At 44.7% G+C, this 72,089-nt stretch overlaps 2 protein-coding genes across 4 annotated transcripts; one reads left to right on the top strand and one right to left on the bottom strand.

Annotated features, from left to right (window-relative positions):
* Positions 1-3,378: 3,378 nt before the first annotated feature.
* On the bottom strand, positions 3,379-42,815 carry PIKFYVE (phosphoinositide kinase, FYVE-type zinc finger containing). Of its 3 annotated transcripts, XM_078602108.1 has the most exons (44): positions 42,655-42,815; positions 40,276-40,448; positions 39,099-39,293; positions 38,301-38,413; positions 37,991-38,162; positions 36,963-37,209; positions 36,430-36,525; positions 36,191-36,260; positions 35,004-35,161; positions 34,347-34,458; positions 33,705-33,858; positions 32,973-33,140; positions 32,618-32,689; positions 32,119-32,248; positions 31,097-31,277; positions 30,015-30,089; positions 29,774-29,881; positions 29,192-29,332; positions 28,232-28,358; positions 25,157-26,393; positions 24,708-24,975; positions 23,971-24,071; positions 23,687-23,758; positions 22,656-22,827; positions 21,524-21,702; positions 21,029-21,142; positions 20,800-20,908; positions 20,163-20,317; positions 19,076-19,163; positions 18,902-18,953; positions 18,326-18,436; positions 17,363-17,483; positions 16,206-16,298; positions 15,473-15,508; positions 14,952-15,035; positions 13,968-14,059; positions 12,487-12,654; positions 10,986-11,045; positions 10,150-10,326; positions 9,662-9,765; positions 8,041-8,169; positions 6,228-6,492; positions 4,898-4,972; positions 3,379-4,554 (listed from the first exon to the last, which is right to left on the bottom strand). In XM_078602108.1, the coding sequence occupies exons 2-44, from the start codon at positions 40,439-40,441 to the stop codon at positions 4,433-4,435; spliced, it is 6,669 nt and encodes a 2,222-aa protein (XP_078458234.1). In that variant the 5' UTR covers positions 40,442-40,448; positions 42,655-42,815; the 3' UTR covers positions 3,379-4,432. The 3 variants fall into 3 exon arrangements, with proteins under 3 accessions (XP_078458234.1, XP_078458225.1, XP_078458216.1); XM_078602099.1 differs by lacking the exon at positions 23,687-23,758 and having other exon boundaries at positions 42,655-42,811; XM_078602090.1 differs by lacking the exon at positions 15,473-15,508 and having other exon boundaries at positions 42,655-42,811.
* A 12,560-nt stretch (positions 42,816-55,375) lies between these two features.
* On the top strand, positions 55,376-69,577 carry LOC144719268 (ADP-ribosylation factor-like protein 4C). Its single transcript, XM_078595110.1, has 2 exons — positions 55,376-55,827; positions 66,491-69,577. The coding sequence occupies exon 2, from the start codon at positions 66,614-66,616 to the stop codon at positions 67,214-67,216; it is 603 nt and encodes a 200-aa protein (XP_078451236.1). The 5' UTR covers positions 55,376-55,827; positions 66,491-66,613; the 3' UTR covers positions 67,217-69,577.
* Positions 69,578-72,089: the final 2,512 nt, after the last annotated feature.

Genomic DNA, 72,089 nt, shown 5'->3' on the forward strand with positions numbered 1-72,089 from the left:
TGTGGGGGTGGGGGGTATTTATAGGGGACCGTCGGTTGTTGTTACTCTTGTTATTGTTACGGGGCACACGTATGTTGACTGTGTTAAGTCTTTATTGTTGGTTTTTGAGGGGTTGTTGCAGCCGGGACGGCTGCGAGCTGTACAGGGGGGGGGGGGGGGGGGGGGGGGGGGGTGGTGATGTAGGGGTTATTACGGAGAGAAAAGGCGGACGGGAAACACGGGTGTCTACACCCACGTCCGCATCCGTTAACCACTGGGGGGCCATGGGGGCTCTGTGATCCCCCATAACCCCGCCCCTCGGAGGGGATCCCTATAAAAGGCGGGGAGCCAGAGAGCTCGTGGCCAGTTTTAGAAGAAGCTTACCAGTGAAGTCTGAAGACCGGCAGAATAGGCCCTGGGACTCCCCTGTCTCGTTGCCCTTGTCAGGGCCGAGGTGGGTAAGCCAGCGGCGCGGCCCAAGAGCTTCCGGACCTCTGCTCTTGTAAGGGCAAGGCCGGCTTAGCTGGGTGCCGGGATCCGTGCTTACCAGGGCCGGATCAGACAGCCTCCCGTAGCACTATTAGAGGAGGACTGGGAACAGGTCAGGGGAATTAGTGCTAGGGGTGGTTTCCCATCTAGTACGGGTGAAGGGGCCGTTACCCCTTCAACTATTGTAACTGTCCTTGAGTTAATAAAAGAGTGTGCCTCGACTCCGTCGTCAGTCTCCCTGGAACTCACTACACATGCGTCATAAATAAATAAGCGCACAGAAATTGCACAAAATCGCTAATTAAACGAATTTAAAGTTGACAGATGTGAAAAAGGAATAGCGCTTGCTAACGGCATGGTACCTGGCTATTTTTTTTTTAAACGGAAACCCCACCCGTTGGAGGCAAATCGTTCACAAGCGCGCGAACACAAATCCACAGATTTGACTTTTATATATAAAGAAAAGATAAGATATGGAAGAAAGATTTCACAGACCTAGATACCAGTTTTTGGTTACATCTTCTGACAAACCAACAAACTGGACTTTGAAATGTTGGCAATAAGCTGGCACTCATTTTGGGTCTTTTGGCAACACTGAAAACTAATTCTAGATTTTAAGCTTTAGTGACTGGAAGGATTCACTTTGGTTTTCGGTAAAGTCACGTGGGTAAAAAATAAAATATATGAAAACTAAATTAAATCACGACATTTCAGAGGCAACACAAGCTTCCGTCTTCAGGTGGAACCATTACAAAGTCACTTACTACACTTACTAGTGACTTTGGCTTTAACGGCTTCACCTGTGTTGCCTCCGAAACGTCGTGATTTAATTGAGTTGTTTTCATTTTATACCTACGTGACTTTACCGAAAAAAATAAAGAGTAACACTGAACACTGTTCGTCTTTGCACAAGTCAGATCAGTCTCTAAGCTGGTCTTCAGGTACCAGTTTCTGATAGTAACTCTACAAAGTAATCCAATGGTCTTCAAAGGGCTCGTTAAGCAATAAACTAATGGGATTTTTAGATAATTAACTAACAAACTACTGATGGAGGCCCTCTAGACAAACTGACAATTAGTCTCGAATTTAACAAACGGCTAAGTAATTCGTCTCAAACAAAAACATGCCGACTTGCCCTTTGTGAAAGTGCACAGCAACTTTTTAAATGTGCAAACAAGTAGATGCGTCTCCCCTGCTCAAGTAAGTGTGGCACATTAGGAATGGATCACTCTTTTAAGTATGTCCTTGTGCAGCAAGGGAGTAAAGTGTGGTTCTGTGAAGGTCCTGATGTGCTGTGCAGTGCATCAATGCATATGTACAGCAGCATGTGATGACCGAGTCGGGCCTGTAGGTGGCTGGCAGGGTTATTGAATGACCACGCGGATATACCAGTCACATGGTTAATGGCGGCTCGGGAGCAAGGCTGGGTGTAACACACGTGTTGTTGCATTTTACAGGTAAAGGACCCAAAGGTTGTTTTTGATCGTTATATGTTCTAGACTTGTTCAGACTTTAAGCTTGGCTTTGAATTGTTCGTTTGTGATATATGCAATTAGAGGCGTTTTAGCACTGTGCATTGTAAAGGGATGACGCACTGTAACTAGTTACTGTCATTGTAATTCTCTAACTCGAATACTGTTTAGTTTATAACCATGCCCATGTACCCATAGTATGACTACTTGCAATGCTATTGAGAATAGAACACATGTAAAGTAGTAAGCTGTACAATGGTGAGATACAGTACATATACTGTACACATACAGTACATATAATGGGTGTAATATACCGATATAAGTGGATGGTATAGATAGACATACAGCTTAGGATTAAAGTAATAGTCGAATAGTGATGTGCAAATGTGATTGTCAAAGACAAAGATAGTTTATAAGTAGTAGGATTGGGTTTAAGAGAAAGGGTTAATGAATAACCGTACGTGTAAACCAGCCACATGGTTAATGGCGGCTCGGGAGCAAGGCTGGTTATAACACACGTGTTGTTGCATTTTACAGAGTGACGGTGCTGTTCTTCCCAAGATTAATATTAACCACAATAAATAAATGTGCTTGCCCTCGATTTGGAGCACCTGCCCACGTCCTTCATTTCGAGTGTGCAACATAAGCAATGGGGAGGTGCTCACCTGTTGGCTGCCTCGAGTCAAGTGTTGGCCATTGTACTTTTTAAATTCTTAAAAGTGACTGACATTGACCTGGCAAAGCCGTGCCGAGTGTATTTAATGGGTTTAATAATTTAAATGAAATCCGAGTCAATCCGCCCTACTGTCACTCCACATTAAATCATAATCAATTGATGCAGATTTGTATTTATTGGATTGACGTGTACCAGTTTATTAGTACTTATGAGTGTGCAACCGTTATCCTGAGACATGTATGCTGCTTTCACAACAAAAATTATCAATGCATTACAGATGTACAAATAGATAAAGCCTGCGACCAATGGTCGTTTGTTATCATATTTGTTTAACGTGTACAGATGCATGGATAATTTTCCAACAATACCATTTATGGAAATTATAAAAACGAATATGCCCGTGTGCCTTAAGTTACAGTATGGGAAAGCAAAAATAAGTTAAATTAAATAATGCACCGACCTGCAAAATAGCACTGAAGTGGAAATATCCAGACATCTGTTGCTGTCTATAGCATAGGTCTGGATAAAACACAATGCTCTGTAACCGTTAACGTTAAAAGTGACCTTGGTGGTATAGGATAAGTTGATTAAGTTTACTTTTGCTACTCTAAGAATATTCCAGGATACCACATATTACCATGCATAAACATCACATGTACCCGTTTACCATAAAATATGCCATTGGCTGAAATGACTGTCAATGAGTCGGTTGTCCCCCCGAAATCGCTTTTTAGTAAATGAGTGCTATGGAATCCACGGTCATTCTGTTACCACGGCTTTATAAGAATAACAGTTAAAAGCAGTCGCAAGATTGGCATTTAGCAGTGTTGATTATCCAAGTGGACAGAGTAATGACAAAGTCATTAACCATCGTATGTCTGCACAGAAGCTTTACAAAATGCAAAACAACAATTTGCTTAGGTAAAATTGATTTTTTTTTTACAAATGAAACTGTCATGAAAAGGCAATGTTTATTGCAAAGGCTTTGGATATTTCAGTGCTCTATTGTAAGACAAATACAGAGGTGCCTGCATAAAGTTAAGGCATAACTGTGTAAATTATACACCGTTAAGTTGCATACATAACATTAGTCACGTGGGGTTTCACTGTTTTAATAATAATGCAGCATGTTAGATAAAATCGCACATTTTAGGACAAGTCCAGAGAAACATTTAGGTAAAAGTAAAAAAAGGTACATTACACTTCATTGGAATACTTACTGAATATGAAAACAATATGCAGTGCGATAAAAAATTGCAGCATGCTCATCTCTTCAGGTCAAGTGCTGTTAATATCTGGGTCTTTGGTCATTATAAACACTGAGGGAAAGCATTGGTAAATCACACTTCTTAAACCCCCCCCCCCGCAAGATAAAAACACGAACTAAAAAAAAAGACCAAAAACGGCCGGCCATAGATCTGTAAAGTCAATGTTAAATCACAGTTTTCGATATTCAATACACTTATAAGTGCTGTTGTATTATGCAAGGATAATTTAAAATCTCACAGACGGTACCGTATTTATATTCAAAGCATTTTAAGTCACTTGCTAAAAAATGAAGATAGTATATAAAAGGAAAAAAAGCTACTGCCAACATTAAAATTTCAATTTTAATTAATTGTGCTCAATTATACCAACATAATTTAAGGGTTATCGCAAAGTACTGGTCCACAGGCAAAATGTTAAATGCACACAAAGCACAATTTGCAGCAGTGTTAAAGTGTCTCAATGAAAGTGTAATTTAAAATAGAAGCACAAAATAAAACACCTGTTAATGCCACAAAAGAGCTAGCCAAAGTAACAGTAATAACACCGTTCAGTAATCAATACCTAAACCTAGTCCTGTCCAGTGGTCAGGGACCTTGAGAAAGTACTTGTCCATGGCTTCGCAGAAACGGGCTCGGTATAGCTCGGGTGACACCACCGTTGGCATTTTGCCTGCAGGGGGGGGGGGAAGACAATGCAAATACTAAAAAAAAGCATGAACAGACAAACCCCTTAGGTGATGCCATGGGAATGTCATGTGGACTAGGTCAAGGGTGAGTAAGTGTCATTGCTATTATGTACCAGGATGCAAGGGCAGGAGAAGCCTATGTATAACTTGACATTGTATGGAGCCAACCATCCTAAAATCACCAGGTGTGGCAGGACAATATGCTACACCACTAGTGCATAAAGGGAAGGTGCAGTAAGGAGGGACTAGTAACCTTTTTTTTCGTCGAGAACCACTTCGGAATATTTGACAATGCAAAAAAGTGCTTAAACGTTAACATCCATGTACCTTGGCCACCAAGGATGCCTGCAGATTTTACCACCATCTCAAGTTTCTTGTCCCAGGTGAAGGTTCGTATGTAATCTAGGAGACCATAAAAACGGATTTAATCATGGATTTATTGACATGCAAGTATATACACACATCCATGACCTATAAGAGGTTGGGTGCAGCAGAAGTGTAAAAGTATTCGTTAAAGCCAAATACCATTAAACCATAAGCAAGCAAAACTTGATTTGGAGCTTTCGTGATTGCAGGAATTACTTTTTGGTTCTTTTGATAAAGTCATGTAGAAAGAAAATAAATTAAATATTATTTAAAGCTCAAATAAAGTTAACCTCTATGGGGAGGATTTAAGTTTGTTTTCTCTCTTTCTGTGTCGGTGTGTTGTCTCTCTGCTTGTGTGTATGTCTGTGTCTCCGTGTCTGTGTCTCGTCTCTTTCAAATTTAGCAATCTTTGGAAGAACGTAATCAACCAGGTAGGGTGTTGACTGTTAGTCGACTGTGTTGTATTGCATTATATTTCTAAGTTTACGAGGTTTGTTTTCTCATTCATTAGTACCCGATGGTTGCTTGTGTTGCAATCAAAACGTCGTATTCTATTATTTAATTTATTTTCTTTCTACGTGACTTTACCAAAACAACCAAAGAGCATAAGCAAGAAATTTGTTTCACAGGAGAAATTTAAACCAATTCAGGAACATTAGTTTACCATACAGGGCAATTCTAAACATGCAATGACAAAGCAAAACTACAAATCTACGAATAAAACATATTACATTAAATAAAAAAGCGACACAAAAGTGTTTATATTATGAGCTGCCTGACAAGTTCGAACCTTTGAAAATGTGAAAAAGACTGGTCAGGTGATCCATCAAAGCACACCAGTGACAAACGTACTGGTTTTGTAGTACAATTGTTAGTGACATCACTGACTGCAAACCTCAGAGTAATTTTTCTCAATGAACGTTTAAATTCACGTCAGAAAGTTGAAGGCATACATCACAAGAAATTTAATTCATGCTTATACACCAATTATTTGATGCTATCCAACATGCGTTTGACCTCTGAATGAGTGAATTGGTAATGGTAGCACACTCACACCAGCAGGTAATAAGTCAATCGTAAGCCATGAGAGAACAGGGCTTGGGATCTTCGATTTAGCAATGGGTTCTCAAAATTATCATTTTTCCAGAGGTTAAGTCACCAATAGCACTCAGATTTACACAAAAATTTGGCTCAATTGGATAATTTATGATTTTCAATGCCCCACCTGTTATGAACAGAACACAAATATTTTCAGCCTAAATTGCAAAGCACTACAAAGGGCAGGACTGACCTATAATGCCGAGTACAAGTTGCCCCGTTCCTTCTTCCCAGCCAACAAGGAGAGAGTAGTCAATGATGAGGTGGCTGGAGAGGAAGTGGGCATCCCTGAGGATGGCGGCAGTGAGCGCCGCCTTGCAATGCGGGCGCACGTAGAGTGGGTCGTCTCGCACCACCCGCAGCAGGTTCTCGTCCAGCAGCACGAGCTCGCATGGCCCCTCCTTGCTCAGCTCTGCCTTCACGTTGCGGTTCCTCAGTGAGCCCTTCAGGTCAAACACCTGCTCGTATCCCCAGGCAACAGCTCTGATTAGCACGGTTGGCTACATACGGTGCAAAAAGAGGTGCAATGTACATGCAACACAAGAGCAGAGGGGTACATGGACGACACCTGCCAGAACCCGGAAATCTTTGTCTGGTCACTTGAGTTTGATGCCCACGGGCTGGTACCAGTCTTAAGCTTCCTCCCTCAAGTGCATCTAACCTCAAGCCCAATTCACCTTGTAAATCTTACATTGCACACTAACATTCTTAAACCATAGCTAGGGAAGGGACTGCACACACCACATCCACGAAAGAAATGCAGAAAATAAATCAGCTCATTTGGGGGAGCGAGATAGATTGTTGAATTTCAAACCGTAGGAGATGGCTTAGCAGGCACCTTCATTTCAGCAGTGGATATATGGCTGATGATAAACTAGCGAAGGAATAGTTAGGGAGGTTTGTTGGTACCTGTGTTTTTCAGACGATGCAGTGGACATCATACCCAGGACATTCATGAATTAAGACCTCGCCCTCACCGTGTCAGCATGGTGGATGTTTTAACCATACATCACACTCATCAGTCCAGGCTGGTGGGGGGGGATACCCAGGGCTGGTTCGAATATAATTATCCACTGATGTTAGCCGTGGTTAGGAATAAAGCTCATTGCTGATTTCAAAGCATGGTGGGACAGGTAATGCACATTTTCCATCTCCCTGCCCCCTTAACTGCAGATGCATGAGGCTTGAGTCTACTACTTGGAGTTGAATACAGCGAGACATTTACTTCTAATTATGTTACAGTTGCTTTCAACTTGAATTTAAGCTCAATTCTATTACCAATAATTTCAATGGTTTGCACAACTGCCAATGAGGCTTCAAGGGCTCGAGTTTGTCCGATTGAAATCAAGTATATTTAAATGAAAATCCTAGATCAATAACAGCTTGACAGCTCATGGGGCCAAACTCAATTGTGGTGCAGGAGAATTTACACTTGGTTAATCATTTCCCCTTAACCACAAAAGTTTTAATGTAGCATTTGTAGCGTGATAAAAATGAACAGCATTCAGAGGGCATGAACTCCCAGATCCTATGTCAGCTGTCTGCACTGTATACATCCTGGCTCGAAGATTGTAGCATCACGTTATACCAAATACCACTTTGTCAAGGCAATTGGCAGTGACATCCTCATTGAAGTTGTCATTTAAGACAAAGATTAAATAATGGAATGAGACATCACATGGTATGGGGGCAGATGATATCTGAACACATTTGCTATTGTATGTATTTCACACATTGTGGTTTGTTGGACCATATTTCAAGCTGGTCGGTGTGGATTGAAGGCATGAGATGCATAGATGTGGAAACAGAACAGTACAAGGGATGTTTCTGCACCATCTTCTATTGAACACTATTTTAGCAGAACCCATAGCAGTGCATTGACAAAGGGCTGTACATTTAAACAATTTCACACAATGTTGGTGTGAAGTAACTGCCGGGCATCGAACACCTTGCGAGCCAGCACTAAACCATTACAGCCAAAATGTACACTGTAAACGGAAACTTGCCTGGGTCATTTTCCTGCCATAGAAGAGGTTCTCCATTACCAGGAGATCTTGTTTCTTCTCCGTGTTGGTTTGCGAGTTTTTAAATCCGATTCTGTACACACCAAGGATCTTGGCGAGAGCCGTTGGACGCTGATAAAGGATCAACACCAGCAGCAGCATTATCAGTACAAGCATTAGCAACAGCACCACACCACTGTTTTACTTTCTTCTGGATATGTTTTCATCTAATGTACACTTTTAAACCAACTAATGCATGCACAATCCTATTGCTCCACCATGACCTTAACCGCAGTTTAATCAGTAACATTCATCAGTTGCTGCCTAAAGCAACAAGGTCTGCCAAGTAAACTAGTTGCCAACAGACTGCTATTTTAAAATTCAATAATTTATATTTACCTTTCACATTTGGGCTGCAATGAACATATGATAGGACCAGTAGACAAGTTCAATGACACTGAAACAATTAAATATTTGTAACAAATTTAAATGGCTGGTTGAACAAGGCTGGCCACAAATACCAAACACCATCCATGGGTATGAAATGTAAGTCTATTGGGCTCACCACATTGGCAGAAATGGACTTCTCACAGAAGTTACAGTAGTGATGAATGACACACTTTATTACCAGTGATATCACTGCAATTGAGGTTGAGCAGACAGAATGTAGCCATCGTCAGCTATGAACAAAAGCACCCCTCAATTAATCACCATCTCTCTCATGGTTCAGTGATGCAATTATCCATTTTGCTCCTCGACAGGAGCTAATTGCATTCATCCCATTACCTTGCCAGTCTTCCTCTTCGGTATGATACCTTTGGCTGCCATACCATCACTATTCTTGACCATTGGCCATTATAAAATGGCGTTCTACCCACTTTTCTTCAAGTGAAAGTGATGTCTCTACCTTGCACGTGTTCTCTTTTCCACAATTCACTTATTTTTGTGACTATCCATGCTACCCAATCTATGTCACAATAGGTAAAATGACCAAGTGAAATTTTATTCTTTAGGTATATTAGCACGTTGATTTTCAGTATTAAAATTACAAAAGATAATGCGGTACTTAATAATATTGGAAGGACAGTACGGGGCCTAGTCGCCGTAAATAATTATTGCAGCGATGAGGACAGGCAGGGTCGAGTGACGTAACTGGGTGAGGAGTCAACGCGGGGGTAGAGATGGAACCCCCCGGGGTATTATAGTGAGGCAAAGGAGAGCGTTCGGGGGAAAGGGGCGTGGCAGAGCCGAGGGGAAATGAAAGGCAGTGCAGGGCGGGGCTCCTGTGGGGATTAGGGGGTCTGGACTGTCGCTGTTATCAGGGTGGATCGCCTTCATCGTCTTGGAAATAAGTTAAACATCTTTATCGTAGATACTACATCGACGGCTCCTATATAGTCAGTCAGCTATTTCGTGAACGTCACGTAGCAGCTACATAGAGTCACCCCCAGTTGTTTCTAGTCAACCTGATATCATGTCAGATTCGGGTGGACTGTAATATAATAAATATATATAACTTAAGCAAGACAGCATCTCCGAGTGCTACATTACAATATTGTTATGAACATAATTGCAACTCAAGACCATTTTAAGTCGATGAGGACAAAAGCCAATTGGATCTTACCTTTTGTGTCACAGCGTTGGTGATGTAATGGAAGTAGTGTGGCGCAAACTCCAAGAAGGACTGCACCTCCAGACGAGACATTTGCTTCAGAATGAAGCGCTCATCTGCAGCAGTGAGAAGGCAGAAGAGCTATTGCATTAGGTTATCGGAAAAGCCAGAGCAGGGAATTTGCACTCCCACAGTTCATTACTGAACCACTTTACTCAAACATGTTTTATTTACCACAGAAATCCAACTAGATTAACCATGTGCAGATTGTCCAGATTGCATATAAATTAACTCTACCTCGTGACAAAGAGGGTTGGGAAATTGGTATTTCATTTAATTTGTGGGCTTTACTCGGGTAAATGGTTGTATTAGCTTTTCACGCTTGACCATTCAATGTCTGCACCCTATTCTGTGAATAAACAACGCTTTTAGATCTTCTCCCAAGCGATCTTTGTCCACGTTTTGTTGGCCAGGCCACACGTTGTCCCAGAAAGCCTCACCCTGCGTCTCATAGAAAGCGGAGCCAGATTTTCCTCCGCGAGCTTGCCACGGCATGCAGTGGGAGAGCGAGTGGATGAAGTCTTCCTCACTGCTGCTCAAGATCACCTCGCGCAGCTTGCGGAACTCCTCCCCGTAGTACACGCGACAGTAAAACCGGCAACTCGAGTCGGAGAACTCTGCTCGGTCAGCAAAAACAGACAGCAAAGCTGGGTCGGCTGGGTTTTTCTGACAAAAACGTCCTAAAATATATGCTGTATTATTATTATGGTGGCCACCCATCCTGGTTTTCCCAGGATCGTCCACTTTTTGCAATAGCAGACCTGGGAAACCTGCAAGTATTTCCAGAACATTAAAAATCCAAATTTTTTTTTTCACTTATGCAATAACACAATTCAAGACGCGTTTCCATGTAGTTGTCTCCTATTCCGGTATTGTGTACCTCAGGGGGTGTTAATTGTGTTGGCAGTGGCGGAAGAGCAAGAATAAACACCAAAGCATTTGCCAATAAGACGTTTGAGGATGGTCCTTCTTCAAAGCACAAATCACTCGTGCAACGAAGGGCCACTGCCCAAAACCTTTCCTATTTATATATGTTCTTTCTAAAAGGTCGTGTTATCTACGTATTATACAGTTTACAATTTTCAACTACAAATGTATGTTTGGGTCTGCTTTTCCACACTTTGCAACACAGGCTGAATCTGGGTTCTCCATTAATCTTGTTCACAAATAAGACAAACATACCGTTTACCCTTCTATTGCCAAAGAGGATTACCTAGGCAGTATTTAATGCACTCCAAATATGTGTCTGTGGATTTTTTGAATTTCTCCAACTCACGGATTTCAATGTGGGGGTGTACGGATTGCTTCTTTTGTTTGTCAGAGCCATCAGGTTCATCTGTAGGAAACATTAAAATGTCAACAAAACTGAGGGGAGTTGTGAAGCCATCCTCACACAAATATTGTGGTTTGGAAGGTCACAAAACATAATACAAATCTAAGGCAGTTTTTTGTGAAGCCCCTTATTTATGTATTCAAGAAAATAAAACGCAATGTTGGAGGCAGATCTATTGAAAAGCATAAGAGTAATTGCATCTACTTTATATCCTGTTCTTAAAAACATTTTAATTGTATTAACAATTGAAGGACAATGGCTATAATATATGTAAAAAAATACTGTACAGAAATTAGATCACCACACATGCAGACACTTGCCAAAAAACAATGGCTTCGGTTAAGTCATTACATTTTGTTAAGCTTCCATTCAATGATGCACAAATCTATTTTAAACAATGCCACCAACCAACCAGGTATGCTAGCCAAACAGGTTAAACCGGATAGAAAATAGAACAGGGTGCGTGCCGTTAGTGTTAGCCATAACCACGCAACTTGATTTGGATGCTAATGACAAATGGAGACAAAGTAGGAGTAGAAAACTATACGTTGAGAAAGATGACAAACCTATGGAATATGCCTCAACTGCTTTAGATTACGAGGTCATCATAGCTATTGTGGTTGCCACAACTCTCCATTGCAGTTGTTGCAGAGTCGATACCTGACCTCCAAAGCCTGCTTTTAGTGTCCTGCCATCTGGCTGTGGGGGTCTTCTTCCCCTTGTTTAGGACCTCGGGATGCCAACTTTAGCAAAAGTTTATTTTGTGTGTCGGCAATGAGGCTCTCTTTTCAAATCAAAGTTAGCTAAATTAAAATAATGGTAAGCCAACAGCTGGACATTGCAAAAGCATGAAAATTGTTTGAATTTTTTCATATATACAGTATATACGTCAAATGCTATCAATTTACATAAATGATTGTGACCGCTGTTAAATGTAAATGCCAAAAACAGCCAATGCAGTCATTACTTTCTTCTTAAAATAACAATTGAATACAGAAATGTGTAAAAGGGGCATCATTGGTTGACCACAGAACCATGCAGTTTTGTCAAAATATAAAAGAGGGACGCGCAGAGTACATCCCCCACAAAACTGTAACACGAAGCCCCACATGCATGGGTGGTAGGGCACGTAACGATTTGCCCACTCGTGATTAATTGTCATAATTGAGGGTCTCGATGCATCACAATAAATCGCCTGTGGGGAACGTAGCACCTCCTAGTGGCTTACAGCAGTCACGTGCACAGATTCAGACAGAACATAAGCATAGCCAAGTCAATTGTTACCATAAACTATTCAATGGTACGCAATCGTCAGCATAAAAATGGTAAACATTTATATAGCGATTCTTATGGTAAGTACACATTTGACAAGCAGTCTGCAAAAAATTGTGGTCTGAAAGTAGCTTTGCAGCTGTGTAACAGGAAAAAAAAACAAAAAACAAACCCTGGCCCTGGGCATCAGGTACATCCTTGGACCCCTGCCCAACTGTGCACTGGACTGATTCTGCTCCCCGCAGGGTCTCGGCCTTCTTCCTCTCTCCAGCCTCAACAGGCGGCTTGGTCACCGTGCCCCGGAAGAAGGAGAGCATCCCTCCACCTGAGATCTTCCTCCCTGTGCCACACATGGTCACAAAACAAAGTCCCCCTCCATCCATATTTAAACTGATAAGGCAAGGGGCTGTCAGAGTGCACCTGTAAAGACGACTTGACACTTTTCTTGAGATGCCTCCTTTATTGAAGACACGTTCATTTCACACAGGCTGCAACAGTGCCAAGGCTCCTGCACATCTCCCTTGTATTACGGACCGAGGTCATGCCCCCCTTGCCGAACCTTCTCGCCGACGACTCTGGACGCTCACTCAACCAGCAGATTTTATCGTCCTCTTCAGTCACCTGACCGCACGCTCCTTTCGATTATTCCCGTAGCCATTAGTCCCTTTGCACACAGCTAACGCCTGTTAATTACGTCCCGTGGCCACTTGTCCCTTCACGCCGCATGTAGACTCCACTATCATTACACACCTATGAAGCACACTGTAGTGCATATCAGGGTGGGTGTAAAGCTAAGTATTAATTCAAAATTGTACAGATTCAACCTCATACAATTTCATGCAACTTTTCTGGTCTATGTGCTGTCAAAGGCCATTGTCCAAAACATCACCTATGTTTTTAAGGCAGTGCTATTGATGAATTTATTGGTTTTGTTATTTGTGCACCACTGCCAGTGCAGTATCACCAAATAATGAATACAATTAAAAAGGAACTACAAAACTGGAATTAGATAAAATCCCAGGTTTAGGCCACTATATACAATTAATGCCACATTAGTGCAAGGCAAACCGCTTTGAATTATAAAAATCGTCTGGTAATTATGCCATTGCAATTCAAATCGAGTTTCACAATTTACATTAAGAGCCCACCTCGTGAATAATTATAAATGATGCAACTTTTCTTAACCCAGGAAAGCCTCCAAGTCGCATGACTGCTACATCCTCCATTGGGATGTTTAAAAATAATTAATTTAAACGAATGTCCTACCTGTAGAAAAAAAGTACCTGGAAAACACTCCAGGGTCTGCACAGATAATGGCCAACTTTCTTATATCCATCTGCCAACCCAGCAATATAAACAGGGTACACCAGTCACAGTAGGCAGTGTGGGTAAAGTGTGGGTACTCCCACCCCCCCCCCCTCTTCCAAGACATTTGGTCAGGGAAGAGGAGGCTACCCCTTTTAGAGGGGCTCTCTTTAGAGCTCTTCATGGAGGTCCTTCTGCAGCAGTGTAGCCGAGCATGAAATTTCAGGGAAAAACCTTTACCTTTACAACACCCAGGGGGCCACACACTATCATACGAGTGTGAGATAGACCTAGCTTGCGTGCATTGGTAATTGCAGTCAAACACCACTCAAACCATTAGTTTTGTACCAGTCTCTGGCTCAGAGGAGCGACCGCCGGATGACAAGATGGTCTCGGGACTCTTGCCCGGGCTGACGACCTTCTCCTTTTTCTCCACACCACTGTGACGAGAGAGTTAATGGTCAGATGCATACTGTCCACGACGGAGCCACACAGATCACCCCCCCTCTAACATGTCAACAGTAATTGCTGTCAGCAAGCACAAATTGAGGTACGTGTTAAGATGGGTGGTGTGGTTGGAACCACTCCCGGATATTCTGTTACACTGGGTATTAATCGAAGGCTGAGCCAAATCTAACAGAGGTCCAGGATCGGTTCGGCTATGGTTCACCTATATTAAGCTGTGGCCGAGAATCACTCAAGTTTTTCAGCAGAGCATGCTGACCAGTGCCAAAGACAAATATTCCCTGTGTAGTCTTTGACTGTTGGGGCACGTGCAGATCACGAGCATCTGATGAAGGCAGGTATGGCACACAATGGTATGTGGTTGGCCAGGACAAAGCCCGGCCGCCTTTGTCTCCCTAGTGGTGATGTTTACACATCACACCAGGTATTAATTTGAGGCAAAGTCGACCAAAGAATGGTTTGGATAATCTCTACCTGGTAATGGCTGCAAGTGGGAAGCGGTTTAGTAGCGTAGTGCACTCACCACTACACTGCAGCTTCCCCACACCACCCACACCCCAATTGTATCAACCACACATCCGCAGGTGGTGGTAAAAACAGGATACACATCTATGCTCACTACCATATTATCCAGGTCAACGGTTAGTATATGCTCAGATTTGAAAACTTGAGATGAAGGAATTTCTGAAAAAGGATTTTGGGAAAGAGGCCTACAGCTAAAAAAAAATACACTGCTTGACAACTTGATCGAGGGGCTGTACAGTGGTACGAGGAGACATCTCAAGAGGATAGGATGGAGGGTGTTTGAGCCAAGGACCTGCCATTGGGCAGAGGAATAAATCAAAGTATTGGTATGCTGGAAAGTACCCCACGCTGCCTGTAGACTTTTCACTTCCCGTTCTTCCCAGGACTCGAACAATTTCCTCCAGTGCAGCCTTGTGCTCTTTGCAGCTGGCAATCAAAACATACATATTGCCAGTCAAACCTCAACTAGAAATAGCTTGGAGTACCTTAACAAAATTAAATCTAAAAAACAATACAACTCTCAAGTAACAGATAATGTGAATTGGTGTAGTGTGATTTACATTAAGAATTTTGAGCAGAAGGGGGACAGTAACAAGTTTAAAAGAAAGATCAAATCAAGTTTTATTTTTGTCACCATCTTTAAAGCCTTTTCATCTTTGATATATTTGTATTCACTGATAGGCACCTAAATACAAAAGTTTAAATACATATGTAAATTACACATTTGACCCTTTACTTTAATAAGTTACTGCTATCTTCTTGGTTCTTTTGGTAAAGTCACGTAGAAGGGAAATAATAAAATAATAAAACATAATAAAATAGAATTCTCAGAAAGACAGCGTCAGATGGTCTTTCCGACAGACCTGTTCTTCACCTGAGGACGGCTGCTTGCGTTCTGGCTGAAACGTCATGAGAATTGTATTTTATAAGGTGTTATTTTTTATTATTTTATTATTTCCCTTCTACGTGACTTTACCGAAAGAACCAAGAAGATGAATCCCTGCAGTCATGAAAGCTTTCAATCGAAAAGTTACTGCTATTATACAAAGCATATAAAATCACAACATTCGTTTGCATTTCAAAATAAATTGGTTTCAGGGTGGAACAGCAAGGTAGCAGTTAACACACTGCACTATATAAACATGGCGACCCGAGTTCCATTGGCAGTCACGGCTGATAGATGGCACTTGCCACCTAAACAGAGCCCTTGGGCCCATCCCATTGGCAATCTGCACTGACCAGCAGCATTAGTGAAGTTTGGTCAAACAACCCAGATGACTGAAATGGCATGGGGGAGGCTAAAACCAGCAATTGACTAAATGGGCTTGCACATGATTATTATAATTATACAAATTGGATCAATATAAACATTAACGTAGGAAGAACAATATTAAAGGGCTCGCATAATGCGTGTTGACTCATTAATCCCCCCCCGCCACTTTGCACAAGGAGCGCAGAAGTGTGGTCACCGCATCTACGCCTCTATAAAGGAACGAAACAGATGGACTTCTCCACAAATCCGGCTGTCGCCTGATGAAGCTAGTTGTAATTACTGGTGAAATGTCATACTCAGTTTGTAAATATGGGTTGGTATACCTGAGTGCAAACGCAATGATTGTGCTGGGTTCCTTCTCACACACCACAATGGGCACTCGCTCGAACTCAAACACGTAATGATCGTCCGGCTCACTGCAGCACAGCATCAAGAAAAGAAAGCAAAAACCACCTTTGAAATGTAACAATGCTGAAACGCATGTGACTAATGCATCATCGGTAAGCATTTCATATATTATTTCATCAACAAGTACAAAGTAACATTATTTCAGGTGTGTCACCGAAATTAATTGCTGGAGGACTCTGCATATACCAGAATCTGGTGCAGTAACAAGGTCAATAAAATACTTTCTATACCCTCTGTCACCGAGTTTTCACTGCATTAAAAAGGAGTTCAATGATTGTCTATACTATGGACTCCTATAACTAGGCATTTGGTAATTGACTATCCTTTCAGCGCATTTGTAGTGGGTTCAACTTGAACAAGCGACAAAGATGGTGTAGTCGAGGCACACTATTTATTATAACTCACAGGGTAACAATGGAAGGGGTAATGACCCCTTCACCCGTACTGGACTGGGATACACCCCTAGGCTGCCTAACTGTTATGCTCCCAGGTCCTCCGCTAAGGGCGCTAGGGGAGGCTATCTGACCTGGCCCTGGTCAAGGCACAGGTCACAACACCCAGCCAGACAGACCCGGCTCTTAGAAGAACATCGGCTCTGGGGCCACGCCACTGGCTTGCTCTGCCCGGTCCTGAGAAGGAAAGCGGGTCAGAGGAGTTCCAGGGCCTATTTGCCCAGTCTTCACTGGCTCTTTCGCTCCTTAGCTCCCCAACACTCCTCTCGAGCTCTCTGGCCCCGCCTTTTATACCAACTTGCCACCGAGGGGTGGGGCTGTGTGGGATCACAGCATCCTCCCACAGCCCCCCAGGGTGGTAACCGTTTGCGGACGAGAATGTGGGCACCCCTGTGTACCCGTCCGTTTCCCTCCCGTAACACCCCTACACATTCATTGAGGTCGAGAGTAAATCCCAAGAAAGGATTCGACATATGTAAACAGAACACATTGTGTATTTAAGAATCAAAATGGGTCCTTAACGTTAGCAACCACAAGTGAATTCAAAAGAGGCAATGTTAAAAACGCACAACCCACAACTTTCAAAGTGCCACAATAGGTCTGTAATAGGAAGAGCTTACAAAGGCAGAGGAATGGGGTTGTAGCTGATGCCAGGCAGGAGTGTGGCTATGATGGCTTTCATTGTTGACTTCTCCTTAAACTGGGCCTCCTGGGAGGTGCCAAAGAATCCATCCACCACATCTGAAAAATATTTAGGGCAGATGAATCCGTAAAGCAGTCAAACACGATAGATTAGTTTTACACGTCGGCACAAAACTGTCTGTCGCCTGATGAAGCAAGTTGCAATTACTGGCAAAACGTCGTACTGTTAGTAAATGTTGTGGCTTGGCTCCCTAACACACCGGTGTGCTGTACTAGTGACGAATTGGCATGTTCTGTTTCCGTGGCAACCCTTACTAGTTGGCTGTGTCAGGTGGTAATGGGTTTTAACGACACATTTACACGATCCAACCCAAAAACCTCTATTATGGACGATAGATTAAACTGACCAGGCATAATGTGATACAGCATCCGTGCAAGATTTTATAAAAAAATTTAATTTTAAAACAAACACAAGGTTGCACCATAAGCAGTGAGATCAAAAATTATGTGCAGGAGGATGGTAAGGAGTTTGAGTAAATCCAATTATTTCCCAATTATGGTTCATGCCACTGGAAATATTTTTTTGGCTTGCGCACACCAGGTTACTAGAAGGAAAGGGTGGGTGGTCAATGACCGTGGCGACCCAAGGCGTAGGCGAGTGGGAACACCCAAATGTATTACTGGACATCTGTGAAAAAAGAGCTTCATAACCTCAGGTCAATTCCTCCAGTCTAGATAAAGATTTGTATTCTGACGCAAACTGTGGAATTGGTGTCATGAAATCGGCTCGTGCCAAGTGGATTGCAGAACCAAGTGAGATAGCGATGGCTTGGAGAGGGCTTTATCCAGCAGTGGATTGCTCATGGATGACGATGGCGTTTCAGTGGGTTGAGGGCTCTGGGTGCCTGGCGAGTGGGGTTGGAGTGTGCCCCACAGCTTACCCTCCTGCGATTGCTCAGGCTCTGTGTTGTAGGTGGGTGCCTCATAGGGCGATGGTGGCTGCAGGTGTGTGGCACTGGTGCCCGGAGGACCCAGCGAGCTGCCTTGTTCCTCTGCACCACCAACCCACCAGACATTACAACAGCAGTTTGGCGATGCAATTAACTAAAATAAAAAAATCTTACGACAGTTATTCATTTGAATCATGGGTGGGGAAAACATCTGGCTGGAAACCTCATTTCATACAGCTCGTGGTCACGGGGCCTACCACTTTGAGATGGCCTGCGAACAACATTTACATGTCACTGTAAGCATCTTATCTGCAATAAAATCGGGTATTAAAAGTAAAAATTTACCTGGCAACCTAATTTTGCATGCTCACACACCTGTCCAGCCAAGGACTTCTTTCTTGCCTTTATAAAAGTCAGACACGTGTATATTTTAAAATCCTATTAAGTCATTAGTAACATAGGTTCCCTTGCCCATGATTTAGGCAATCACACAATAATACTGCAACGTCTAATAAATTATATTTTTCTTTTTGTGTATTTAAAGCAGTGTACTTTGGGGAAGCATACCCTTATCGTTGCTGGTTGACACCACCCTTGGAGAGGTATCGTGGGCACTGCTCTGTAACCAAATGACACACAAACAGGGAAAATTATATTGTGCGAAATGAGCAGTTGTTTGCCCATAACAATCACCAGGCATTCTATACTGGTGCATTGGTAAATTGTGGACGTGGGCCCTACCCTGTCATCAGAATGCCGGTGGCGTCCAGGGCTCGGTGGCACCGTCTGTCGCTTCTTCCCCTTCTCCTGATGAAACATGTCCTGAAGCCTGCCAAATGCACATGCCATGGGCACACAGGCAGAGATTTTCCAATGGGCACACAGGCAGAGATTCTCCAATAGTTACTCAAGTTCACATACACCAGGTCCTTCAAATAAAAGCCCAATTCAGGGGTGCGATGCCCTGGTTTATACATTCTATTTACAAAACCTGGTTATGTTCACAGACCAAATTTAGCCCACTTGAAACTTATAAATGTATTTATTTAGCTTTCTATGTTATACAAATGATAAAAGATGTAAAAGCTAAAAAAACATCCGAAAACACCGAAAATGACAGGCACAAACAAATGCTACAATAGTTACTGCAGTTCTAAACCAGGACTCTGGTGCGCGACATTTCTGCGCTGCATGAAAATGCAGCACACAGCATTGCTTTGCACATTGTTTATTCTTTTGAGCTTTGCGAGTACAGTGTGACATGGTTCAGCAGTAGCAGTCCCTGCCTGTTGGAGGTTCAGTTCCAATCCAGTGGCCACCCTGATTATTATTGCAGGTGGAATAATATGTGCAATCTACTTCACATTCAAAGATGAAAGATCCACCTCATGTCACTCAAGACTAGGCCATTTGATTGTTGCAGTCAGGGTACAAATTTGCCAAATTCTAAAATTACCCGCAAAATTACTCAAAAAGGAATTACACCTGAATAATCACTCCCCTACAGGCAGCCATATGCCTGTTTGCAGGCCAGGTGCCATGTGACCTTGTGTCCACGGGGACTGCAGCCACAAGGGGTGCCCTTTCCAATGGTTGGAGATGATGAAACGAGACACCCAAGCATGTAAGGCACTATACAAAATACATCATTATCATTGGTGATTTTTAAAAGTCCCAATTACTATCGATGTTTAAAATGTTCCTCCAAATTACCACATTATATGTAAGACTTAGTATATGCACTTAGGGTACTCTGAGGACACTATAAATGATACAATCTAACAAGGAATAAATAATTCTAAAAACGGCACCTCGCAGTGCGACTTACCGGTTGTTCCAGGCGTGGACCATCTCGCACAGCTTCTGCTTCTGTCCAATCAGCACATCGGAGAACAGACGAGGCTGGTGGGAGGCATCTCCTGCGCTGGTCAGCAAGCGAGCCTGTATCTTCTCCAGCCATTCTTTGAATTCACTCTCCTCCATCTGTTCGCAAAGACAATGCACATTAGCGGGAGCCATGTAAGCAACACCTATGGCCATAGTACCCAGAATTGGTCCGATCGTCAGGTCTCAGAAGCAAAACAGGTTTTGTCCTGGACAGTGCTTGGATGTGTGGCCTCTATGCATAAAGCACGGGTTTGTAGGTTGCTGCAGGACTACATCTTCAGGAGGGCAGTGCAGTAAAAATCCATTGTTGTATAGTACTATGCTCCGATATCTATGCTTCCCACCTTCAACCCACACACTGATCAGTGATGATGTATGATCAAAACAACCCCCACAATCGACATGGTGTGGGAATGCCCTCATCCAACAGTGAATTAACAAAATGGCTGTACAAGTGAGAAATAAATGTAGATTGACTACAAGAATGTATAATTCCATCCAACTAGTTTCACGATGGGTGGGGGGGGTGTGCCACTCACTGTCAGTCAAGGCAACTGCTATGCAATACGATACCGCACCTCTTTCTGAGCGAACATGTCTTCCACCTTCTCCTCCCGGCTTTTGTTGAAGGTCTCCGTTTTGAGGGAGCTCAGCCTTTCATCGACAGCCTGGTAAACCTGCTGCACACTGGAACCAGAGGGGGCAAAACAGCTGTGCACCTTTGTGGAACAAGGCAACGTGCACAAACGCAGTTCACCTTAAAGTTTACAGACCGCCACGTTGCAACTGTGACAACGTGCCACGTACTGTGTGGTGAAGTCTTTAAGGTCAGCAAGCCGGGTGGCCAGGGGCAGGTGGTGTGGCCGAATGCACACCACCAGGGGAGGCAGGCAGATCAGGCGCAGGCGGATGGAAGAGTGGCTGTGGAAATACAAGACAGTGATAGCAAAGGTTCATCGCTCTCTCCACCACGACAGACACTGCATTCCACTGGGGAGGTAAAACAGTTACTTTTAAAGACGATTCTGTAAATTTGCATGGCATTTGTTACACATTCTGAAATTGATATTAAAGGTAGAGATACATTCGAACTGCAGAAAGGCACATACATTAAAACAGGACACTCAAATGCCCACAAAGATCATTACTCAAAAGGGAGAAAAAAAATCTCCCAGGTCAGTGGCATGGCCAGCACAATGCCCAGATGCCTTTGCTTCCCCCAGTACTGCCAGATTCGTAGCACTGAACAACCATCCCTACCCCACCCCTAGAGGAACACTTGTGTTTAGCAGCAATAATCACCTGAAAGATGCAACCATCTGGTTATGGGAGAAGTACTGGTGGTAGTCCTGGTGGATGGAATGGCCACAAGGCTCTGCGCTGGCTCTCCGCGTATACCGCTGCCCGTAGAAGCGAAGCTCCAGGTACTTGGCAAACGACATGGCCCACGAGTCGGCCGAGAGAGGCACCACTGGTGTCGCCTGTTCCCAGGAAGCACAGGGAAAGTATACCAGGGACTGTTCTACTTACGAACATTCGACTTACAAACTTTCAGGAGATACAAACAAACCTGTCCATATGTCCAGTTGCCTGTTTGGACAGTCGCAAGTTCAACCACCACACAATAGATGTCGGTGGAGGGATGAGGTCACTGAGGAAGAACAGGAGGTTGAGCAACCCAAAGGGGTTCAACACCAAGCAGCTGGCTGAAGGTGTCGGCACAATTAATAAGGAATTGGATTGTTTTGAGTTTCAGGACCCAAACACTGAAAGATTTGCCAAGGTGTTTGGAACTGTTCACGATGCAAATCGTCTGTTACACGTTGATTTATGAAGAGAGCAACTGTGCAGACATCTCGGTCCTTGTGTTTCCTCTCTACTCTTAAAAAACTGACCAAGGGAATTAGCATCCACATCTGCAGAACAAAGAACCAGTGGCATCTACATCTGCAGAACACAAAGCACCAGTGGCATCTACATCTACAGGAGCTAATACAACGTTTAAAGCCATTCTCCACATTTAGTGTACATGCTGTACAACATGTTTGGAAGCGACAGGAGCAAAGTTGGACTTGAGAACAAATTTCTGGAACCGAACTCGTTCGTTAGTAGTCCTTGTATTCATGAGCACACTTCAATATTCGCATGCACGTTATGTAAACTCAAATTTTTATGTCCAGATGCACACATCTTCAGCAAATGGCCAAAACACAACTATGGCAATGTGAGCTGTTGGGAGGCGTTGGCAAGATTCCCTAAAAATTAGAAAATGGGGAACATTTAGCAACGACAGTCTAGCTCCTGAACAAACTAAAAAAACGGGTGACAAACTACGACCAGAAATAAATGACAATTTCACATTCTATAAACCCTAGATGAGACTTAACACCACAAACATGCCGAGCAAATCACGGATCTGTGTGTGCAAACACACCTGCTGGCAAAGGCAGCACCAGGACCAGGTGAGGATGCTGTGCTGGTATCCGGGCACGGGCGACTGCAGCTCCTTAAGCAGGATTTGCACGCAGCCATTTCCGTGCACAAACTGGCGGGCATGCTGCACCATGGGGGTATCGCAGTACATGCTCGGGCAGTTGTACGACGGCCTGCACACAAATGGCAAGCGATGCTGTCATTCGCTGGGTTGCTGTGTCCATGCTGGTCAGTGGTGTAGCTATTATAGGTCCATGAGTCCACTGTGCAGATGCCTTCCGAGAGTGTCCAGCGTGCATTGGTGTCTCAAGCACAAGTTCCGCATTGAGTGTGTTTTGTCTCCAGTATATGCCCCACGGTGTGCATCTCCAGTTCAGCATTGTTATTGTTCAGGCAGTTCAGCTCGGATAAGACGGATTCCCCCCCCCCCCTCGCCACGAATTTAATTCCTTGTACCAGAGCCCATGCCATTCTATAAGACCTCTGGTCACATTTCCTCGGGCGAGCGCTTTCTCACAACTGAATACAGTTTGGTCTGCCAGCAGTGTTTATTGTTCAGGTAGTCATGTTGGTTCATACACCGCTGGGCAAAGGCGCTCATGCCGCACTGTTTGACCGTAGTTTACCACTGGTCAGCTTGGGTTGGTAAGTAGGAAGCACCACGCATTGGAGTAAACAGGTACAGCAAATATTGTTGTTCTGCCTTCTGCCGACAACGCAGACATACAGCATCAGCCTACACCACTTGTTTTGTGAAGGTCAGCGCTACATGCACTATTCAGGCTCAACCCTGCTTGGTATCCGAGATTTAACAGGATTGGGTGCACTTTGCAAGTGATTGGGTCAGAGGCTGTGTTTATGTTCACAGCACAATAGTGCAATATTGCTCAGCAAAATCTGAACGTGGAAGAACATGGGGAATAATTGCATCTACGAACAGGATAGTCCATGTGGAAGCTTGGCCATGGAGGAACCCATGTTAATGTATTGTATGAGTGCCAGCGTGATTGTTAAGTAGATTAAATGACGTACCTGAAACAGTACCGCTCCAGAAAAAGCCCAAGTGTGATATCGTTTTTTCCGTAAAACTCCATTGTCACCAACCTGTATGCCCAAACGTTGGGCACTATATTATCAGCATGACTTAGCATTATATTGTTATTAATGTGCTCATCCTTATGGATAGATTAGTGTAAATATCACAGAATTTGTAATTAAGTGGAAGTTCTACACGTGTGCAGGATAAACATTTAAAATTGACTCATAAAATTGAAAGTGTTACATGTGTGCATACTGTCTCGAGTCAAACAACTCACCATGGGCTTACACAAGGGTTGGGAGCATTGCTTGAATACAGGGAGAAGCTGCTGAACAGCACGCAGAGCTTCTGATGGTGCAGGGGGTTCAAGCTGTCAATCTGACCAAAACAAAGCGGCCGCAGCTCACCTTCACTTTATAATAAAATCACAACCACACATCGTTAGCAAATGCGGCAAACCAAAGGTTATTTCAGTTCTTAGAAAAGGAGAGCTAATGATACACATTTTCTTTATTACACTGCAGAGAAATGGAACTGGCCAACGACTACGATGCATTAACCTCCTGAAACGAGTATTGATTGCCCAGTGAGGCTCTCGTATAAAAACAATATTTTACAATTATTTTTTATGGAATTATATTTTATTATGAGTATAATTCAGCATGAATTAAAAATCACTGCAAAAATTGGTAATTAAAATACTCCAAGGGAATTACACAAGATGCATTTGAATGAGCATTTTACATGTGGAAAAACTGGAGTACGCAAAGAAAACCGATGTATATGACAGCACAACTCAAACGTCTGCAGAGATGGGTTCTCAAGCACACTTGCTGTACCGTACACTCCTTGAATGGAAACCTTTAAACCCAACAAGTTTGGGAGTTACACAAACATGCGACCCAGTAACCCTCCAATTCCAAAGTGCTGGATTACAAGAATGCACCACCACAAGGTAGAGTGTAGCACGGTCGGAATGTATGCGCGAGTTTTTTCAGAATACTGCCCAACTACCTTTCTTTGCCAAGGGTCTTGCTGCTTCGATTCCTCGGCACAGTCCAAGGATGCCCAGGAAGACTCTCTTTCACGGCAAACTTGCTCTGGATCGTGGTCCTGGTCATTCCAATCCGTGCCAGGTCTCAAGATGTGCCGGCTTTGTAGCCGCAGGCTGCCCCCCTGCGCCCGGTAGTCAGCCAGGAGTCGGGCGAGCTCCATGTTCTTGGCCAAGGGCTCCGTGAGTTTGGCTGAAAGCAGCTTATGGTTGGGCATCTCGACGACAACGCTTGATGGGAAAACGGGAAATGAAACTTGCATTAAAAAGCAGCCAACAATATTCCAAGTTACGGTTTAACTTTACTTAATAGTTATCGCTACTCAACAAAATCGTTGGGTTTTAATCCATCTAAGGGCACAGGACACGAATGTAGTAAGGACAACTGCACGTAACAACGTTTGAGCCTTACAAAGGTCTTTGAGAAGAGACAGCGCCGTTGGGGACAAGATGCGCGGTGGTCATATCCCGTAGCAGCTGCTTCTTGCGACGGTCTTCCATGTCCTTGGCTTCCTTGTGGCACAGTGCCGACCAGAAAATCTCATCGGAAAAGTAGCAGCGGCAAGGGCTGCGCGAACCAGCATCGGTTAGTACAAATGGCTCAGGAAACGTCATGTACGGAGACACCGAAAGGATGACGTCCCTCATCTCAGTCACGAACGTGCGGGTGATTTTTCTCAGCCGCTCCTCGTGGCTCTCCTCCTCAGAGCATGCAGAGTGGCCCATGTCGTATCGCAGTGGGTCGTGGAACTGAGACTCATCATCCATCCTCGTCTTGACAGCTGCCTCACACCTGGCACGTAGGGGGTCGGAGTGGTCTGGAAATGGCTGAGCGTATGTTGTTTTGGTCAAACGGCTAATGCTGCTCCCATCTGCCATATCTGCTGCCCCTTTACTTAGAGTAGGTTTAGATGCATCTTCATTTTCAAGGGACAATGATTTCATTGCGTCTCTGCTGCCATAATAAATACCTGACGCTTTAGTAATAGCATGATCCTCCTTGCTATGGACAGCAAGCATCGCTGGAACATGTACTTCAACGTCAGTCTTAACTTTTTGACCTTCATGAATGGCAGTCTCCAACGCATTAACCATATCCAGCCCAAATGGGGAATCGTTAAGAGTCAGAGACTCAGAGCCATCATTCTTGACATTAGTGATCGAATGCTCTCCAACCAAAACCTTTGTACAATCTAGACAGTCTGGTCTAAAGTGACCAGTTGGATCATCTTCAATCACTCCATCTGCACTTAAATTGGAATTCAGGTCTCCACTCGTTAACGTGCCAACACTCAGATTGTCCGCTTCCTGGGCATCGTCCAAAGAGTCGTGTGCTTGGTCTGTGATGCTGCTCCGAAGCCCATCGCTACTCTTGGAAGCAGGGTCTTCCATGTGTGCGATGGCCCTCATTTTATTGCCAACCTCAGAGCCGATGCTGTGCAGGGATTCAGCTCTGGAGAGCGAGGGTGGCCAGGCAAACTCATCCATGAGAAAGGAAATCTCCAGCCGAGAGTGGTACACCATGTAGACCATGAACAGGATGATCTCCTTCACGCGGGCCAGCTCATACGCCCCGCTTCCCCGCAGTAGCACTGTGCAGCCCAGATGCTGTGCACAGCCCTCAAAGAACATCAGCGTCTTGGACTTCCCTAAACAAAACAAACAGCACAGCCCACACAGATGAGATGACAATAGTAAAAAAAGGCCATGGAGTATTTGATTTATTACAAACATAAATATATAGGTAGTGTTTCTTTAGAGCCAAGCCACAGTACATTTACAAGCAGATGGTACTACTATGTTAGCAGTGCATGTGCAATTCATGCTATTGTTTAACATTTTTAAAATGCAAATTCCAAAGTAGGACACTGAAATGCTGTGTCACTCCCAAAAACGTATAATAATGCCAATTAAAATCTAGGAATGCTTTACCCAGTGTCAATACCCTTATTCAGGAAGGTCCTGCATCGAGATGTTTGGCCAATTCCATTACATTTATTCCATGTGGGAGGAAATCAGAATACTAAGAAACCCACATTGAGGGGGCGACACTCAGCACTGCAAATTGCCTGGGTATGTGTCTCGGTCCCATACCTACACATCTACACGTTGTAACAAGTCACCTGCTTACACTTTATGCACCTATTCTTGCACCAGTTGTAGGCACACCTATAACTAACTGTACGGCCACGTATACTCAACTTCTCCCCGTTCCTATCTATTCTGCACCTCGCTTATCCTGCACTCAGCAGCTTTGCATCTCCACCGCTGCCCTCACCTATGCTCCCTCAGACACGCTCACCCATCTGTCCCGGGCGGGGGGATCAGCCAACACCCCGCCCGGCGACGTGCGAATGTTGAGGTCCCGTTGACGGCTGGAGTGGCAGCGGCGAGATGTTGTCCCTGGCAACAACTCTCGCCTCTCACACCCACTCCCGCTTATAACCCCCTGGCTCATAACAAGCCCTCACCATTCCTCCGCCAGTTGCCCCATTAATCTCTTATCACCACCCGTCATTTCCTGTCTCCTAGGCGCCAACCGCTGGTCACAGCTTAGCACCTGTTTGACCTCGGTTGCACCGGCTTCGCAACTAAATTATTGGCGGTTTGTCTGTGCAAACATGTTGCAACACGCACTTCTGTTCGACCCCAGTTGCACCGCTTAACTGTACGCACCGCACATTTCTCCTCTCTTTACACATCTGACAGGCCATGGTAAGCCACCAAAGTAAACAATAATCAGTGCTCAGCCTTGCACAGCTTCTGAATAATGATGAGATGCAGGCATACGAAAATTAATTTCGTCATAGTAAAAATATCAGAAAATGCGTAAATCAAACAGTGGGTGGAAAATCCACCAACATTACTACTATGAGCCAAGAATGTCTGTGTGGAAGGCGCATTATATCACTCCACATGCTGCACCCCCCCATCATTAATATTCATGAGCAGGTGGATGTTTATACTCGCGCAGAAGGTCGAGCGGAAATACATTTTTTATTGCAAATTCGCTTTTAGTTTGACGTTTCTTTAAAGTGCATCTAATAAATAATTCTACGCAGCAACAAAGTGGGTTAGGTGTTTATTTCTTCAGCACTTGAAACAAAAGGTAAGTCTAATTTAAGCTTCTACATAAATGGTAAAACACATTTCTCGGTGATTTTACAGATATTGTATCGAATTCCAATTTAATTCAACCCCAGTGACTGAAAGCAGAAGAGACTAAAGTATCAGAGCAGTGAATTTGAAATTGAAGGTCAGTTATATAGTGCTACAGTGACATGGAGGAAGCTGTTTTGACAGTTTTGTGCCAGTTTCACTGCCATTAATACAGTGCCATAGTGAACTGTTTGACATACTTAAGTGCAAGATTCACTGCCATTAAAATTTACACAAGATACAATTATATGCCACTCAATTTTTTCAGAAATATTACAGCTTCCATCCTAGGATGGGCAAACAAGATGGTTACATATAACATTCTTACCATTAGGCAGCTGAAACGCCTTAACGTAGAACTTGTGGCAGGAGCCAAGCCTGGGTTTGGTCACCAACTGGTCTATGGAATGTACCAGGTCGCCTTGAGTCATGCGGCTCACCATCTCCATCACTTTCTGCATTAGTGTAAACATTAAAAGTAAACTATTACACATTCTAAAAAAACAAACCCGATTGCATGGTCTTGCAACGCATATTTCTCAAAAGAAAAAGATACAATGTATTAAAGTACAGTGCAAAGTTGGACAAAGGACATGAGTGATGATTTACATAAATTCAGAAGCTATACAAGGTAGCCAAATTGCTCAAGCACACTAATTAGAGAAGGGAGAACACCAAGGGTATGTAATGCAGAGATCCCCCGTTTAGCAAAGTGCTGTTAACGAATACCTATTAAAGCTGACAGGCAATTTTAGTCAGTGCCAAGCCAAGCCACCTTCGTCTCCCCAGCACCAATTCTTTACACTCCAAATATACGTTTAATGCCCAGTCGACCGAGGGGAGGCCGAGGACAAGTTGTAATACCACTTTCCATGGTTTGAAATTAACTCAGGCTGCTGGGTTCACAAGTAGTGTGTCAACTACTGCACAAGCACTCTTTTGCCACAACTGTGTATTCACAAATACAAAGATCCCCCATATAGCATGAACAGACTGTTGGGGCAAGTGCTGTTTGCGAGCACCTATGAAGGTTAGCACGGCACACGAGGGGGTGGGTGGCCAGCACTATGCCCGGCCGCCTTCGTCTCCCTAGTTTCAATGTTCACACATCACACCAGGTACTCATTTTAGGCAGAGTCGACCTAAGGGAGGCCCAGGACCAGTTCAGAAAAGTCACTGGTGTTCACCGTAAGCAGGAATCGAACTCTGGTCGCCTGGTTCGTAACATTGCGCGCTAACCACTACACTACTGCTCCCCCAGGTATTTCACAAACGTGTGCACACCCACCCGTTTGACGTTGGTGACCAGTGCAATGCCATTCTCCAGAAGCATGTCTTGAGCAATCCGAGATACTGTTTTTTCCACCAGCATCAGGTGTGGCTTCATGTCCACGATGCGAGCAATGAAATTCTTCAGAAATTCCCGCTCCTTCACAAACAATTAACATTCATAACCAATAAAGACAACATTCTTGTATAGTTCAAGGGATGATGAGAGTAATCCGTCCTTAAATGCAGACCTAAAAGCCAAGCTCGCAAAATCATTCATTGGAATAAACGCTAAAAGTAATTTGCACAATTACAAAATATGCCACTGCAGATCATTCACAGCATCTACTACAAATGTTATGTAAGAAAAGCTCCAAGTGATGGCACAAGAAGTGAGCTTTGGCGACACTGGGTTGGCAGATTTATCACTGACAAGAGAATGGACTAAATATGCAGAAAATTGGTTTTAGACAAGCCAAGAAAATGCATGTAAAATAGCATTTAGAATGACTATATGCACATTGAGAGATGAAGTCCTCGACAGTCAGTAATGTGTAATTGGATGAAAGTGCAATGCTGAAAAATGGAATGTGGCAATGACCTGCAGGACGATTGGACAAATGGAGGAGAACTTGGTCTCTTCTCTGTACAAGTATTCAATGGAGCAGGTGAGAAGCAGAATCTTGGGATTTCTGATGCAGCTGTTCATCTGGAAAACCACCAAAAAGAGAGGAGCTGCAGATTCTTTTACAATATTACGATGCGCCAATGTAACATTTTAAAGTGGACTTTGTGCGCAAAGATTTTAAATTTGATCATACATAATCCTCCATAAAACATACCTTTTTGTGTACCACATTCTTGCTGAAGACATATCCATTCAAGACTACAGAGTCAAATTTCTTCCCACCTGGAATCTATTAAATAAAGTGAGCATAACAAGTTAAAGCACGCAATGCATGGTAAATAAACTTGAATTTTGGCTTTGAAAGTTAATGGATATGTAATAACACGCTGGAGACGGCTTGTAGAATCGGTCCTTTTATTTCACTTCCTTTGCAGTTCACAAACACTCCCCCGTTGCTGGCAGGCAACGGGAAGCGGGCAGACAGTCACCAGAGACCCACCACCACGTGGCACCCAGAGCCCCACTCGCGAGTGGCCTCTCCCTCTCTTAGTTCTGTGTTTGACCCCGTGTCTCTCCTCTCTCCCCTTATTTAATGCCTGGGTCACGTGGTACACTCCAGCCAATCCTCAATAGCCTGCGCCGAATGTTCCAGATCCCCCATCAACTCCCGGGACCACGCCCCCAACTTGTCTTCCCATTGGCGGAGGCCAAGACCACCGAAACCAATCACCTAGCTGACATCCCGTGATCACGCCGGGGCCATGCTCCCAGGCTCCCCCCCCCCATTGGCTGTAAAGCGGGACTGGCAAAGCCGATCACCACGTGAATCTGACATAGGCTCTTATTACAGATAAATAAGGTACCTCGTGCTTTTTTAGATCAACCTTTAACCCAGCACAGTTGGCCTATCTATGACCGAATAACCGGGAATGCACCCAATCTCAGAGCTGAAGCGACGCAGGGTTCGACTGGGATCGTACTTGGATAAGCGACTGCCATGCTCTAACAGGTCAGAGCTGCAGGGTTACAAGGTGGGCCAAGTACAGCAAAATCCGTTGAAGTATTGTACTTATATGCTCCCAGTATTCACCAACCCAGTGACAAGCACTTGGAAGTACCAATCTGTCATGATCCGCATGGCACGAGGCCCTCATTCAGCATTGGTTTAGACAGAAAGGCTTTTAAAATGTACACATATTACTCAATTGTCCTATTACAAGGAGATATGGAGAACCCGGAATTGGATACAGAATCCATGGCGCTGCATCACTGCCCACGCACACGTTGCGGGCGCACCTTTTTGATGTGCACGTACTGGCGGATGTCCATGTCGTCGTCGTCATTCTTGACGTCTGGCCGGACACAGCGCACGGCCTGGTCCACGATAGGCAGCACCCCATCGCACCAAGCCAGCGGGAGGCACTGCATGCACAGCAGTTGCTGCAGCACGGCCGTGGCATGGGTGTGGCTCGCTGACCTGTGGTGGACAACCGGAAGCAACGCAACTCACGATGTAAATTTTTTTTCACGCTCCAAGGCTGAAAATGTATGCATTAGCTCTGTCTGTCTCACAAATGGGAGGGGGCACAATAACTCCTATAAACATGATATAAGGAATAAAAATGTGATATTAAGTTATTACTATAAAGGGGCTTACCCGAAATAAAAATTGGCCAAATTCAGTCTCCCAAAAATGTGGAGAAACAAGAGCAAAGGGACCTGCTTGCAAATGTGTAGTGACTGAATCGGAGACACGAAGAGTTGGAGGCACCGTTTATTAATGCGCACCCAGGTCAGGACAGTTGGTAAAACTGCCTGACAGGCGACACCGAGATGGTGAAGACGGAGACGACAGTGAAGACTCCAGCAGCATGACGGGGATTCAACTCCAAACGACAGGCCCGAGGTCCTCTCTCGGGGCCCCCTCTTATACTGTCAGTGTGGCCTGGCTCCGCCCCTGGCCACACCCCCTTTCTAGAACCTACCCGCGGGCTCTTGGCGTGTCCCTTCCATGACCTTTCCCCGAGATCCCCCTCTGGTGTATCATCTAGCCTGCTGTTGTCAGGGCTGCTGGAAGCTGGAGAACCCCTTCCCCACCGGCGCTATGCTACTGCATAGCTAATTCTATGTCCCTACATATGCAAACGCATTTTGCACAGAACCGTCTTTGAACTGCTAATTAAACACTTGAGGACAAAACCCATGTTCAAAAGACTTCCTTAATCCACGAGCATACATTAACTCCCCCCCCCCCGACTTGTTTAGAATACGAAATGTCACAAGGGGGTTTTCCCCCCCAAATAGTGTGCCACGCTTACAGTAACATTTCCATGGCCGGTCTCTCGCCGTTCTCCTCGCGAAGGTTCTCCAGGGCGCTGTGGTGCCAGCCCAGCGGGGTGAGCAGCAGGTCCTTGTTTGGCTTCTCAACACCACGGGTGTACAATGACTCTGCCAGAAAGGCAACATTAATTAAACAAGTTTTTTTTCTTCATGTTAATCCATTGTAAATGTACAGGACTACATGAACCCCTCCCCACACTCTGGTCGTCACACTTGATAGGCTCAGTGATGACATCACCTAGAAGGTTAACAACACTTACATGCGATCCAACCCAAAAAAATACCCCTTTATTATGGATATTGGTCGCGAAAGTTTATTGATGTTCAATATGTAGGCCAATTGTAAGGTTACAAGTTGCTCTTAATTTAATCATAAATTCCATTATTTTCAGTTAAGCAATTATGTACACAAAACCAAAAGGCAATTACTTTATCTTTTCTGAAATGATCGTAAGAATTTAGTGGAACATAGCATACCTCTAATAAAGTCGTCACTTATATGGATGCTTTGATGTTCATCCTGGGACTGCTGTCCAGCCAGAACATGAGCTGCGTAAACATTCATGAACAAAAACACATTAGATGCAAAACAACCGCATTTAAAATATTTCAAATGTAATTCTAAATTTACATAAATACTTTATGGACAGCCGTACAAGTCCATAAAGATTGTGTGTTTACACAGTCAAGGATAACGAAGGAGTTAGAATGGTACTGTTAAATTCTGAACAAATTCCAAATGGCATCCATTTGTGTGCACGTTTCCTCACTGTGGGTACACAAAGGTCATGCAAGCTATGTAGACAGCCATGCGGACACGGCAAAAGCAGACCTCTCTGTTCGGTGTAGTACGGAGGCACATGTGGCTGGCTCGAATGCCTCTTGACGTGGAAGTTGACATTGTCCAGATCGCTGCTGAGGCTGACGGAGGCGGCTGAATCTGTGCTTGCCACAGAATGGAAGCTGCTCACCGACGCCCGCTTCTCTGGGCTGCTTCGTCCTAAAGCACCCGGAGGAGACAAGCGTCATTAAAAACGCATGCCCTTCACTGAAGAGCAACCTGTACAAAACAATCACTTTTGAAAAGCGGTAATGAAGCCCGATGGAATTCCAAGTTACTTTTCCTCACACGTAAAATTGCACAAGTTTTCCAGAGTACACCAGTCTTCGGTTGCGTGCGCATATCACACCACTGCGTAAACAGCTTCCAAGTTAGAAGTTAGCGCTATTCACTGCGTTCCAAGAGATGAAAGTATTTAGCATGGTGCTAACATTGTGGTGCCTCAGCTGAAGTGTCCACTCCAAAGTAGACTGGCCTGCTAATATTTGTTTGCAAAAAGTAAATGAAAATTAAATTTGCTTTTGCCCACAAAGCATGATGGAAAAAAGGTGGTATGGTGAATGCAAGTGCTATCCCTCAGTAAAAATGGGGTTACATAATAAATATAATCCCTCGGTGTTCGACAAAGGAATTAGCACGGAAGTGTTTGCTGTCAGTCTTAAAATATGCAAAAACCTTGTTAAAAACGTCTATGTAGGAGGCAGTAGATGTACAAGCCATTACCTTTTAGAAGGCTGTTTATACGCTCATTCCCTGGCGATCCCTCCGAGTCGCTGTCTTCGTACTTAATGTCCTTGAACCACGTGGGCTCCGATGGGCCCTCCACAGAGTCCAGTGAAGCCGTGTCAGGGGAAGCTGGCTCCGACGACACCATTTTCTAGCAAACAGGATGGACGATTAAATGGACTTTTCAATAAGCACCGCAAAATGCTGCTGTGGTGTCAAGGTTATCCACACACTGGGTATGCAATTAATAGGTTTCCAGTTTTATCTCCCAGTATTTGCAGTTGAGATAAAGTTTCCAAAATTCCACCTCAGTCCACTCCGCAGCATAGAGTACACACACCAGTTCATTGAGCCGCAAAAGTTACATGCGGTGGGATAAAGTGTGGGTACTCCCCCCCCCTTCCAAACACTCTAGAAACTCTAGAGCTCCATCTAGTGGAAGCCCGTCTGCCAGCAGTGGCACAAACAAGAAATTACAGGAATGCACCTTTTACTTTTAGTGCACAATCCTGCAATTTGTTTGGCAAGGGCATGGCATTCATCTACAAAGTTAAAATAGGCATTAATTTCTTCATACATTTGCCACATCTGTTATTTTCAATTGGGAATATTACGAGCTACACCTAAAATGTAATTTACCTTCAGAGGTCGATACAGTGCATATTCGTCTCGGAATATTTGATCGAGGTGGGTGACACAATCCAGCCAGTGACCATCAACCAATGCTTGCCCTATCCCAAGACCCTGCTCCCTGCAAACGCACCATTCACAATACACAGTAAACAGTTAGTTAAATACTAAAATCTGTTGAAAAATAACTGGTGTATGGGAATGGCATGAATTCCTTTGTAGTAGTAGATTAATTTATTACACATACCATATTTGGCAGGTGCGATTTAATAAAATTGAAATCCACAATCTAAGCATTGTACTTTCCCGCACACCTTGCTACAGAGAAATGTTCATCCTATGATGAACTAACATTTTCCATTCGAGGAAAACAATATGAAGAGCTGTAGCTTATACAAATTAAGTCACAACACATTTTACGCAAAGGGGTTTTTTTGCACAGAAATTGGTAAGGGTAACACCATCACTAGACTATTTAAATTATGAGTGGCTGCCCAATAATAGGATCCAGCCCAGTGTTTTGGACCCAGGAGCAAACTTGGCCATACAACAATAAAAATAAAATATTGAAATGATCAACTTTGCTATTTTAAAAATGCACGCTTAAAAAGCTATTTCTTCAATTCCCAACAAATGACCAATGGTGGTTGTGACTGGGCAAGTCACCTGGTAGACACGTGCCCATTTAAAGTGAGCCAGTCTATGAGCTCCTTGCCCACGATGGTGTTGGGGTGGTTGCGCAGGCGGTAACGGTGGTCACGGAACTCCATGCCAGTGCTCGAATGGCAGACCCTCCGCCACAGCTCCTTGAGCTGCACCGAGTCCTGGCATAACAAAGGTATCCTTGAACATGCGCATTTCTAATTGCAACCCAAGAACGCTGGTAACAATGCTTCCAATGTAGCATTTAATTCTGGCTCGTCACAGCTAGGTAGTCTGTTAAATCCACAACAGGCAAGTACATAGGCACTGGGGTGATTCAGCCAGATGAACTTGCAACATGACAAATAATGTATACATTTTAACAAGCAATAACAAAACATAACTACAAGATCACAGACATGTCTGCTTATGCAACACCTGTGAAATAAATGCAGCTATTCCAATAGTATCAACCGATACGGTTTACCTGTATTCTTAGGCAGGGAAATTGAGTTCAGGTCCATACGGCATACAGCCGTTTTAAATGCGGGCAATTTTTTTGTCCGTTTCTCCCTTGTGGTGGGACTTTATGAATGTTGAGATTCATAAGGGGCACGGGGTGACTAATAAGGCCTGAATTGGTCTGTAATAAGGTCGGCACTGATAAGGGTTTGACAGGTATGTAACGTTCTCCCACTACTCTTGAAAGGTTGATTTAGTTTGTGGGAGAACTTAAAGCAATAAAATAAGTAAAAATAAATCAAATCACGACGTTTCGATTGCAACAAGCAATCATCAGGTGGGAAAACCACAGCAAGAATTTTTTTTTGCTGAAGTGGGACAATTTTTTTTCTCTTGCTGTGGTTTTCCCACCCGACGATTGCTTGTTGCAATCGAAATGTCGCGATTTAATTTATACCTACGCGACTTTACCGAAAGAACCAAAGAGTATGGATCCCTGCAGTCACAAAAACTTCAAATCTAGATTCAATAAAATAAGATTAGGGTTTACCTTGACAATGAAACAGGTGTTAAGATATTCAAACACCAAATGGATACATTTTTCAAGGCATCAAGTGTGCATTAACCACACGTACTTGTGGAAAAACATGTTTGAACATTTTAGCACCTGTTTTATTGCCAGACAGGGTAAAACCCATCCTTATTTTCATACTGGCAAAAAAGGTCCCATAGTTAAAAAGCAAGCTTACCAATAATAACTTTCGCTCTTCATCGGTCATATCCAACTTGTAACTCCGGCCAACTTGGGGACTTGCAGCACTGAAACCGAGCAGAAACAGAGCTAAGCAAGAAATAAAAATGAACACCGTGCGTCGCATGATTCAAATAGTTTACTGATGAGACCGAAAGCTTTTTAAATTCAAATTTGAAAATGAATTACATTTAAATATTGGCATTAAGATAGAGAACAAAGGATGCATTTGGCCACCTCTTATGAGATGGCGAGAGAGTGATTTCCTCCGGCACAGAGCTCAGGCGGGAGAGAGTGGCTCGAGCACTGCTCTGCGGCTCCTGCACCAGTCGGCTACAAAAACACCACCCACCACGAGGTTCATAAGTCAAGTCCTCTCATGGCTGAAAACACAAGAATTCATCAACCAAAACTTAATGACGTAAGTTGCAATTGTAACAGTTTAAAGAGTGTCATACATCATGGTCAGCTAAGATTGCTAGAATAGGTCACGAGTGGGGGAAAAAAAACGTCGGAAGGTCATGAGCATGGAAGCACCAGGGCAGATACTGAGGTAGGCCAAGACAGACGGTGGTATGAAGTGGTGAACCAGGATGGTGTAGATGTAGACACAGCTGATAAGAATGTGGAGAAATGGGACCAGAAAGAGACCCCCACAAATAAGCATGGGGAGAAAAAAATGCAAGACAACATTCACAATTGTATTCATAACCCAAAATAGCGAGACACACCGACACACCCTACATGAAGGTGACTGAGACAAACCGCACCTGCCCCAAGTGACTTGTTCCTCCAAGAAACCAACGCGGCTGGGTTTGCGCGACCCGATCGGTGTGCGAGGTTCGCTGTGGCTTTGTTCTAGGGCAGCCGTGATACTCCCACCGGCAGCCCCAGTACCATTCCCACCACACGCCTGGTCGGCCAGCACGGAAAGGTCCTCTCCCAGGGAGCTTCCATCTGCCGAGGCCGTGTAGCTCATAGCCACCTTATTACAGTAGTTGCACACCCGTAGATCTCCTGGAACAGAAAAAGAATATTGCTTCATGTACCAAATATATATAACTAAATACTTTTGATAATGATCGTATTACCCAACATGTGGTCGATTCTCAGAAGATAAATACGGTTCAGCCTATTGCTTGGATGGGTGACCACAATGCACGCCGGGTTATTGGAATGATACATAGTGGGCATCAGAGATCGGTACAGGAAACCCAATACAGGTAGTCCCCCGGGTCCATGCTTTTAACACAATGTGTTCCTGGAAAAAGTCGTAAATCGGACTCCTATTTTTCATACAGAAACAGTAAAAACATCCCTTGCCAATTTGTTTCCTTTTAGCAGCCATATTTCAGGGTTTCATAGGTGAAAACCCACAAACACTTGAGGATGACATGAGCTCCACACCAAGTCGAGTCAGAAACCAGGCTGACTGTTCAAACGTGCTCGAAGCCATGTCGGAATGCGCCGCAAATAAAGTTTGTGCATCATAAAATCGATGCATGGTGGCATTATATAAATGTTGGAAAATGTCTATCACCGTAAATCTGACTGTTGTAAACTGGAAACCGCCTGTATTACACTGTACTCTCTCTTACATATGCTCCCCACTTTCACACATCAGATTTGTCAAATCCCGCAATGATCTGCACACCATGGGGGAGGGGCCCTCATCCAAGTGGAGTAACAAAATAGCTTCACGTACACGTATTGCATATCACAGCCTGCACAGGCAACATGTGCAAATCATTAAAACCACTGAGTGAGCAGCTGGATTACATACAATTTAGACACATACCTGTGTATCCCATAAACTTTCCAGAGATCTCCTGGTTACAGCAACGGCTGCAGAAGATTTGGCCACAAAGCCTGCAGTGGTGGCGGCGGCGGAAGGTGGTGAACTTTTCCCCACAGTCATAGCACTCCTTGCACTGACTGTCTGGCATCCAATACTGTTTGAGGTCTGTGTCCTGGGATGCAAGTGATAACATGATTATTTACCACTTTCTATTTCCATAACTGATATACAGAAATCAGTGGACACCTCAAAAATGTTGTTTTGTTTGGGCAATTGGCAATACATGTTTTGTATTGTAATTTTAACTCACCTGACTTTTGCCATCCATGATTTCCTTCAACCTCTTCACCACTGTACCCAGACTTCGGAGCTGCACTGCTGAGCGTGGGTCTATTGGCCCTTCTTCCTTCCTTTGTGATGGATCTGGAAAATCCAGTCTTTTTTTAAAAATCGGGAAAACATACCATTTTATATGTCTAAGAATTCATGGCCAAAACTGAGTAATCCACCAGACATGTGACCCTCTTTCTCCAATTTAGGAATTATACCTTGTATGTCGTTCCTTTTGTGAAAGTGTGTTTGCTAATGATGACTATGAGAAGCGATGCAAGTCAATTCCTGTAGCGTTACTGCAAAAGCACTGCCTTGTTTTATTTTTAGGATATTGTCTCTACCATAATTTACTCTGCTGCCCCCGTAGCCTAGAATTCACTTCTCCCAGCCATCGATGCCATCAACTTCCCTGTCCAAGTCCATGCTTAAGACCTTTCTATTGTCAGACTTTCTTAAAAAAATAGGTCCGTTTTCCCCAGGTTGCCCATATCCCAATATTTAGTGCAATGTCTTAAGATGTAGTTGCATTTAGGTACTGTATAAATCCCAACTGTATTGCATTTTAAAACCATTCGCTATAACAAATACACCACCTTTGCGTAGAAGTGATCTCCCCTTAACGAGTTTTGTATCCCCAGCAGTGTTGTTTTAAAGAAAACAAACATTAATAAGTATAATATTAGTTAAGTGTGTTTAAGATGACCCTATCCCTTTTCACTGTTAACGTTGGAGGCTTCACTTGGGCCAGAGTCCATGGGTATCATCTCCCACGTACCCTGGAGGGGCTGCCCAGATGAGCGCACAGTGCGGCTTCTGTGCTCACGGGTGCCCTGTCTCGTGTCGGAGCTGGATTCCTGGCGAGGGTCATGCCACGAATCCGTCTGAGACTCCCTCCGTGGCGTGAAATGGGAATCCATGCTCCCTTCAACTTGTACCTGCGGCTCACCCTTGTGCACGACTGGATCACTCCCTGAAATACAGAATTAAGGCACAATTATCATGCTTCATACATCTCCAATGGACTAAGATGCTCCTTTCCTTTACTTTTGTAATGCGGGCGTAAACGGCCTTGCGGATATGACGTCACGGGGGGGAGGAGTTAGGTCACATGGGAGAGAGGGGTGAGGTCTTAAGGGAGAGATACCGGAAGAGACGGGGGAGTGTTGGAGACAGAGACACAGTGAGGCCACGCAGGGCGGAGGTTGGAGAGTGGCGAGATCGCCACACACACAGTAAGACTCGGCACCGTCGGCCAGCGGTGACCGAGCACGGAGGAACGGGGAGCAGCGGTGGAGCTGCAGTGAGAGCAGCCGGAGGGCTGCACCAGGGACCTGCAGCAGAGCTGCAGGAGCGCGGAAGGCTACGGGAGCGAAGGCAGCTGTGGAGCTGCCAAGCGGGGAGGCTCTGAGCGAGGGCCGTGTGGGACAAGTGTAAAGAACCCAAATAAAGGACAACGGAGACAGACCCAGTGATCGAGTCCTTTATTACACTTTTATCACCATATAGTCACCTTGTATTACATGTTTTGGAACATTGGTTGCATTGCAACCAGTGTTGAAAGTGTCAATGCATTAGCTGTTTGTACATTCAATCATAATGGGGAGTACTCTAATTTTAATAAACAGGATTCATAGGAACAAAACTTTGTATAATGGTGTTACTGTAAGGACTTAACCAATTGATTAAACGTTTCCCAATTTTTTAAGACAAAACAAGATCAAAGAGCAATGTTTTAAAATATGCTAACAAACTGCTAATACTCCCAAAAAAAACGTTACACGACATTAATTTAGCCATGGGTATGCATGCATGATTTGTCACTACTTAATGCATTCATTAACTGAATTAAAAGACAAACTTGGGCTCAAAAATATTAACCTAAACAAAACGCTAAAAGGAATAAAAAAAGCAGGACAACCAAAAGCAAGTTTTTTTTTTATGGGACAGTGCACCTTTGAAGCGAAAGAGGTTGATGATGGAGCTATAGGCAGAGCGGAGAGGTGGCAGGTCCTCCTCATGCGGGGACAGCGGTTTGAAGCTGGTGAGATGTGGCACGGTGCTTCTCACAGGTTCAGGATCCAGCACTTCGTAACGGTTGGGGCTCCCCTCCGACGCCATGCCACGCCTCCGCAAAGCAAGGAGGGAAGAGATTCGCAAAAAAAGTGAGCAAGCAATCACTGGGCAAAGCAAGACGCAACAGCAGCAGTTTCATGACATTCATGTTCCACTGCACATGCACTCGATGTTTACATGCAGTCGGTGTGCACACACGTCATTTTTGAAAATGGCAACTTGTACTGCAATGGCACTTTTGCCAGTTTCAACCCTTACCTCATAGGATATGTCATCATACAATGCAAAGAGTTTATTTCACACTTGTAATCAGCTTAAAGTGATTTTGGTTACACGTTTGATTTGTAAACGCACACAAATGTGTTTAACGCGGCTATGGAATGTGTATGCTCTTGCATGGCTTTTGTCTTAATCCCACCAACAATTACAGTAGCAAACAACAGTCAATTGATTGTTCAATTTCCCAAACCCCGACTTAACAAGTGCATTCACCCATGCAAGTACAAGGTGAAGGTAATGATTGATAGTGCCCAGTGCAACTTCAATCAATGCATGAGCCAGTTTGAACGTGGTGACTGGGAGCTGTGAAGGACGACTGGCTCCAGAGGTAGATAATGCCTTTTAAATTATAGTTCAGGGATCTCTGCTTTTTGATATTTTACCGACAAGTTCAAAGTTATGTTGTTAATCTATAGCCAGCTACGCTTACGAGCAATTCAATTTTAGATTACTTTCCCAGATAATGTATACATGTAACAAACACTTACATTTGTTTTATACTGCCCAAAAATAAAGTATATATTCGGAAGTTAAACATTTTGGCCTATTCCTGCACCTTAGACCATAAATATGCTATAGAAATAGAAAGATTACCAAAAATTGGGAAGAAAGCATTACCTATAGTTTCAGTCATGTTAATATTTGCCGATTCATATTTAGTCAAGGGCTACCAACCGAATGCCGATCACTTTCAATGTAGTCCCTTATTTGTCAGTTTCGATGTTGGAGACTTCCTCAAATGTGCCGATACCTTGAGTCGCCTTGTTGTTGACGGTTGCATCCATGTAGCAAACCAAACCCTGAACGTCGTATGTATAACCAATTTCAAATGGAATTAACTCGCTTTTTCTACTTAAACCACAGCTATTTTACACTTACAGCGTTTTGTGCAACGGACCGGAGGTAAATTAAACAAGCGGACTTAAGCACGTCAGCCCATCAAGAGTTCCAGGGTCAAGAAAATCATCCTTACTTTTTGCAGTTAGCGGTTGTTCTTCTACACATTTTCCTCAATTGGGGCCCAATTCGATTTCAAATAGCTTTTGTGGGCCACACACCTCAAGTCACTTCTGCCACTGCAAGTGACATGTGACTTGAGTGCACTACAATATTAACACGCTATATCATTGAGTCTTTCGGTAAAGTCACGTGGATAGGTTCAAAGAAAATAATCAAAAATAACAGAAAACTACGTAGCCGCTCATTCATAATTCATAACATAAATCATGGGTCACTGCCCGCGGTCTGCAAGTTTCCCAAACCCTGTTCTAAATGGTGAGACTGGACTCGTATTAATGAACGTGGAATTTCCACCACTGCTGCCAGCAAACACACGAGCAATGCATCGCGCTCATTTGAACTGCACTTATTCCACTCACCAGCCATGGACTTTAATCTGACAACGCGATGCAAAATCAATTATTTCTCATCGGTCCTACATACTTACGCTGTGCAACCAGGATGTCCGGCATGTAACCGAAGCGTCCTTAAGGGGGGAAAAGGGAACTATGAATGCCAAGGCCTAACGCGCCAACATACCATCAGGACACCACTCGAATGACAATTTAAAATGCAAACCACATCACTAGATTGTTGTAATTACGGAATTTGGAAGAGAGACCGTAACTTCTAAGCATTGCTTTTCCCATAAACCAAGCTCCAACCCCGTGTGGAAAAATGCCTCGCCTCAACCCGAAAAAACGTATCTACCCAATTGCTGCACCTACCTTTCACACCTAACAGTTTAACGAAATCACATACGCGCACATGTAATTGAACCAGCTTCGAGACGAGGCAGCGTATCCCAGACCTCACCCGCAGAGCCGGCCGCGCCCCTCGCGGGCAGCCCGACCTAGGCAAAGCCTAAGGCCCCGTAGAGGACTAGGCCTCAAACCGGGTTGAGGAGGGAGCGGCGGGAGGCAATGGGAATTCCGCTCTCTGTGCCAGGCGGTCACAATATCGAGGCTGGGCCCTTTTACCTTGCACAACAGCCACCGATCGGCTGCGGTTGTCGTCGTGCGGCGTGGTCGGAGCGCGGCTGAATCCCTCGGTACGATCCCAGGCACCCGGTCTCGCTGCGATGTTGAATCTTCGGCGCGGTCACGTGACGCGGGTCATGTGAGCGCGAGAGCACGCGCGGATCACGTGACGCGCGGCGTCATGGGGGGTGTGGGGTGATTCGGCGCACGTGGTGGATTATTTAATTGAATCCGTTCATGGGAATGCTGAGCAGGTTATGTTAGGCCTGCCTAGGTAATGTGATTGGATAATGCTTTGGACGAGCACAGGCAGATTTGTCATAAACGTCTGCGTGGCTGTTGCTATACTTGGTTGGGCAGCAAGAGGGTAGTATAGCCAAAGCAATCCTGTGCTAGAAACGCGAATCTGCTTAGTACAACAGTCTCACATGATCTGCACTGTGCTGCTAATGTGGCTGACGATGTGTCATATAAGCTTGGCTTTATTTTCTGTATAAAGCCTTCTTTGACGCCAAAGTACTGTTAAACAATGCACACATTCGGCCTTGATCGTAACTCCAGAGTAAAACAGGCTGAATGATGGTCCAGCACTCACCGATTAACTCAAGTCACCGGCGAACAGTCGCCTCGTTACCACTCTCTATCGCTACCACCATGGTGATTATTGTTGACATGAATTTCACTCATGGATTCATCCACCCATGTTGAGAACTCTGGTCAACGAAATAGTTTTTAATCCCTACCAATTTCAACCAGCACACTTGCAGGTCACAATACGAACTCTTTCTGCCTCTTAGCTCACACTGCTCCACTTTGGAATAAAAAAAAATTTGTCCAATAACCTTGCTCAATTGAAGAAACGCATATTACACTTTAAATAGTGCTGTTTGTTGCTGGCTCCTTGGCGTTTGGGGGCATTTGCACCTGTGCTCAGCAACAATGATTTTCAAAATTGTTTTACTGTACTTCGTTGCTCCTGCGTCTATAATCCCCACCTTCAACCGTTGTATCATGAACCATGCTTGACTATTTAAGTAAAACACTACGGATCCCATTCCATAGAAGACAATAATAATACCTTTATTAAATTTTTTTTATAATGCGTGTGCAGTAGCGCAACAAGCATAAATAACACATTTGTCACTAACACTGCCTCAGAGAGGAAATGTGGACGGTACTAAAAGTATTCGGTGATGACACTGGTGCACAAGCACAATTAACAAAACAACTCAACAGATTCATCTATAACACTGTAGCCTTAAAAGGAAGTGTATGTCATAGGCGACGTTTCGGGCAATGGACCTTTATAGCATATACTGTAGAGTGGATAATCCACGATATCTCTCTCTGACCTGTGCTCTAAAAGTTTCCATTGCTCAGCAATTACGTATTTATTATAAACGCAGCACAGTACATGAGGTAAGTGGCTAGAGGGCACATGCTCCACATTAATTGAACATTGAACGGACATACTGAGCGCTATGCATATTTGCATTACAAACACTTAGTTGCAGGGATTCACACGTTTTTTAAATTTAGGGATGACATCATCATGCCTGACTTGCTGCGACAGCTAAATTGGGCGATGAGTTGCCGGTGCAAATATATCACAATTCACCACACCCTTTCCTATATACCCCACTGCACGACACGTTTTGTTATGCTGGGGCAATATTTATATTAACATTTGATTACATGTTTCCCACAGCTCTTGGTTTGACAAAAAAAACACGCATGATACAGAAAATAGGGTGGGGGTGGCATACTTCTCAAAGCACAGTGGTCAGGATTAGGGCATGTTGATTGGCTTGGTTCACATATATATCTGAGTAGGATATTCATTATTTGTTTCTGTGAATAAGTAAATAGTGCATTTCAATGTACTACGCTTGTCTGCTGAACAGGTATTGCCCAGCCCTTTCGTCAATTCACTGCTGGATGAGGGGCCTGTCTCTTAGCCTTGCAGTGCGGGTCTTCGTTGTTATTTAACCACACGTAATACTTAATCACGCTGGTGAAGCTGGTAAAGGTTGGGGAAATCGTTAATCGTACAGTGTAACAATGGATTGTGATTCTCTGCCACCCGCTGAGCGTAGGCAATTATTTGTACTGTAAAATAGTACATTAAGTATTGAGCTCAAAATGACTGCGCTTGTCCGCTTGTAAGAGGATACTTTCCGTAAAAAAATACTGTACCCTGTAGAGTTATGTTAAACGTTCTCATATCCTATACAGGACCTGTTTTATACACCGCTGTGTTGATGTCATGTGTTTTGTATGCGGGTGTCTCATTACTTTTCACATTGCATAACAGATTATTTGAAAAAAACCCATACATATCTCACACCCAAGAGGCACATACTGGCGTAGTGTGGTTGACATTAGTCCTAGTGCAAAGAATGAAATGGGCACCCCCTCTTGTATGTACAGTATGTTGAAATTCTTTCGCATCGTACGTAACGAACCGTGCTAATCGGAGGTGCAATTTCAGCCCTACTCCAAGCGAGGTACCCGGGCCCCTTCAGCCAGTGGATGGGGCCCGTGTGCAATCAACCCCATGCACAATTGATAGCTACGCCACACACATACAACATAGGACATATGCGTGCTTTACATTGTGGGCAGCAGAGGGCAGTGTTTCAAAATCAATCGTACGGCACCTCTACGCTGCCCACTTTCACCAAACCGTACTGACCAGCGTGGCGAACTCTAGTCAATAATCTTCAAGACGTGCAAGATGTGGGGAGGCCCTATCTCGCAGTGCATTGAGTTAATGTGAACACACATGTCCATGCTGGGATAGGCACACGTACATGAGAAACCTGTGTTGGAGACGCATGTTGTGGAGCGATGACATCAGCTTCTGTTCAGGTGCTCGGCGTATATTTAACTACATCCCTGGATCGTGAGAGAATGTGGCGGCTTGAGGAGGCCTTCATCCAGAGGTGGATTAACTGCGGCTGATGATGACGATGACGGTGTAGGCTTAATATCGGGTAGAAATTATCAATTCAATTCACAATAACCTGAAGTGAGTATTGAGTGTCGCGCGTGCTCACGAGATATGGCGCGGGGCTGTAGGGTGGTGGCAGTGTGTGAGATCGGATTGTGTTTACCCGTTGTCACTTGTGAAGCTTGTAACGAGATGATGGGAAATCATTGACAGGATGTGGCATTTCCACAAGCGATGCTACGGCTAAATGTTCAGTATTTGTGGTGACATGGTCATTGTTGTTTGCTTTCATGATATTCCGACACCTATAATGATAAAGTTTATTGTACTCGGTTGAGTGTGTACAGTAATTTTATGTCGATAACTGATCCTTCATTGTTGAACCAAGTGAGAACACGAGACTACGGATTCTTTGTTTCAAGAGAGACTGAACACAGGAGCCAACATTGGACGAAACTTGTACATGGGAATGGAGCGGTGGTTACACTGTGTAACACGTTTTATTGTTTTGTTCCTGGGTAGTAAGTGTTATTTCCTAATTTCTTATGCCTCAAAAGTACAAATCATGGCTATTATTCCCCTCAAACTTTGCTTTTGTGACCAGGACAGTGATATTTAGAAATTCATCTATTTTCCAGAACATTACTGATAGTTTCAATGCTGAGTAAACTTGGAGTAACTTCTAGAGCATTCTTGAACTTTCCAGTAATATATAAATAGTAGTTTAAATACAGGGGCCTTAAGCCCAACAGTTCAGTTTAGTTCCAGCTGCCTAAGTGGATACATATCTGCATTTTTCTGAGATGGCATCAAGAGGCTGCAAGCATCCGGCAGATGCATTTAGCTATGTCTGCGGCCAATTTATCAAGACAAGAGCGAAAAAGTACTCTGTGGAAGCATCTGCTAAGATGTGTGAGGTCTACAAGGCATATTTTGGTATGCCTGTCGGGGATCAAGACAAACCCTGGGCACCTCATTTCACCTGCGAGCAATGCAAAAAAACTCTGGAAGGTAGGTAAGATGGACATAAAATTTGATAACATTTTTTAAATTGTAAAAGTTTTTAAATATAAAATGTGTTACAATTTTCAATGTTATTGAAAAAATATATCACGTATGAAAATGTTGCGAGAATCTCTTACACATTAGTCATGGGTGAAATAAATGTATTTTTGTAGGATGGTACAGAGGGGAAAAGAGAGCCATGAAGTTCGCTATCCCAATAATTTGGCGGGAACCCACGGACCACTCAAGCAACCGCTTCTTCTACATGGTGGACCCTTCCAAACATCGGACTGGCAAGAATGCACCTGCTATCACGTATCCGGACTTTCCTTCATCCATCGCCCCGGTGCCACACTGCCATGAGCTCCCGTACCCACTCCTCCAGAGAGAGAACAACCCTCTTTAGAAGAGAGCAGCAAATCAGAGAGCGAGGAAGACATTGTAGATCCAGATGACAATTTCAGAGGTGGAGCTGAGGAAAGAAACCATACTACCCCAACCAAAAAGACCTCACCAACTTGATCAGAGATCTTGGTCTCACCAATTTCAATGCCGAGCTTTTGACGTCTCGACTCAAGCAGTGGAACTTGTTGATGAAAGTGTGCAAGCCGCAGATCAGAGGAAGCTTCAACATTTTTGCAGCTTCTTCACCCGTCAAGATGGGCTCTGCTTCTGCCACAATGTGACCAGTCTGTTCGAGGCAATCGGAATCGCCTGTAAACCAGAATGAGTGGCGCCTATTCATTGACAGCTCATCCAAGAGCCTCAAAGCTGTGCTGCTCCATAATGGTAACAAGTACCTGTCTCCCCTGGCTCACTCGGTGCACCTCAAAGAGGATTACAACAGCATCAAAACCTTTCCAGACGCCTTGAAGTATGATGAGTATGGCTGGGAAGTCATCGGAGACTTCAAAATTGTGGCATTCCTGATGGGTCTCCAGGGCAGTTTTACCAAGTTTCCCTGCTATCTTTGCCTTTGGGACAGCAGGGACACCAAGGCGCACTACCACAGGTGGGACTGGCCACAGCGGACCGAGTTCTCTGTGGGGAGGAAAAACGTCAAGTGGGAGCCACTGGTGGATCCACGGAAGGTGCTGATGCCACCACTGCACATTAAATTGGGCCTTATGAAACAATTTGTCAGAGCTGTAGATAAGGAGTCGGCAGCCTTCAAGTACCTTCAAAACTTATTCCCTAAGCTGTCTGAGGCAAAGGTCAAAGCTGGTGTCTTCGTCGGACCACAGATAAAGACAGGGCCGGCCCGAGGCATAAGCGAACTAAGCGGCTGCTTGGGGCCCCCTGGCCACCAGGGGGCCCCCGAATCGTTTTTTTTTACAATTAAATAACTTAAACAAGTGATATAAATGAATTAATGAATGAATGAATAAATGATTCAAGACAAGAAAATTCTGTCGACAACTGCTGCTTTGTCACGGCTCACGGATGTCACGGCTCATTGACAATTCGCGTGGGCGCGGGCGCGGGCGCGGGCAGGTGCGCGCAATTGTACGTCACGATAATAAATACGCCTAAGCCATGTCACAAAAAAGGACGTATCCCTCTGGTGCCGAAAAAAGAAAAAAGAAAAGGACCGAGGAGGAGAAAAAAGAGCGAGATAAAGGTATGTTTGCATTATTATTTACAGTATGTTTTGTGCAGCAGCAGCACATTGTTGAACCCTTGCTGTTCTTATGTTTGCTTTCATTATTTAAGTATCTTTTTTTTTGTAACATTCTATTTTTGATTAGATTAATGTTTGTCTATTTTGGTTTTATTTAAAAGATTGCACATTTAATGCACATTTGCAAATAATTTATTTAATATGTTTTTTGTGACCGTTTGTATTCAGAAGTTTTAATAAAAGAGTGAAGTATTTTAAGTGTTGTTTTTATTTTTTATTAATACATAACCTCACTGTATTCGTTTATAATATTCGCTATAACATTATAGTGTGACATTTGTGTCAATAATCTTCTAGCACAGATGAGTCTGCGTGGTGGGAGGGGGGCCCCCAAATCAAATTCTGCTTAGGGCCCCCAAGAGGCTCGGGCCGGCACTGGATAAAGAAGTTTCTGCAGTGCAATTAATTCCCCAAGAAGCTCACTAGTGTAATACCATTGAGGACTCTTGGACACCCGGGGTTGAGGCACACGTATTTATTCCGCAACAGTTGTCACAACCGCGGACATACAATACTGGAGGGGGTATCGGCCCCCTCACCCGGCTAGCTGGGAATACACTGCTAGCTATCTCTGACCTACCTCCTAGTCCTCCACTAACGGGCTAGGGGAGGCTGTCTGGCCCGACACTGGTAAGTCGGGCTACGGTACCCGGAGTCCCAGAGCACTAGCTCTGGTTCTCGGGACCACGCCGCTGGCTCGGTCCTGCGCGGCCCTGACAAGGGCGGCGTCCCAGGGGAGTCCAGGGCTCTAGCTAGAGATCTTCGGTCTTCACTGGTTTAGCTTAACATTCTGCCCCGAGCCCTCTGACACATCCCCCTTTATACTCAACCCCCGCTGAGGGGTGGGGCCCCGGGCTGCCTGGTGCGGACGTCGTTGAGAGCACCCCCCCGTGCACTCACGTAGCCCCGCCCACTGTGTTTGTTTCCCATAAGCTGCCATGCATAACGGCTCTCTCTCTAACACCCCTACACTAGTAAGGAGAAAGCGGCTTGGAACAGCTTTGTCGCAGTGGTTCGTGGTTTTCTGGGCTGGTTGAGACTGGTGAAGAACTACGGCACAATGGGCTGTTGGATGTCCCTCAAAGTCCATATCCTTGATACTCATCTTGATAAATTTAAGGAGAACATGGGAGCGTACTCGGAGGAGCAAGGCGAGCGCTTCCACCAGGATATACTGGACTTTGAACGCCGCGATCAAGGACAGTATAACGAGAACATGATGGGAGACTACATTTGGGGGCTGATTTGTGAAAGTGATTTACACTATAATCGTAAATCTCGAAAAACGACTCACTTTTAAATCTTTTGTAGTCATTTTTGTCTTGCTTTAGTATAATTACATGTTAATTTTGATTCATATGTTGTTTTTTCTGACTGTGAACGAAAAGACACAAATTCGCCCGTTTTCTTATTGAAAATAGGTAAATTTCTAAATATCACTGTCCTGGTCACAAAAGAAAAGTTTGTGGGGAATAGCCATTTTCTATACTTTCTAGGCATAAGCAATTACGAAATAACACTTACTACCCAGGAACAAAAATTGTGTTACATAGTGTTATCAACAATGCGATATGAACCCGACGACCTGAGTTCGATCCCAGCCAAGGCTAACATCAGTGGCGGGCGATATCTAAACCGGTCTTGGGCGATGAAGTATGGCAAATGAAGGAGGCCTTCATTTTTCAGTGGCTTGAAAAATGTCCGTGAATTATCAATACAGTGCAGTATAATTGTACTTATAAGATGTACAATACAGTTCAATTGGGATCATATAGAGAGGATGCCACCGCAATTCAAGACAATCTTCTTGCCACAGAATTTTAAATTATCACGTACGTTATTGTTGCTGTCGAGATGATGCATCAAATGATGTTGGAGTGGTTTCTTCTCTTTAACGCTTGACCTCATCAGCTGACAATATAATCTCTACATTAAGAGTTATTTATGAATCGGCTGTGTTGGCTATAATGAGGATATTGGGCAGCACTAATTATTGTGGTCAGCAGCGGAACTTCCACATGTCCATGGCGAGTACTATTGTATATTTGAGAAACATTATTGGCTCCCCAAAACGTGGTACACATTTAATCGACCTCGGAGAGTCCAACCCGACTGTTAAGGAAGTCACATTACGCCAATGTATTTTGCATCTTGAACACCGCCCTTGACTTAAAGGCAGTAAAATATATACAGCGCAGGGTGTCACAATTCATATTTGCGGAAGTTATTACGTCAATCCGACATCACCAACGTCGAATAGCAGAGCTCAGCATGCTTTTGAAAATGACCTTTCAACATTGACAATGTACTTTCAATAGGTCATATTTTTTTTACTGAAGTTCGTTCATCGAATGCGGCTGACGCGCGGCGTTTGATTCGAGCGTCCCTGGGGCTTCAAATGGGAGTTTTGATTTCTTCAGTCGCGGGTGTGGCTGGCACCTATTTTGTGAAGAGGATTTAAGCAAACTGGACTTGGACACATGTCTTAAAATGTCCCACCTGCTCTCTGCACACAGCATGTGTATTGTACGTGTAGTGACATTGGGGATGTCACTGTATGGTGCCGGCCCGAAAGGGCCGTGCCATTCGATGTTCCTACATCGTAGACAGCACCGTGTGGGTGGCTGTGGGTAATACCAGCCCTAGCGGGGCTTGGTGAGCACTGAGATACTGCGGGCACCAGGCACAGCGTGTGGTGGGGGCTCCCATGAGGGGGAGTGGGTGAGCGTCAGCCCAGGGGCAGGGATGCCCCGGGCCATGGCACTCTGGTTGACCCCGTAGACACGTGATCCGGAGAGTCCATATGTTGTGTAGTGAAGATGGACGCGAAGACAGAACTTCATGTAGGGGCTTACGCCAATTTATTATGACAGGGGAAAGTACACTTACACCAGAGGTAGGTGTTTGCTACACTGGGTCCTTCGTGTGGACCCCAGGCTCTACTCTATCCCCTTGGGTTCTCTCACTCGAGTCGGGACGGGGGTTCAGCCAACACCGCCCGACCGAGGAGAGCAACCCCCCTAACTCTTAGCCGGCTCTCACAGATTCTTCGAGCCCTGTCCTCGGCTATCTCTTCGGCTCTCCCACTCGTCGAGCCCGGATGGGGGTTCAGCCAACACTGTCCGGTCACGAGCGGGAGAGACCTCCTTCAACCTCTCTCGGTCCTGGGCCCCCACAATGACCCCGCTTTCGTCACGGGGTCCCCCTTAAGTTCTAGATTTGAAGCTTTCGTGACTGCAAGGAATCATATTCTTAGGTTTTTTCGGTAAAGTCACGTAGGTAAAACATCAAAATTAATGAAAATAAAATAAAATAAAAACAAAAATCACGACTTTTCGGAGGCAACACAAGTCTCCGTCATCAGGTGGGACCGTCACAGCCGAATTAGCTGCATCAAGTGAGGCAATGATTCAAGAAGTAATCCCTTATAAGCAAGTTGAAGGGGGGAGGAGAGGGGGGGGGAGCTCATCAGAATGTGGTAGCCAATGAATGGAACGTATCGGGAGGGAGGGGGGCGGGGCTCAAAGACAGCACGGAGTGCTAAGTACAACGCATCGGGAGGGGGAGGGGGGGGCAAAAAATTGAACGACGGCTTGGACGCGGTTGCTGCTGCACACGCCAACACAATGGACAGAGAGGGGGGAGGGGAGGTCTGATACACATGATAGACAAAATAACGAAAATGCCCATGTTTATACCAATGCTGGCTGAACAATGAAGAGAGCACTGCCAAAAAATAACTGGGGATGTTAACACTCGGTAAAGTAAAGTAAAATAGTGCCTGTCAGATAAGATGGTCCAAAAAAGTGTAATTAAGTATTTTTTGCGTGGTTGATAACATCTTTCCAATGATTACTAAGTTTGTACCCATCATCACGGTTGAAATTATGTCTGTGTTTGTATATTTGTATGGCTTCGTGTACAAACCTTTGATGGTAGCCGGGAGGTTTGCAGAGAACCTTGGTCTCGGAAAAGACAATTTCATGAGAGCCCACCGAGTTGTAGCAATGATCGGCAACGGCAGAAGAATCAGTTCTGCCGTGTTTCAGATCTGACTCATGACATGACGTCCTTGCGCCTCACAGCGCTCATGACGTCACCTCCTCACACTACTCCTCTACACATACAAGGGGCCCCAGGTGGGGAGCTAGTGGGTGATCACGTGTCCGGGGAGAGCTCTTGAGAAGGATCGAGAGAGAACGAGAATGCTCGAGAAGGCAGGCGGGGCCGAGGGCGGAACAGCCCCGACCGTAGGGGGATATAAGGCAGGTCCCTAAGAGGGACCGGGGTCGCTGCATTCGAAAAGCTGGAAGCTCAACATCTGGAAGCGGAAAGCTCTACGTCTCAAGCTGAAGCTCTTCGTCTTACGAGGCAACCACGTGGTCGGAGACCCGAGTGAGTGTCCGACCCTTGGTAGCAGTAACTCCACTGTATAGGGTAGTTAGCTGGGTGGCCACCACCCTAAGCTGTATCTGGTAAAGGGGCAGTTACCCCTTTGTGTTACGGTGTTACAATAAAAGTGTTGCCTCTAAAAGGAACAGTGTCTGCGACTCAGTTGGACTCACTACATACGTATAAATGGGTACACAACAGTTAGTTGGTCGATTGGCAGATCGCGTCTGGTGGGGTGAAGTGTAGGTACCCCACCTCTTCCAAGATGTCTGGCTGTTGGAACTGTTTGTTGCTAATTTGGTGTTTAGTTTGTTGTCCTTCCACCGCACCTCCGATTATCACGGTTGGCTACGTACGGTGGCAAAGAAGTTCAACATACACATAGTATTGAAGAGTAGACCAAACACCTTCTATAGGTTCTCTCTAGAGATCCCAGCGATTGAAGGCCCTTTCGCGAAGCAGCAATGCAGGTTTGAGGCGCTGCTCGAGCGGATCAGAGACCCAATGCCGATGTTGTCTCCTGCACACGCACGACAATTGACTTGATAGAGAATGATCGCATCGTAAATAATGCAAAGTGGCCGCTTTGAAACTCATGACGATATATACAGTTATTAAAGCTTGCTCGTCTTTTGGTTACATCATTCATTTATTGTATCAGGTTACTATGTTGAATAAAACAACTCGATATATTCGTCAATAACATTGTTGCCTTAAAATAAAATAAAATAGGCTACGTTTCAGGCAATGGCCCATCTTCACCAACTGCCAACGTAGTAACATTATCACCACCACATAATGTTATGTTTAATACAGTACAGTGCTTTATAATTTGTGGAGTGGATTTTTAGACTTCCCTTGCCGAATTTACAATGTAACGAGTTTTTTTTACTACACGCTCGGTGACTTGTTTGTCGCAGCATGCTTGATGCGAGGAATCGGATAGCATCACAAACAGCGCACTTAAAATCGTGGTCCAGATGTCAAGTGACCCCCCCCCCCCCCAATTAATTGACCTCTCGTATGTTTTTCCCCGTTTCATAATAATTTCTCTTTTTTATGTTAAGGTTTAGAGAATTAAATGGGGGTCACAAGACATCTGGACCACCCTATACACACCATATACTGTATACAAACACATATGTGGCAATGCTGCGTTGGCAGTGGTGCACAAGCACAGTTAAAACATAACTCAATACATTTGTCAATAACACTGTGGTCTTATGGGAAAAATACATAATATGCTACGTAGCACATCCATTATATTGTGTAAAGTATATAATATTTGGACTTTGTGGACAGTGTGTAAAGTATAAGGCGAATGACGCCACCGCGATAAACCCTAACCCAACTTTAACCCTGCTGGTGGTGGCATGATGAAACCCGCGACTTGAAGTTCGATTCCCCACCACGGTTAAAATCAGTGGCTGGTAATATCCAAACCGTTTCGCTCAGACTTTACAGCATGGCGAAGTATGGTCAAACAACCCCCATGATCAACCACGCCATGGTCAGGTCTACATTCAGCAGTGGATTTATTATTATTGACCGTGACTGATGAAGATGCTAACCTCTTATGAGGCACAGAGAATGCAAACAGCCTCCAATTCGTGCTGCGCGGAAACATTGTTTCGGACGGCTGATAGGCCGATGGACTCAAGCTCTCCGTTGTTTTAGATCAGCCGTTCTTAACCTGGGGTGCACCCACCCCCTGGAGGTGCGAGATGCCCTTTTTGGGGGTGCGAGACATGGCCAGATTTTTTTCTAGAAGGTAAATAATCCAAATACAAATAAAGCACGGGCAACGTAAGTACAACTACTTTGTTTCATAAAACCTCTATATTTACTAACATTAAAAAAGATTGAGAACCAAAGGGATGCAAGGCTGCAGTAAAGGTTTAAGATCCACTGTTTTTTTAGATCAACGTAAAGAGAGTGTCTTCGTTCGTTGATTGATGGTGCTCGAGTAAGCACCACGTGTATGATCTGTGTTTTGATTTAGTGCGCTGATCTTAAAGGTGCATTGAAAAATGTTGATACTCTGACTGATGCTCCTGCTGTTGTGAAGTGACTCATGCAGCCAGCTATGGCTGCAGAGTTTGGTAGTACATGTTGTTTACGTCGTTTATTGTGAAAATTCGGTCACAGTTCCTATGACCACTGTTTCATTGCTTTTATGGCTTTATTTTGGTGATTTTCGAAAAGTTTTTTGGTTTGGCCATGTTTGTTTGTTGTAGTACAGAGTTAGACTGATGGCCTTAATCTAAGTTGTCTTGTGGTTGTTGTTATTTGACTTGCATCCCACTGGGATATTTGCACAGGGTTGGTGTACGGTGATTTTTTCTGCAATATTTTGCTGTCTTTTCTTGGATTTTCTGTTTGCACATAGTCACTTTAAGATGTTTTCTTGTTCATGTTTTTGTTTTTTGTTTGTTCCGATTCAAGAGCCGAATGGCTCACAGGGCTATACCTAATAAATTAACTTTGAACTTTTTAACTTTGAACGTGCCCGGGGCGGTCTGATCAAATCAACGTGGCCGTCACCCACCGTGCACTGGGGGAGGGAGGGGTCTTGGTGCACTGCTGTGACGTCACCGCCATAGAGGAAACAATAACTAAACATCCACCCACCAACCCCACCCCCACACCAACCCCCTCCCTACACCCCCTCCCCTCCCCCACCATTGAGCCCCCTACTATGGGCGGGGCCTGCGCTGTGTGAATGAGTGCGGGCTGCAGGCAAAGCCACTCGCCTCTTCGTCCACGGCGGTCGAATATTGTCCGCAGAAGTAGCGACTGCCGGCTTCTGCGTAGCCCGTCGATCTACCCGTCCATGAATGAATAAAATCATTCGGCCATCCGTCAAATTGGGCGATCCCATTCATACATTCATTAACCCACCCACCGACCCCTATCAATCCATTCAGCCATCATTTTACTTATTCATCACTCCCGTCAATTCGTCCGGTCCACCCAGCGATAGGAACTACCTCTTACCCAGCGGTGGGACCGACGGACACGGCGAGGATATAATTGGCGGCGGTGGTGGTGGTGGCGACGGTGAAGGAGGATCGTCGTCTTCCCAACAAGTCTCTGCGGACACGCAGCGAGTCTAGAACTTCACACCCGCGGCTCCTCCCGAGTAAGTGGCTCCGTCAATGGCTCGCACACGTACACGAGACAAAGATGCCCTGTTTATTATAGCCTGAACACACTTTGGGGGTAAGTGTTGTTAGCGAGCACCTATGGCACACGACGGGGTGGGTAGCCAGCTCCTCAATAAGGGATGTTTACTACACACCGCACCAGGTACTCATTTGAGGCTGAGTCGACCTAGGGGAGGCCCAGGACCGGTTGAGATTATCGCCACTGATTTTGGCCGTGAATCGAACTCGGGTCGCCAGGTTCGTGGCGCTAAGCGCTACACCACCGCTCCCCACAAACACAGCACACTCGTAACCCACACGCTCATTAAACTGAAGGTCGTGTTTGTTTAAGCCTATGAGCCATAGGCGGGCTTGTTTGTACGTTTTTTGTGTGTGTGCCAGGCAACCATCTGTGTACATGTGCGTTGTAGCAGCCAAGCCGGGGTGGGGGGGGGTACCTACGACTATTTAAACGAGCATTGCCTTACGTGACCGGCGAGGTCTCCACGTGTTGTTTGTTGGTGTCCGCTACGCCGAGACGCGGCGTTTTAACTTTTTTTGGCTGCGGTCTTTTCGCCCCCCCACCTCGTCACGCGAAGTCTGCCACTTCAAAACGGCCCGCAGAACTTGATATTATAAAGTCTGTCGCTTACCAACCATTGTAGCCGCCCCTGTGTCGTCGGATCCTCTCGAGCGGGGCGATATTTACGAGCTTGCCCAACACTTTATCCTAACGTTTAGGAGGATAAAGTGTCGTGGTAGATTATATACAGGTAGTGTTTGAAAAGCATTGACAGCCAAGGGCGGAGAGGTATCCGTTAAGTGAGCGAAGAAAAACCATCCCGTGGTGCAGATGCTCTGTGGATTGTTGCATCGCAGGACCGTGAGAGATGCGACCGCCAGCGGCGAGGTCTTCATCCAATTGTGGATTGGGCATGGCTGATGATTAATCGAAGTGTGTAGGCTTTGGTGGTTGTGCCGAAACAGCTCTCCGATGTGTTATCGCGTTGTACCTACCGTGTGTTGGTTGGCATGATGTCCGACGTTTCGCTCCACGTACTGTGTAAGCGTCTTCTGGAACAAACGATTCGGTCTTGGGTAAGGGAAATATTCTCCACCCCTCTGCTCTATAAACACGGTTGCCCATGAGCCAATGGCGTGATTGTTACCACCTGGGGTGGCAACATGCATCGACAGTAGCAGCTAATATATCTACATCAAGGTCGTAGTAGCCTTAGAGTGAACATTAGGGGAAACCAAATCTTCCAGGGGGTCTGGGGGTCCCCCCCCCAGAAAAAAAAATCTAAATTTGAAAACTCATTTCCTGCCTGAAATATTGAAAAAGTCACTAACACATGGGATGGACTTTTTAGTTATTTTTTTACAATAATGTCTAATAGTGTATTGTATTACATTGCTCTGTTTTTACTTTTTAACCTTTTCTTGTTTCATTGTATGTAATGGCGGATATTAGAGATTAATAAAGTACAACCAAAACCACAATCGTGTAAACAGAAATCTATGCATTGTTATATGAAGACAAGTCCAGATATTGTGGCCAAGGTTTAGCAAATCGTTTTTTTAATTAACATATTTACAAGTAAACTTGGATGGGCAGCATGGGGCGTTTGCTCTGCTCTCCTCTCTTTTCCTCTCCAGCCCTCTCTCCTCATCTCCTATGGTCCTATATTCTTCTTCGGTCATCTCTTTTCCTCTCCCCTTCTCTGCAGTAATTTCTGCTCCTTTCCTCTGCTCTTCTCTCCTATCCTCTCATCTCCTTTCCAGGCAATGACAAGTGTTTTGACTTGCCATTCTTCAAGCAAAGGATCCAAAGGCCTTTTTGCGCTTCTCGTTGACACTGATAAAAGACTGGCATATTCATTCAAGGTCCAGTCTGTCTAGTTTCTCCTGGTGCACGTGACACATGGCCACATTAGTCAGCCTTGTTTGACTCATCGAAAATCTAAGCCATGTCTTAAGCCTCCTCAGGGCACTAAAACTCCTCTCAGCCTCTACAGAGGAGGCAGGGACGACCAGCAGAAGCCTTACTAAAGCTTCCACCTGACTGAAGAGACCTCTCACCTCTGGCACCATTTCCCTAATAATGCTAGCAACATCTGAGCTCATTGACATGCTAATTTCTCTGCTCCAGCAGCTGCCCCAGCAGACTTCTCTCTCTCTGCCCCCGCCCCTCTCTCTCTATTTAAGGCCTCGACACAGAGGCATTGGGTCTCTGTGTGTCTATGTTGTGTGTCTCTGTGTGTGTCTGTGTTGTCTCTCTCTGCTTGTGTGTCTGTCTGTGCGTCTCCGTGTCTGTGTTTTGTCTCTCAAATTTAGTTCTACCTGATGACTGTTGCTTGTGTTGCAATCGAAATGTCGTACTCTATTATTTAATTTATTTTCTTTCTACGTGACTTTACCGAAATAACCAAAGAGTAATTCCTGCAGTCACGAAAGCTTCAAATCAAGTTTGAACATCTGAGCTGGTTTGAGATGTGTAATTAGCCCCAAACATGGCCAGCTGCACCTGCAGTAATCTTGAATTCAATTCAGAATACTCGTCTACCACCTTGTCCATGTCTTCGCGTAGCAGCACATTCTCAAGCTGCTGCAGCTTGTGGAATCCAGCTTGATCAAACCTCTCTATGAATTGAGTATCCACTGTGTCCAAGGCGTTGTAGAATTGGGCTCTGTACAAAGACTGGGCATCCGGATGGATATGGGCTGTAGCCTAACTGGCGTAACGCTTTGTAGGTTTGCAGATATGAGGCATCTGAATAGGTTGTAGGTCCAACTTTGTTGCCATAGCAGTTGCTTTTGCGAACAAGACATTGAAGTGCTCCTCCGTTCGCTTGTCCTGCATGCTTGTTTTGACTTTGTCCACAGCCTCCACCCTGCCTGAAACAGTCTGTTTCCTAAGCTGCAGGGAGGTGTTCAGGCACTCCAAATCCCCCATCAGGTCTTCAACCATTACAAGGCCGAGCACAGTGTTCCCTTTTAGAAATGTTCCTTGAAGACCATTGGTCTTAGTTGAAGTGTCAGATGAGTTGCATGATGCCATTTCTTCAAGGGCTGTCAGCACTGACTCATACTGGCTGAGAACTGAGCGGATGGCAGGGGTGCGAACAGTCCACCTGGTGGGACAGAGAGGTTTCAACGAGGTGAAACCATGCTCTGATTTTGCAATTTCCTGGAAAATCACCTTGAACTTGCTGGATTGATTAAAGAAGCCCCCCAATTCATGCACCAGACCCATTGATTATCTTACTAGTGGAGAGGCTACACAGGCAGCCTGCGTAACTAAGTTCACGCAGTGTGGACCACAGTGACAATAAATAGCCAGCGGTTGTTCTTTCCTTAAAATGGATTGCACCCCCTGCAATCGTCCAGCCATATTTGCGACATCGTCATAGGTTTGTCCTCGAAGTTGGGACAGAGGAAGGCTTAGATGCATCATCACATCACATGCCATCTTGGCTATGTTTTGCCCTGTCGTTGATGACACTTCGTAGAGTCCCAGGAATTATTCCTTTGGTTGTAGATCTGCATCTACAAAGCGCAAACACATTGACTCCTGCTCAACTCCTGAAATATCCTGGGTGCCATCAATGATAAGTGTGAACTGGACCACTGGCATTGATATTATTTCCGACACAATTTAACGATTGTATTGCCCACCAGCTTCAAAATTTCGTTTTGCATTTGGGGACTGGTGAAATCGGTGGCCTTTCAGCCAGGTGGTTAGCTCTGATTCGCCCTCTGCCTTGTACTTTAGTAGCTGGCTGAAATTCCCACTATCCTTATCAACGCCTCGAAAAACCAGACCTTGCCGTGCCAAGTACTTCACACCCCCAACAATCTTCATAATATTTCTCCTCACTTGTTGCTGCTGTCTTTCAAGCTCATGTGAAAGTTGTACATTAACAAGTTTTGGCTCCTGAATCCGAGTCATCACAGCTAATTTGTGACACAGACTGTCTTTATGCCTTCTTCCAATTTTGAAAGCCAGTCTTGACAAAAGCTGAATCTGCTTTTGATGCAAACTTAGACTTTTGTGTTGCAAAGTATTTAGCACAATAGAAACAGAGGATCCGCTTTAAGAGGGTCTGTAATGGAGTCAAGTATATTCTTTAAACCATTTCTCCTGAAAGTAGAATGTCCTATTTGATATGGTTTGACTAGGTAGGACATTAACATTTGGCTGATTTGGGCGAGGTCTAAGCTCCTCCCCTCCCTCTCGTGCACCTTAATCTTCGTTTGCCTGTCTGCTCTCTCTCTCTGTCATTGTCTCAAACTCACTCTCCCTGCTTGATTTTATTATCTGAAATACACATGAGAAGCCATACTTAGAGGAATATCTCAGCTTAAATTAACATTAGGATCACACTGTTGTGATGTCATTATTCGGTCTTAACCATCAATATTTGCTCCTTTTCTCACTCACCTCCATGTCACCTGCTCTCCCTGCCCGGTCGGCATCCTCATGCCCTCTCTCTCCCTCTCTCGCTTTACTCTGAATTCACCAGGGTGAACATGAAATAAATATTATCAGTAAACAAGTGGTGTTCTTGCCATGATGTTCAGGGATGGATTAATAACCATTTCTGATCTGAATGTCAATTATATCGAGAAACATTGAGTCATATCTTGTACTACTGTATACGTCTATCATCTGACTGGTGCTAATTTTCTCACTGCTTTCAACTTTTCTTTTCTGAGGCTGCCCAAAAAACGGAATGTCACTGCCACCCTTCCTCTTGCTCATGACACTCACTGAATGAAAGCTGACTGTAATAAAACTACTTGCACTTTAATCAAAGAAACACTAATAATGCTAATTATCATAAGCAAGTACAGCTATACACTATACTATAGGAATATGCAATAAATGAAAGCTACTACTGTCTACACATTACACGTGCAGTGCAACATAAATGATTGACACTTTACTCAGACTTCACGTGGGCTTTCTGACAAATATAACGTAATAAAGACATTAACGTTAGTTGAATACGCCCGTGAGCCCCATTGTTGGTCGCTGGGTGAATGTATGGCTAATTAACTTTCAAAGTAACTTACTTAGTTTTGATTTGAAGCTTTCGTGACTGCAGGAATCCATACTCTTTGGTTCTTTCGGTAAAGTCACGTAGGTAAAAAAAACAATAGATCACGACGTTTCAATCGCAACACAAGCAACCGTCATCAGGTGTGAAAAAACACAGCAGGGGGAGGACTGCTGACGTAGGAGAAAGAGCTGCTGCAAGAAGAGTTTATATGGGATTTTGGTGGGCCCAACCTAAGGGTAAGTGGGCGGAGCTAAAGAATGAATTTGTACGTAAATCTTGATTTTAAGCTGTAAATGTGAGAGATTGGCATATCAATGTGAGACGGCCCAGCCACCGGAGGCGTGCCAATGAGAATATTGGCATGTCAATGTCAGAGAGCCGGGCAACAGGAACAAAAAAACCCTAAGAGCAAGAGGTACACATGATGAGAGGGAGACAGAGAGAGACACACAGAGAGTCCTTCTGTCGGCGTGGCTGGGTGTGGGGGTGGAATGTAAAAAAGGAACAGATGGAACCGCTCACCAAAGGCTCTTTCGTAATTGCCAGGTATCACCTGCGCGCGGATTGGCATGCCGCCAGAGGAGTTCTGTTGATTGAGGTTAAACAAGGGGGTTAAATTAACCAACAAATGTTTTGGGACGGAAGTTGACCGTTTGTGTAACTGCTCCACAAACAAAATCTCACCACATGAGTCATTAGCAATGCCTTACAACATAACGAAATAGAAATGTACGGAAATATAATCCTAATGAACAGCTATTATCTATCCACTGCTGGAAGAAGCCCTACCCCCACCTGAGCCCTTGTCATCTCTCAATGTCTTGCAGTGTCCGAACCCATCTCGTTCGTGCACACGAGTTTATTTAATTGCTTCCATCTCCGAGGTGGACGTACTAATGTGGCATGTTTCCCTTCTTTGGCACAAATTGATTTGTTTAACACGTAGGCTTTCGCGACCAATATTATTCATAATAAAGGTTGTTGGGTTAGACCGCATAAGTGTAAATGTGCTGAAACCCTCCACCACCCGACACAGCCAGTCAGTAAGGGAGTTGTCATGTAAACAAAACGCCAAATAGTTACTACTTCAGCCCACCGGTTTTTGGGTTAGATCGCGTAAGTAGACTTACAATCTGTGGATTTCTTTCCAACACACCGGTGGGCTGAAGTATTAACTATTTGGCTGTTTACCTGACACACACCTTACTGATTGGCTGTGGGGGGGGGGAGTTTCGACACATACGCGATCTAACCCAAAAACCTTTATGGACAAATTGCTTTCTTGGTTGGCTGCTAGGGTTTTAAGTTCAGGATAACTGCCTGTTGATACGTTGAGTGAAGTCGCAGTTTTTTCTTGAACAATGGAACGGTAATGTTAATTTTAACGAAAATAATCTGCATGCCTTAATGTCCTGTTGTCAATTCGAAATTGTGCAAGCTACCACTCTGAGGTGTGTTGTGGAACGATAAACCAATCTGTCTGCCCTACTATATAATGTACAAAAATGTGCATGCAGTGCTAAACTGAAAAGAAAAATCTTTTCACTGTGACCATCATACAATCTTCTACAGCTGCTAGGATTATTTGAGTTCATGATGTAAATAGTGCTAATTAGTGGGCAGGTGATGTCCTCTGCTTTGCCGACATATGGCCGTTTTTTTTCAATCAATGACACGGAGAAGTCCATATCTTAATTATGCGTTCTTTATAATATCCTTTCGGGAAACAAATAATTACATTATTTAGAACAAACATTTCAGCGGGTGGCATTTGCACAATGTGCGGCTCAGGTATTTTCAAGATAGTATATTTAGCGCACATATCGTATCTAAATGTTGTACATTCCATAATCGTTTAGATTTTGGGTTGATTCCAGAGCTGTTCTCCAAGCAACGATCAACTTACAGAATGAATAATGGAGACTCGTGAACATGCAGGGTGGAGCGGCGGTGGCGCAGTGGTCAAGACCACAGTCCTGTGAACTTGGAAACCTGACTTCGATTCCCAGCCATGGCTAACGTCAGTAGCGAGTGATTTCTGAACGGGAACGTAGCCATCCCCTCCACCGACCCCCCCCCCCACTGACTAGCGTGGTGAAATATGGCCAAGCTAACCTCACAGCAGACGAAATGGATGCAAAGTACTTTTATTGTGAACATGCGTAGAGCAGTGGGGCACACTGTGTGACCCATTATGAACACGCTCTCGGACTTGACGCTCCGCCATTACGGCGACAACAAAACCTTTACATATGCTATGCATCTAGCCTTAACATGTGTGCATCTACATGTACGCCGTGGTGTCGATGTTATCTCTCTCACCTGGTATGCAAGGAGGTCGTGGGTTCGATCGTTACCCTGACACCTGTATATTTGGAGCTTGCATGCTCTCTCTAGCCGTGGTTTCATTCGGCTTTTTATTCAAGTCTTCCAAGTTTTCCCTCCACATTTAGATTACATTATTTAGCTACTGTAAATTCCCACGTGAAGATAAGCCACTTCGATGAGCTATAGCGTGTGGCCAAGTTGCCTTTGAAAAAGTGCTTCGAGCTCTCAGTTGGCTTTACCTGGTAAATAAAATATTTTACTTTTAGTTTTGTAAAATCGCTGCTGGATGAGGATACCTCCCTGCGCCGTGTGGATCATGGAGGTAATTTGACCATACTTCACGCTGGCCAGTGCAGGTTATTGAATGTAGGGAGAGCGCATAGTAGACATGGGGCGTAAAAGTACAGTAGGATATGTATTTTATACTCTACTGCACAGAAAAACATGTACCTTCATATCAAATAAAAGTTGCACTTTGATCCAACACGCAACAGCAGACGTACGTCCTAAAACTTTTGTGGGTTCTTTTTAAAGTGAACACTTGGGCTAAAATAAAACACCACAAGCAGCCGGCGACTCTTATAACAGTCGAGGGAGAGCGTGGGCCGCTCAATTCCGTTCCCGAATAAGCTCCCAGAAGGTGGAGCGAAAAGTCAGACATCACGCCGAACAATGCACGGTATAACCCGAAAAACCACATCGGAGAGTTGGAGGCATCTGTTGGGCGTGGGAAAAGGGGCACCGATCACACTTCAGCACAAAGGCGAAAATCGAGAGTCTGTTGATATCTCCAAGCTAACGAGCTCACAAGCACATTGCGCGATCCTTTGGACCTGGACCCATTAAAAGAACGACCGTACACAGCAGTGGATTGTGGAATTTCAGGTCCGGCAAAAGAAGGGCAGAGGAATGCAAAAGCCTGTCGTGCAAGCGCGCGCAATTGCGTGCGTCGACCGCCCATGAGAAGGTGTCACATTTCTATGCCCCCCCCCCCCAGGGTCAGTTTGCACAACCAACCTCGAAGCAAATCCCCACGGGTCACCCCGCTTCTCAGCTGTGCACATGCAGAGCAATGATAACAACAATAATATATATAAACAAACGTAATATACAGCCCCCGTTGTCCATACAGTGCTGGATGAAGGACCTCATGGCGGTTGACTGACCATACCTCACCATGCTGGTCAATGCAGGTTGAGCCCAGGACTGTTTCGGATATCACTCAACCGCTGATGTTAGCCATGGCTGGAATTTGAACTCTGGTTATCGGGTTCACAGGGTAGTACACAAACGACTGACGCCACAGCTTTGCACAGGCAATTATTATATTGATAATAATGCCCTTTCATTTCCCGAGTAAGACTCTCAAATTATCAACTCTAAACCAGAAGGGAACTCCGTTGGGATGTTTGGCCAATTTCCATTTATGAATTATTAACATTTGGGAAGTAACTAGAGTATGTGGAGAAACATATATGACCGAGGCGGATAACATTCAAAGATCCAGACAGATGGATTCAATCCACAGGTATATCTAATACATTGAATCATTTAGGGACTGACCCCATTGCTTTGTTTCCATCTCCTGGCCACCTCGCAGTCAGTCTCACGACTACCATCTCCTGGCGGTCACCTATCCAAATATAAACCAGCCGCAAACCTGCTTGGTGCATTCGGGGTCATTCGGTTTGCAAGCAGGGACTGTTTTGAGTCGGTCAAGTACAAATTTACTTTGCGTCACACCTGACTATATGCAAAAGGAAAAGCAATATGTTTAGTGGCCAAAATTGCATCGCCTGAACTTTGAATCCATCGGTTATCTTCATGCGGCAGGTTCTGGAATTTCAGAAATGTCTGAAATGTACATGTGTTTTTCTTAGCTGTGACGAATGCAGTCTGCTATACTTTTAAAAGAAAGCAGGTGTCTGGTGCCAGGCATGCTTGACTGCGTATCTTTAGAACTGTTCCACATCCTCGATCATGCTCGGAGATGTTTTGTTGAACGTCCATTTTCGGCTACATTAATCATTGTGCACGAGGCGGTTGCACTGTTCCATAATGAGCGATTTTAGGGCACAGTTTACCGCGAACTGTGCAGTTACCGAGCGGCAGAAGAGCACCAGTTTCACGTTCTGGGTTACGTAAAATCTGGCTCTCCGGTGTGTTTTTAGATAGTGCCGCATGTTGTTTTGGCACAATGTTTGGGAGCTTTTTCAGGAACCCTTTTCAGTTTCTGAAGAAGCTCTCAGTACGTCGAGCGAAACGTCGGGATGCTGTGCCAAACGACACGCGGTACAACGCGAATATGCAACGCAGCGCTAGCTATACTGTACAACTGTGGACAGTGTCAAACCTACACAGTAGCACCATCACAGCGAAGCTCAGCAGTTGCGCCCATTTGCTTTAGGCTGGTGTCAGGTGGCAATTAAAGTTGAATAACATTGCCAAATATTGCCACAAGCATTGTTGGTGGGCGTTAAACCTGCTGTTGCACACATACGTCGTCTTGATCCCGGCTCTGTGAAGGTATTTTACTGACCTGGCTGCTTGCCCGACACTATGCATGATCGGCTATAGAACATGAAGGCCTCGCATGGAGTATAAGGCCATTTGTATTTGTTTAAAATGTAATCGCAAGTATGTCATGGATGGTGGAGGAGTAGCACACGTTGTTATTATAATGCACTATGATCTCGGCGAAGTGAGTTAACGTTATAGGGGAGTAATTATATGAACCAGAAGCAGAATATTTATTTATACTGGAGGAATTTGACGAGTTATAAATTTATTTTTCACAGATATCCAGTCGGTGCGGGTCAGAACGTTACAACAACAAACAATATGAAAACCGGATAGTGAAAAGTATAGGAAAGGTAAACAAATTACTTTAAAAAATACAAATAAAACGCGACTATTTAAATGTTTACTTATTTGTCAGAAGTGACCTGGCCAAAAATAATATCTCAACAAAGTGGCTTAAGTGGAAATTTACAGCAGCATGGTGTTGGGAGGAACGTCATCCACCAGTGGATTGATCAGAGGTCTGTAAGTTGTAATTAATATAATTGTTTAATTAGTCTAGAAGACCAACTGAGAGCGATCTGTCACGAAATGTAAAAGAGATACAAATTTGTTCCAGATTTCTTAACTGGAAAAATGTTGTGCATCTTTATCTCACAGATCAGACTACTGACAAAGTGACCTTGACTATAGAAGAGACCGGGCGCACATCTGACATCAAAATGCTCTTTCCTGACTTTTTCAGACACAGTGCTGGAGAAAATTCCACCTGCACGCCCACCATCACCACTCCACCAACTCTCGGCATTTTAAATCCCCGCAAAGGAAACAAAAGCAAGTAGTGGAGGCGAGCGCATGCACGCGCGAGATGGGCGGGTCGCACTCCAGCCGTAACTCCCCGCTGGCCAAGCTGGCGACGCTGCGCTCGCTGCACATCGTCATGCTGGGCCTGGACTCGGCCGGCAAGACAACGGTGCTCTACCGCCTCAAGTTCAACGAGTTCGTCAACACGGTGCCCACCATCGGCTTCAACATGGAGAAGGTGCGGCCCGGGGCGGGCGGCGCCCGCGGCGTCAGCTTCCAGTTCTGGGACGTGGGCGGCCAGGAGCGCCTGCGGCCGCTGTGGCGCTCATACACGCGCCGCACCGACGGCGTGGTGTTCGTCGTGGACTCGGTGGATGCCGAGCGCCTGGAGGAGGCGCGGACGGAACTGCACCGCGTGGCGCGCACCCCCGAGTGCCAGGGCGTGCCCGTGCTCGTCGTGGCCAACAAGCAGGACCTGCCGGCGGCGTTGGCGCCCGCCGAGGTGGAGCGGCTGCTGGCGCTCGCCGAGCTGGGGCCCGCGGCGCTGTGGCACCTGCAGCCGGCGTGCGCCATCATCGGCGAGGGCCTCTCCGAGGGGCTGGACAAGCTGTACGAGATGATTTTGCGCAGGCGCAAGATGCTCAAGCAGCAGAAGAAGAAGAGATGAGCGCCCGAGTGGGGCTGCTCCATTGGTTGATTGCTTTGTTCGTTTGTTCGTGGGGACTTGTGCCGGACAAATTCGTGGTGGTATCTGTAAAACAACGACGAAGGACTTGAGGAAGTATTGTTGTTGGTCGTCACTTTCTCAGCGTGTTTACATGGACGTGCTTTAACACGCGTACCGAAGCGACCTTAGAAGTGTTACTGTTTGTTGCATACACTGGATTGCGGCATCACGTATCGTCACTGAAATGCTGGTTATAAGAAATATCATGTATGTGGACACTGGATTTATACAATACTTCTGCTGGTCAGGTTTACAAGGCTGTGGCTTCTTTTGACTGCATCCAGATGCTTGAGCAATTGCATCTAAAATATCGTAGCTATATTGGTAAGTATAAACTTGTAAAATAATTTACCATACAATTGAAGGATTATTTCCTGCAACAAAGGTCAACACTGTAAATATCTCGGTGCAATGAAGTTACAAAGTCCAACGGTTGTATTGTGTTGCCCGAGTGCCAATGAAAGTTAGTATAAACTATGGGCTGTTTGTCTTGTACAGGGAGTGAGAGAAATGCTCACTTGAACAAAATGCCTATCCACCACAGCGCCATGTAAACCAATGAAATCAACATAATATAAGCCAGCTTATTAAAGAATGTGTTAATGAACGACGACTGCTGGATGAAGTTTTCCCCATACACCTTTCAGGCTGTGATGGTTATTTGACCATACTTCACCACGCTGGTCAATGTGGGTTGGTGAAGATGGGGAGGGGGAGGGGGATACACGATGTATTTTGCTGCACTACCCACAACGACTGCTACACCTGTTTTTTGTTGTTGCTCATGGTATGGTCACCCATCCAAGCAACATCGAGGGCTTAAGCTTTGTTTTTTGACGCCTGACGGGATCGGGCGCAATTCCAGGTGACTTGCTCAATGGTTTAGTTGTATATTTGGAAGCTTATACTTTGAATGAGTGCCAACACTTCCCTCCCTGCCACCGCACCTAACGATAAAGAACATGTTTTGCTGAAGGATTTTAAATATTATGATGTGGGAAAAACTGTCGGGCTTCGGACCAAGAGAATGCTTTGAGCGCAAGTCTGCCTTTTGTGTGGTGTGTAACGAGAGGTCGTCTTGAGCTGAGGTATGCCAGTGTCATCTTGCACGGGCTCGTTTTGGGGCGATCTTTCCACCCGCTATGGTGGATTTAGAAGGTTTTTTTTGGTAGTGCGGCATCGTTCGTTCAGGGTTGGGGCCCCTCGCCGCTAATGAGGCGCCGTGCCTGTCAGGCCAGAGTCTGTGAAAGTTTTGAAGGCGCACACCGCTGAATGACACGGCCGGGCGGGATTTCGGAGGGCATGCAATCCGAGAGGGAGACGACGGGAGGAGGAGGGGCACGCTGCTGCTGCTGCACAGAGCACTTTGCTTTGTTGAGGCGCCCCCTTTGCTTTCATTCTGATGCACGGTGCCTGGGCTCAGTGCCCACTTAGCTCTGACGGACTCCACACAAGAGGAAAGTTGTGGGCGGTAGCATAGTGGTCGGTGCACACTGCACTCTGAACCTGGTGGACATTTGAATCCCGGCCACTGCTAACATCGGTGGTGATTATCTGAACCGGTCCTGGGCCTCCCCGAGGCTGACTCTGCCTTAAATGCGTACCTGGTGTGGAAACATCAGTGCTGGGGAGACAAAGGCAGCCAGGCGTGGTGCTGGCCACCCCCTCGCGCACCGTGCTGGTCATCATAGGTGCTCGCTCACAGCACTTGCCCCAACAGCCAGTTATAGGCCTTGTGGGGTTGGGGGAGCTTGTGCGAGTGATTATGATTATAATATTTTTGTTCATCTTGTACCTTACCAGTCTAATGAAGGTGTGAAGGGGTTTTGCATCGGACGGTAATACCTCCATCAAGTATATGGTACAATAAGGATTCAGCATTAGAGGAGATGAAAGATTAACTGAGGTATTTTCACCCCATGTTTGTATGGAACGATCTTTTTCTTTTTAGAACCGCCACTCGATAGTGTTAACTTGCGAGGCCCGAGTTTCCCTGCTGTAATATCGCTTCCATCCTTGGTACTTTAAAAGAGTGGACGCGAGAATGGCGGTCTGACCAAAAGTTACATTTATATTCACGTAAGGGATTTGTTTGTGGAGTATGCTGAGTGTGTCAAAGAGTTTACATTAAACTGTGTGCACTGATACACTTGTGAGGTGGGGGGGGTTGACATTGTTGTGCGAGACCAATGAAGCTTCTGGATGTTTGTATAGGACACCTGTAATTAAAGACGATTTTTGCTCAGTGTAACCCCTATGCAAAAATTCAAAATAATAAAAACGTGTTTGACTTTGGTGCAATTTCAGCAGCTGTGTATATTATTCTACAGAGATGAAGCAAACTTAATAGGCATTGGTTTTAAACCTTACACTGCTAAACCCCAATTACATTCAGGTAGATTATCCGCTGTGCTGTTGATGGCTCTGTCGTGAAGTTTATTTCGTAACTTTGGAAATCCCAGTGTGAATGGAGCTGTGGGCTCCCTTTTGGAAGACAAGTGGCTGTGGGCCATTGTCACCGAAACTAGCTGGGTAACTGGCTAAACGGGATTTTCCGTGTAATGAATAAACATTGAATTGAAACGGCGAAAGAAGCTCCTTAAGGCATAGTAGTTAACGACACCAAAGAGGTGGGAGTAGTGGATACAAAAGACCGATATGGTTCATTTTAAAATTGCTTTAACTTTTCAAGTTGCGATCCAATTTGTGTAATTATTTTGGCATAATATTCGTTTTAAAAAAAACACTGCATATTTTCTTGGTATTTTAGTCGGTTAAAAAGCAGATTACTTTTTCGTGCTCTCTGAGTACTGGACTGTGAAAGGAGAAGAGAACTCGTTAGTCTGCAACAATTATTTACAGCCCTTCGTCAATTTCTGGATGGAAGGCCTTGCTATTAGGTAGCGGTCATGGATGTTGCTCGACTTAACCAGCCCAGATGGGGCCTAGAACTGGTTCGAATAATACTCCCCACTAATATCAGCTGTGGCTTGAGATTTTATTCAGGTTCACTGGGTTCACAGCCGCAATGTGCCAAACCCCCCCTGCCCCAGTCAAATCGTATAACACATTAATTTCCTCTGGAATAAATGGGAATTAATGGTAATTTGGCTTAAATGGCATTGTTAAACAGATAAACACAACCCAACAAACAACGGGCGCAACGAGAAATATTTCGTGTTTGCAAAACACGCTGCAGCATGTTGCCTCCAAAAAAGTGTGAAATGTAAGAAACTAAATCCTTGATATTTTAAAATGTCACCGCAGGCCTCATTTGCAAGCAACAGACGATGGCATGTTTAAAAGGGGATATTTTTTGTTTAATATTTCTCTGATATCAGTGTTTTTTTTTATAAATGTCATGGCGTACGATTGTAAAGCGTGAAACTGGATCTCCCAATGGGATCGAAGTCTGCATCACTTTTGGAATTATTTCATAATTATACAAAGCTAATGGTGCAACCCTGCAATTGCTTGTTCATGCTGCTGCCAACGGAACGAGAGGGCTCTAGACATCCCCCTTTAGACCTATAGAGTAATGATAATACATTTTATACAGCGTCATTCATGATAATTGCATCCCACAACGCTGTACATTAATAATTATGAGGGCTAACACCTATATATTGTATATAGCTGCGACCAAGCAAGTTAAAACCACCAAACACAGATCAACAAAGACATTGCACCAACACAAAAGGCACAAGCAACCAAAAAGTTGTCACAAGGAAGACATTGGAGTACCCACACTTTACCCCACTCGGGAACGTGCCGATCAACTAAATCCTAACTGTATCCATTCTAAACTAAACTCAAGCTAAACGACTGAGTGGTATTGCTATTTCTTCAGAAGCGATTTGGCCACAAATGATAGCTCAACGAAGTGGGTTGTGTCGAAATTTATCGCATCCAAATACTCTATGCGCATGTTGATTCTAAATTGTGGAAATAAAAACCGGGAGGACCCAGATAAAAATACACGCGACCACGGGGAGAGAGACGTGTAAACTCCACATATATGGGGTGTCAGGGTCGGGATTGAACTCACGACCTCCTGCATACCAGGCGAGGGATTCAACATCTCGCCACCGCGGGGTGGAAAGAGGTGGGGGAGATTTAATTCAAGTTAATTGATTAGGTATAGCCCTGTGAGCCATTCGGCTCTTGAACCGGATGCAACCGCAACAAACAAAAACATGAACAATAAACCATCTTAAAGTGACTGTGCAAACAAAATCCAAGAAAAGACGGCAAAATATTGCAGAAAAAGCACCGTACACCAACGCTGTGTGCAAAAATCCCAGTGGGATGCAAGTCAAACAACAACCACAAGACAATTTAGATTAAGGCCATCAGTCTAACTCCGTACTACAACAAACAAACATGGCCAAACCAAAAAACTTTTCGAAATCACCAAAGTAAATCCATAAAAGCAATGAAACAGTGATCATAGGAACTGACCGAATTTTCACAATAAACGACATAAACAACATGTACTACCAAACCCTGCAGCCATAGCTGGCTGCATGAGTCACTCCACAACATCAGGAGCATTAGTCAGAGTATCAAATTTTCAATGCACCTTTAAGATCAGCAGACTAAATCAAAACACAGATCATACTTTGCAGCGATCATCCGGAGCGCAGTTTTTCAACTGCCGTGCTGAGAGATCCCGTCTAACCAGCGACCTTTGGATTGCAAGTCAAGCGTGCGAACCCTGACACCACGGGCAGTATGCCTAAAATTACTCCTGTAGGTTTCCGTTTAATGCGGCGATTGCTCCTATAGATAGATCATGAGTCATGCCACAAGG

Source organism: Lampetra planeri, chromosome 1 (genome assembly GCF_965212315.1).
Source record: "Lampetra planeri chromosome 1, kcLamPlan1.2.h2, whole genome shotgun sequence".
Lineage (NCBI taxonomy): Eukaryota > Metazoa > Chordata > Hyperoartia > Petromyzontiformes > Petromyzontidae > Lampetra > Lampetra planeri.

Bases quoted from the DNA above. Each gene is read 5' to 3' on its own strand.
- LOC144719268 (XM_078595110.1), top strand. From the start codon at position 66,614: ATGGGCGGGTCGCACTCCAGCCGTAACTCCCCGCTGGCCAAGCTGGCG.
- PIKFYVE (XM_078602108.1), bottom strand. From the start codon at position 40,441: ATGGCGTCGGAGGGGAGCCCCAACCGTTACGAAGTGCTGGATCCTGAA. The intron at 17,484-18,325 runs GTAAGCTGTGGG...AATATTTTTCAG, and splicing joins GCCTGAGCAATCGCAGGAGG to ATGTGGTGGATGGATTCTTT. The intron at 4,555-4,897 runs GTACATGGATGT...CCCCCCCTGCAG, and splicing joins AGGCATCCTTGGTGGCCAAG to GCAAAATGCCAACGGTGGTG.